This window comes from Mauremys mutica, chromosome 1 (genome assembly GCF_020497125.1).
Source record: "Mauremys mutica isolate MM-2020 ecotype Southern chromosome 1, ASM2049712v1, whole genome shotgun sequence".
Taxonomy (NCBI): domain Eukaryota; kingdom Metazoa; phylum Chordata; order Testudines; family Geoemydidae; genus Mauremys; species Mauremys mutica.
This window is the reverse complement of record NC_059072.1, coordinates 240,579,735-240,651,823: the sequence shown is the minus strand read 5'-3', so window position 1 is coordinate 240,651,823 and position 72,089 is coordinate 240,579,735. Positions and strand designations below refer to the sequence as shown.

Genomic DNA, 72,089 nt, shown 5'->3' with positions numbered 1-72,089 from the left:
AAACATATTACAAATATTTCTTTTGTAATGGGTGTTTTGATTAGGATCTACACATAAATGAAACAGGAGTACTTGTGGCACCTTAAAGACTAACAAATTTATTTTAGCATGAGCTTTCATGAGCTAAAGCTCACTTCTTCGGATGCATAGAATGGAACACACAGACAGGAGATGCATCCGAAGAAGTGAGCTTTAGCTCACGAAAGCTCATGCTAAAATAAATTTGTTAGTCTTTAAGGTGCCACAAGTACTCCTGTTTTTTTTGCGGATACAGACTAACACGGCTGCTACTCTGAAACATAAATGAAAGAAACCTGAAGTCTATCAAACCTGAAGTCTATGTATCTTTGTGACACCTTCTAGTCCTCTGCAGTTTCGCACCAGGGTGCTGCTGCTTTGTCTCCTTTCATGTTCCACCCTGAGGTGCTATTCAGTGACTATAAAACAAGCATGTGCTTGGCTCAGTGGTAGCAGAGGGGGATGGGGCAGAGCATCAGGAGAAAGCGTAACTGAGAGACTGATAGAGACATCCTGACAGCTGCAATGGGTCATCGATAGATCCATCATGCCAGTAATTTGTAACAAATTTAACATATATCACTTTAGTCAGGCCACGCTGTATCTGTCTTGTCAGGGCATCAGAGTGAATAACACTTAAATCGGGTGTCACTGCTGACCTTTCTGACCCTTGAATTGACACTGCTGTTTGAGCTTGGCCTAGCTGGCAGCAGATGGGGGAAGATTAGTACAAAAGGGAGGACAGAGCATAACAATAAAGCTTAACCAAGCAAACAAATGGGATCTTTGGATTTCTCCCCCTTATCCCCCTTGCTTTGTCTGATGAGAGGTGTTGCTATTACTTAGAGCTGCTTCCAGTATGATTCTTTCAGCACATTTAATTATTTGTATATGGAAAAAAAACCTAATTCTAATGAGAAATATAAAATTAATTGGGATTTGGTGCCTAATACAGGTCTGTCTCATCTTACGCTGGGGTTACGTTCTGCAGTCAGCACATAAAGTGAAAATTACATAGAGTGTAATGGCGGGCAGAATCGCCCGCACTACAGAAACAGTATTTAAATGGTTATTTTTCTCTCTCTTTTTTTTTCTTCTTGTTTTTGCTGACCGCGTAAAGCTGAAATCGCGCATGTTAAATGCGCCTAAGATGCGACAGACCTGTAAATAAATCCCTCTAGTTCAGTATTTCCCAAGCGATGGGTCCCGACCTACCACTGTGTCTTGGGAAGGCTATATATGAGTCCACATGTCTGGAGCAGGACTAACCCATGACCATGTCCTGGCCAAGGCACCCGCTCCTGGTGTTGTGACATGGCACATGGGGTTGCATAGTGCTGCATCCCCATGCACCATGTTGCAATGCCACTCACATAAATTTGGCCTGCCCGCCCCTCCATCATCATGTTGGAGGGGCAGACAGGGCAAACCTGAGTAGTGCTGTGACCTTGTGTATCAGGTATCAGAGGGGTAGCCGTGTTAGTCTGGTTCTGTAGAAGCAGCAAAGAATCCTGTGGCACCTTATAGACTAACAGACGTTTTGCAGCATGAGCTTTCGTGGGTGAATACCCACTTCTTCAGATGCAAGTGTATCAGGTTACAATACACAGATCGGGGATCCTGGCCCAGCCCTGTGGGACAGTAGCTGCTGTTGTAGGGTGAATACAGGGTGGGCTTTCCAAACTCTCCCCTCCCTTCCCTAGTGTCCCTTCTGCTTCAAACCAGGATTAGAGTTATGGTACTGGGGAGGAAGGGTGCATATATGTAACGGTGTGTCACAAAACAAGGCAAAATGCAGTTGGTGGGTCGCCTTAGTAAAAAGTTCAGGAACCAGGGTTCTAGTTACCCACAGAAAATAGAGAGCACAGGTGACAATCTAAACTGCCCCCTACTTTGCCTGAACTAGAACGCACACCTCTAGGTATCTTAGTCTCCATGATGGGGTTTCATCTTGGCCTCATTCTTGAGGCTGTCAACAAGGAAGTCAAGTGACCCAATGGTACAGAGGGAAGGTGGTCTTGTGGTTAAGGCAGTGGCCTTTGGACTTAGGAGATCTAGGTTCAACTTTTTGCTCTCTCACAGACTTGCTATGACACCTTGGATACATAGGTGCTAGAACTAGCGGTGCTGGGGGTGCTGCCACACCTCCTGGCTGAAGTGGATTCCATTAGATGCAGGGTTTACAATTTGGTTCAATGGCTCTCAGCACCCCCATTATACAAATTGTTCCAGCAGCCCTGCTTGGATAAATCATATAATCAATCCATGCCTCAATTCTTCATCTGTAAAATGGGGATAATAATACTTCCTTTCATCCTCCCTTTGTCTGTCTCATCTAATTAGTTTGCAAGCTCTTCAAGTCATGGCCTGTCTCTTACAATGAGTACATAAAGCACCTAGTGCGATGGAACTCCCAATCTCAGTTGGGGCCTTCAGGTGATGCTGCAAGACAAACAACAACAAAGTGAATTTGTGATCCTGACATTAGAAATTGGATTGATATCACCAGTTGATTTCACAGCTACCAAGAAGCTTTCAGATTGTATTGCACATGTATTTTTAATCAACATACAGTGGAACAAAATCATTTGTTTGCTTTCATGAGTGGAGTTCTAAAATCATTCAGTGTACATTTGAGATTGAACCCTTTATTAGGTTTCTTTTTTTCATGTAATGATGCATCACTCTTTAAAAACACTTGATTAAAGTTTGATTTTCAAACCTTTTTTTGATTTTTTTGCTTCTAAATATGGGATTGGAAAGATATTAGTTTTCACTTACTGGGAAAGAAAAAAAAGATGTTTCTCTGAGCCAGTAATTGGAACATACAAAATTTGGTTTACATAATAATTACATAATAATTTATCCTTGCTTTTCTGTTAGCCTGCTTGATGCTATCATGGTTGAACTGTTTGATTGTGTCACCAAATATCCCTGAACTGGCTGAATAAGAGGCTCTTTGGTTGTTTAACATGTCCCAAGCAGTTCACATCTCAGGAGGATTTAAAGTTGGGGAAAAGATCACAAGTAATAGAAATAACAGAAGAATCAGAAAATGTTATAAAAAGTTACCACCTTATGCAAGAAAAGACTGTCACATTCTGGGATGCAATGCAGACCAGTGCGGGGTTGTGTCACGACCTGCCCTGCAACCTTGGGTGCCTCACAATGCTTTGCTGTTGTAGCTCCCAACCTGGGCCTCATAAAAAGCCAAACAGAATGCAGGTCAGACCCTGAGAGTCTGTGTATGGTTGCAGTCCTGGTCCAACAGTTCTGACCTTAGCACCCCATCAGCACTGCTCCAGCCACACTCTGGCTTCCACCAGCCTTGATCACTACTTGCAAGGTGACCCCAATACACTCCCAGTCCCGAATTTTTCCCCAAACATGTATTCTATACTTGATCTAGGAGACTTCTCCTGGGCACTTCTGTTACCCCTATATCCAACAGTTTGCTAATTTAACTGGATTTACCAAACAGTTCAGTTTAAACACAACACTGGATTATTTTACCGTACATTAAAAAAATAAAACAAGAGTATTGAACTACAAAGAGATTTTAAGCAAATACAGGAATGAGGTATTAAAGTCAGAAATGGTTACAAGAGCAATAAACAGAAAACACTTTCTAGTAGCCAAGTCTTAACAAACAAAACTTGGTTCAAGGTAAAATCCTTACCACATGTTCCCAGCAATGTCCTGACCGGAGATTTTGGTTAGCAATTTCGCCTAGTCAAAAGGCTGGTTCCTCTGTTTTCTTAGATGAGAGAGAGATAAGCAGAGAGAGCTTGGGGTGGTTTTGCCCCTCACTTTGGTAGTCCAGTTACCCATTGAAAAGCACAGATAACGCTCACTCCAGATGTGAGGATGGAGACATGGAGTCTCATGGAGAAAGAAGTTCCATCTTTTGTTTGCTAAAATGCAGATTGATCAGTTCATTGTCAAAGAATGGCCACTTGACGGGTGATTGCCAGTCAATTGACACCTGGCTAGAGGCATCAGCTTGTCCTTTGTCTTCGAGAAACTGATTTACCCGCTCCCTAGACTTGTCTGGTAAACACTCCAATGGGTAGTCAATTGTAGTCATAACTTCAACTTATATTCATAACTCTTAATATGCATTTTATACATACATCAATGATCAGTGTGTTGTTAGTTTTTAAATGATACCTCACAAAGCATATTTTCCCCAAAGATTATTACAATAATGTGTAGATTGTGAATATAGGGGTGCTTTCAATCACAAAGACTACTTTATTTTTTTCTCAATAATACTGCTTTTTGGGAAGGGACAGAAGATGTTTGTTTCATATGATCTCTGCAGTTTATCAGATTTTATCCTCTTTTCAGTGTACAGAGTTGATGACTGAGTTCAAAAGCATGAACCAACTCCTATTGAACTCAACATGAGTCTTTTCCTTGGCTTCAGCTGGAGTTGGGTTGGGTCTCAAAGGAAGAAAGTTAGATAGTTTGATCACAGCAACTGTTCCATGCCATACATACTGATTATGAGCTGCACAATATTTTCTAAAGGATAAACACACCCAAACACTCACCTTTGTCATGTTTTCACTGTAAACAGCATATATTGGTCTAGATTCTGTACTCCGTTACTGCTCCCTGTGGTACTCAGGAGGCACAAAAGGGCTGGAAACTGCTGTAAATCAATGCCCAACAGAGAATTCCCCCTCCCATAAGCACAAGACCTGGCTGCAGCATGCTTGCACCAACAGGATGCAAATGTGCTGTAATTGGCTCCCATGCCTATGCCCAGTAATGGGGGTGTATCAGGGATGGAAGGGGGAATTTGGGGAATGAGAACATGTGAGGAGAGAGGATAGTACATGTTAGAACAGACAGGCAGCAGCTCTAAGTCATGTTGGAGCTAGGGCCAGCCCTGGGAATAGGGAGTTCTGGTGGAGAGAGAATGTAGCCAATTGAATTTTGCATGTATATACCCTCACCTCAATATTAACCCTACCCTTTCCAAAATGAGTTTGCTTTAGGGTGACCAACTTTCACTCCACCTGACTCCTATCTCCTCCCTCATTTTAGTAATTAATTTGGATCAAAAAGGGAAAAGAATGTGTTTGACAAAGGAAATCTGATACATATCATTTGCATTTTTTGTCTGTTACCAGCATATTTCTGTTGCTTAGAGCAAGATGCTCCTTGCATTAGTTTTTGAATACTTTCAAGCTTTTGAGCATATCACTGGTCTTCACTTGGGGAGTTAGAAGTCTGAATTAGAGCCAGTTGGAAAATACCCTTTTTTCCCATGGAAAATTTTGACTTTTCAGCAAAAAATCAGAAACCTGAAAACTTATATCCAAAACTCAAACACTGTTGACTGACTGCCAAATATTTGGATTCAGAAATGACACCCATAGTGCCTCACAGGAGTTGCAGTTTGGTTGCCTTAGGCTGCAATGCTCTTCTGGGGTCCAGTATCCCTGGCTGAACATCTCCCATGATACACTATGGTCTCCCCTCTTGAAAATTCACTACTATGCATCAAGGGTATTCAGGGGACATTATGGGAGATGTAATCTAGTGGGTGAACCCATCCTCAAAAGGAAAATGGGGATATATAGCACCTGAACTACAATTTCCACGAGGCACCACAGCAGCATTTTAATTTTTTTTCCTGTTAGGACTGAAAACTTTTCCGTTTTGGGGTGTGTGGTTTCCATGAAAAAGCAAAACTTTCTGTCAAAAGTAGGCAGTTTTTGTGAAAAATTAAATTTTGTTGAAAACACAATTTTTGGTGAAAAAATACTTAGAGTGGAAAATTTTCAACCAGCCCTAATTTTGATGACAATGTTTAAAGGGAAATCCTGGGTAAGAAAAACAAAACAAAACAAAACAAAACAAACAAAAACAAACAAACAAAAACCACTGAAGTAAAAATGGATTTGAGTGCTGAGTCTGTCAACTACAAAGTCTAAGGCAGTATTTGAGTGGGGGGCGGGAGGGGAAGGGCTCACTCAATATAGAAATACATTTAAACTTACCTTTTCAAATTCTTCTCCTTCTCCCATCGTCTGTTGGTATTTATTACTTGGTTCACTCAGGGTATCTGTGAATGGAACAGTCTGTGTCATCACAGATACGATGGATTGCAAGGATGCCTCTGTTAATTGTGATGCTACATTCTGGGAAATGTACGAAAGCTTATGCTCAAATAAATTTGTTAGTCTCCAAGGTGCCACAAGTACTCCTGTTCTTTTTGCAGGTACAGACTAACACGGCTGCTACTCTGAAACCTACATTCTGGGATACTCTCAGATGACCAGGAAATAGCAAAGGAATTTCATGTAGTCAGTGGAAAGGCTCTCATTGGTGTCAATGGATCGGGCCAGCTTCCCCCCCTAGGGAGGTAAACTCAGAATTCCCACAATGGACGGATACAATGGCAATTCTGAGTTGGAGACATGTGACTGCTGGTTATCACCATCACTGTACTATGGATGCTTTACATTTTCCAGGTGCTTGACAGACACTAGATTATCTTCACAATACACTTAAGAGGTAGGTAATTCTAATTTTTATTATCCCTAATTTACAGATGAAGAGATTGAGACACAACTACACACACACACACACACACACACATACACACACACTATAGATATATATATATAAAACCATAGACCACCGTTTTGTTAATATAGACATATATACTGAAGGATTATTTCTTTCAGCTATGCAAACAAACTTCAATTTCATGGATGTAGCTTATGATAACATTCCCTATTATTGCATATTTTGTAAAAACACAGCCCCTTTTGGTTATTTCTCTCTTCAATATTAAACCTTCTTTTGCTGCCTAGACATAAAACATTTTCTTAAGATACACAGGTTCTATTTCTTGGACTGCTCTTTTAACCATCCATAAGTACATATTTGTATTTCTGTTTGTTAGCTGTAGTTCAGCATAACTCTGCTACTGTTCAAACGGTCCTGTTTTTATTTAAAAATGTTTAAAAACACAAATATGAATAATACTGCCATGTGCAGTTGTCACAACTGGTAGCTATTCATAGCACTTTTTATACTTTACTGTTATGGTGAAAAATAAAAGTAGGAATACAGATAACCCAGTTTGGTCCAGTTTTATGTAACTGACAACCATAAAATTAAAAGGTACTGATAGAGAAAAACTTTCTAAAGTCAAAGTTGTTAAGACTTCAAGTTTTAGACTGTAAGCTTTGACATTTTAAGTTGCTAAGTTTCTCTGGCTTATATTGACTGTATCTATATTTTAAAAAATAAGAATGTTGTTTTGAAATGTTTCCCAAATAATAAGTTTTATTAGGTACATCAGGTGCTAGTGCAACAAAAGTAATACAGTACAGTGGGTACATTGCAAACAGTGTCTTATAGTATCAGACAAAGAGAACCTTTTACAAACCCCATGTCTCTAATTTCATTTTAGAAAATTAGATACTCAGAATTTTGCATAAGATAACTGTATTACTGGGATGCAATTTGGCCCAGGTTTCTAGCTTTAGTGCATGTGGCTCCTTAATAAAAAGTGTCAGTTAAAATGAAAATACAGCTTGGGTAATTAAATTTAATTGGATCTTGTCACTTTAAATCCTCTTCGTTTTCGAGTGTTTCTACAGAATTGCAGCTTCTGGTTTGCTAATTTCTTTATTGCAAGCTGTGCACTGAACCTGACTGTCCTATAATAAAGTGGGCCCTTGTTTTTGTAGTGGGCTTTGAACCCTGACTGTAATAACAAACAAAAAGGGGGAAGCTCATGTATTGGCAAAAAAAAAAAATAAAACAAAAAAAAATCCTTTCCTTTATTTCCCGCACATGTAGTTGGGGAATAAGGTAATGCCTGTGTTTATTAACTCTCTAACTCTCCTGCTAGGTTAGTACATGTTACCGTTTTGTGCAAGCTCTCACAAATACTACAGTATGATGCTGTGCCAGTGACAGGCAGCAGCAGCAATTATCTTTTTTTTATGTATCTGAAATGTTTGGGCAAGCAGTTGGGATCATGCAAATTGAAGTATTCGTACGTAGGTCAAGCAGGGTGCAGGCAGCCACAATGCAAATGATGTGTACTGCCTGCCAATAGCCACAGCTCTGATTTGGAGAGATCTCCCTCACCGGGGGTGAGAGGTAATTCAGATTCTTTATTGCATCTGCACATGCACAGCATCTCAAAGCAAGACAGATTTCAGTGTAGATGACGAAGAGGTAAAATATCGGCAATATCAACAGGCTGATGATAAAGTTGATTGGCCTACCGTAAATTGTATAGATGTTAATTTTTGAAAGGTGGTTGATCAAAATCTAATGTTTATACTTCAAATTAAAACCAGTTGAATGTACTTACACATTCAGATTTTACATATAAAATGCAACATCATAGCATCCTCTATTAGCAGATAGTTCACTTCCATTTCATTTGCACTGACAACACACACAACAATTAAAGATGTGAGACCTTTTTTCTCCAGTATCACAATTCCCTTATTCTATGAAAAAATGGATGAATATAATAGTTATTATTTTACAAAGTGTTGGAAATGCAAGTATCTCAAATAGACAAGTTATAACAATATATTTGACTATTTATTACTTCTTCGGTGCCAAAGGTGTGCATCATGCTTTGCAGATGTATTTATGACAGGCTCCTGCTCCAAGAAGTTTACAATCCAAGGAGTAGATTGTGTTTTTTGCAACTAGTCCCGAGTAAGGGGCTGTGCAAAGTTGCACTGCTCCAGCAGGAGCCCCAGGAGCAATTGTGACAGAATTACAATTCCTTCCCTGTTGTATTCATTTAGATGGAATATATGGGCCCAAGGAATCTGAGGTGTTAATGTAACCTAGTCGCTGTCCAACATTAAATTGTGTTAAACAAGGTTTGGCATTTGGTAGAGATCTCAGCCTGGTTAGTACCGTGGCAAACACACCATTAGAAATCCTATTATAAGAAGGAAAAACTGTTAAAACATTTGAAAGGTGAAGTGTTAAATAACTGACCTTGTTCCTTTTCTCTTTAGCTGGGGAGAGTCTTGAGAAGGAAAAGAAACCTTTGTTTTCCAGTCTCTTAGATGGTAATAACTGTCTTGGAGTTGGGCTGGAATTGTTGTTGTTGTTGTTAAAGTCCAATCCCGTTTCCTAAGAGGACAAACACACAAAAGGGAATGAAAAGAATAGCAAAGATAGAAAATGCAGCTTCTGTCTCAGGCTCTGATTTTTCACTTGCAACCTCACTGCTGAAAAAACACAGGCCCAGCACATGGTCTTATCAGCCACTCCAACACCTGTCAAACTTGTACTAGCATCGGGCTGTTAGGGAATTACTTTGAGCTGCCTCTTTCTGGTCACAGGCTTCCAGCAGTGTTGCAAACTATGCAGTCTTGTCAGGGCCCACTCCAGCTTTTTTGCCGCCCCAAGCAAAAAAAGCAAAAAAAGAAAAACCCGATTAAGCTGCCACTGAATTGCCACTGAAGACTGAAGCAGAGCGATTCAGTTGCTGCCGAACTGCTGCCGCAGACCGGGATGTGCCGCCCCAATCACAGACGGAGTGCCGCTCCTTTCTATTGGCCGCCCCAGGCACCTGCATCCTTCGTTGGTGCCTGGAGCCGGCCCTGAGTCTTGGCCAGCTAAGCCAGACACTTATTATTAGAGAGAATCAGAGAGATAGGAAAGAGAAGAAATAAGATAGAGATGGAAAATGACACACTTGGGGGAAAAACGTAGTGTCACCTCCCGGGTAGTGTTTGGGAATCAGTACTCTTATGCCAGCTCTGTCCACATATCCATTCAAGTGACACCATCATAGGACCTAATCACATCAGACACGCCATCAGGGGCTCGTTCACCTGCACATCTACCAACGTGATATATGCCATCATGTGCCAGCAATGCCCCTCTGCCATGTACATTGGCCAAACTAGACAGTCTCTACGCAAAAGAATAAATGGACACAAATCTGACATCAGGAATCATAACATTCAAAAACCAGTGGGAGAACACTTCAACCTCTCTAACCACTCAGTGACAGACTTGAAGGTGGCAATTTTGCAACAAAAAAACTTCAAAAACAGACTCCAAAGAGAAACTGCTGAACTCGAATTAATATGCAAACTAGATACAATTAACTGTGGCCTAAACAGAGACTGGGAATGGTTGGGCCATTACACTAATTGAATCTATTTCCCTATGTTAAGTTCTCCTCACACCTTCTATGTGAGGGCCATCTTAATTATCACTTCAAAAAGTTTTTTTTCCTCCTGCTGATGATAGCTCATCTCAATTGATTAGACTCTTCCTGTTGGTATGCATACTTCCACCTTTTCATGTTCTCTGTATGTATAAATATCTCCTGCCTGTGTGTTCCATTCTATGCATCCGAAGAAGTGAGTTGTAACTCACAAAAGCTCATGCTAAAATAAATGTGTTAGTCTTTAAGGTGCCACAAGTACTCCTGTTCTTTTTTGCAGATACAGACTAACACGGCTGCTACTCTGAAAAAAGTACTCTTAAGTCACTTAAGTACTTTTGAAAATTTCACCTTGTACGTTTAAGTCTTGTGAAAGTACATTGCAAATAGCTGTCTGGATCCTCTGCACAGCTCCATTGACTTCAGTGGAATGATCCCTATATATTCCTGCTGAAGACCTGAGCCAGATGTTTTAGTATTTTCTTTAAGGGCCTTAACTTGTGCCCATTGGAGTCAATGGCAAAGCTTCCATTAATGTCAGAAGTGCAGGATCAGGATCTAATATAGCAAAATGACTATCTTCAATCGAAAATAGAGCTAAACAGATGCAATGACAGTAGCAGTTACAGAACTGGAGTAGTGCTCTCTAATATTTGCCAGTTTTGGTGGATCATTCAGTTCTGCAAGGAAATATGGTTAAAAATGTACAGCTTGTTTTTTCTGATATTACCTTTATCTCTTTACAACAATATTCTGCTACATTTATTTTGCTAAATTTTAACATCACCGTAAAAGCAAATCTTTTTCACCTATGGAGGATTTCAGTTTTAATTGTATATTTGTATGCAGTATCCTAAATTACAAATAATGGCAGTTACAAAGATAACAATAACAAATCTTACTTGACCCTTCTGAACACCGATTTAATATGATATCTTAAGTGACAACTTGTACAGGCTGATTGTTTAGCACTTACAAACATTGGAAAGCACTTATCATGCAAGTAGCACCAGAGCCCTCCATGGAACTATTACAACGTGCACGAGGAACTGTTCACCAATGTAAGTAATGAGTTCACAATCAGCACTTTTCTGTATTGTGTATGGATGCTTCGAAACCAGAGATAAGTAAATTAAGAGCATATTTTCTGTTAGAAATGCTTATGTGTTTTTAATATTATGAAGAAAATAAGCTTTCTCTTGTTTATAGTAATACATAGTACTTACATAAAACTTACAATTCCCAAACATTTTAAGATTAACAAAACCAGGGTCTGATTTTGAGTGGTTCTCTCAACCTTCATTTCATTCTGAAGTCAATGGGACGATGCTTATTTCATCAAAACCAGGTCTCCGATTATTTACTATAGGACAGAGGTAGGCAACCTGGCGGCACGCAAACTGATTTTCACTGGCACTCACACTGCCTGGGTCCTGGCCACCGGTCGGGGGGGCTTTGCATTTTAATTTAATTTTAAATGAAGCTTCTTAAATATTAAAAAAAACGTATTTACTTTACATACAACAATAGTTTAGTTATATATTATGGACTTATAGAAAGAGACCTTCTAAAAATGTTAAAATGTATTACCGGCACACAAAACCTTAAATTAGAGTGAATAAATGAAGACTTGGCACAGCACTTCTGAAAGGTTGCTGACCCCTGCTATAGGAGGTACCTTTTAGCACTTGCTAGAGTCATGGTTAAACCCTGTTAAGCCCTGTTTTTATGTGCTCACATATTTCTGAAAAATTCTTCTTTTGGGCTGACGGTTTCCTTACTCTGTATCAGCCTGGAGGTAATATATACACATATATTATATTTATATATTATATATAGATATATATTATATATATTATATATATCTGTATTTTTTGACAGATAAACAAAATTCCATCAATCCTTTTTCATGATGGGAGGATGCAAAAAAATACTTGTCCCGTTGCAAGAAAATTAAGATGCCTTTTAGCTTACAGATTTGAAATGTTTAGGTTGTCTACTCTAGTTTTCTAATCTTCTGTGAATTACAAGTGTCTAATAAGTCAGGAACAGAACTATGATACGTTTGGCTAATGTTTGGAGCTATGATACAAACTGTTTGTTCAAGGTGCATATGGGGTATTAGGAAGGAACCTTAATGTGTAAGGATGAGCTTAGATGCCTTCAATATGCTGCTTTCCCCCGCCCCCCCCCCTTTATATTCCCATCTCTTCTGACTTATTCACTGTAGTAGAGTGACTTACTCAGTTCCTGACAGGGGATGAAGGCAAGCTGGTTGAAACCCAAACCAGATGAGACTGAAATCATGCTTCTAAGGTAGAAGCAGCAACCTGAAGAGATGGTGATGATTGTATCAGTGCCTTTGATTTTGGAGACATGCCCAGTGTTTGTTAGGTTGGCTCATAACCTCAGGTTCTTGTCTGATACCACATTGCTATTCGATACTCAGGTATTGAATTTCAGATTTAGTTACTTTCAAGACATGCTGAAAGGGCCATTTGTTTTCCCGTTTTTTCCTAAGTGGAAGAAGAAGGTGAATAGAGGTGGCTGTTGAGGGAGCTGGATAGCTGGCCATAGTTTTGTTTGTTTTGTTTTGGCTGTTGGGCTGATTTGTAGCTGTTTTCTTGCTGTTTTAATGTTCACGTGATCACAGATGGTAATCTTGGCAAACTCAGAAATTCCAGTTAACTCCACCATCATCACCTCAAATCTAATTCCACTGGATTTTTTCTTTTTAGAATTACTGTGTGTGAATATAGTGCTTGTGAAATATGCCTCACTTGTGGCTGAGATCCTTTATTTATCTTCTGACGCCATATATCACAGGCAGCAGCCATGCTGTGCAGAATTTTCTAATATCCTACCAAAGCACCCCAAGCTTGCCCTGGGTGGAACACCTCCAAGAATGAGAGAACAGCCTAGGCCCTTCTGCATAGAATACCAGCAAGGGTGCTAAGTAGGGCCAATTTTTAGGATTTTTTATTTTATTTTTAAAGGTGGACAGTTGTCTGTTAGGAACTTGGCAGAGACCACTGATTAGTGGCGTATGTGAAATTAAACAGTCATCAAGATGATCAGTCTTAATCTAGATTTGACCTGGTCACCTAGGGGCAAAAGGTTCTCAATTCCATTACTGGTCCCCTGAGCCAAACCATATCCTACTTTTAAAGTAGTTTCAATCCACTGACAGCTGCCAGATGTAACTGGTAGACCATACTCTGTGTTGCCAGCTAAACTAGGTACATTATATCAGTTTCAATGGCGAAGGAATGGATTGACAATAGCACAGCTGGTATAGTAACGTGGATGATGTAGTGAAACAGAACAGAGAGCCACCTGTCTACTCCAGAGCACAAGCGCTAACTTTTGTTTTGCTGGTGGATACTCCTCTCTGTCCCCTTTCCCCCCACCCCTGTGAGAGCAGCAGGCGAGGCCTTGGGGTAGAGGGAGGGCGGGGCCTTGGGGTAAGAGGCCAAGAGGGGGCAGGACCTCAGAGCAGAGTGTGGGAGGAGCAGTCAGTGGGGCCATGGTCCAGGCGCCAGGGCCCAAAAAAGTTTAGTCTGGCCCAGCGGATGCTGAGCACCCCTTATTATTTTTCAGTGGGTGTTTGAGCCCTGGAGCACCCACAGAGTTTGCACCTGTGCTCCAGGGCCATAATTATATATCTAGCTATTATTTTCTATACCATCCACTGCCAAGCACTATAATATACTTGTGTAGGACATACAAGCAATGAAGAAAGTTTTCTTTGGATGGCAACCTCATTTCTTTACAGCTTTTTTATAGATAGGTAATGGACCATCGGCCTTCTCTCCAGTCCCCAAAACTTGATGCAGAAGTACAGAAGTCTGGTTGGCTCAGTCACCTTGTGGTTAGTAATTTAGCTTCATTTTCCAGGTCTTCTCTATACCTTCCCAAGACCAGCAATGTCTGGAAGTGCCACAGATGTTGTGAGCACAACCCCTGGGGAAGGATTACCTTGTGTTGTTCTCAAGTGACCAATCAAGTAAACTGACAGGAGCAATGGCAATCCCCAGAGGGATGGCCTATCATTCAGAAAGAAGGAGCCATAGGCAGGAGGGTGAAGAAACTGAGAAAAAAATTCATAATGAAAAGAAAAGGCGGGAAAGGTTGTGAGTTGAATATTATATAAAACCTCTTCTATTTCCAAATACAAAGCCAAACTGTGGTATATTGCCACTGGCCTGAGTAGAGGGCATGGTACAGCCATGCTACTCTGTGCGGAGCTTTGGAGAAATTGCCAACTGGGACGCACTGAAGGAACAGTCCTTGGGCTCCTCAAGTGCAGAGACTGCAATTGTCTTATGCCCTCGCATGGGCCACACAGTGAGGGGGATGATCCTCACACACTTCCTTTCCTATGTGCCATCATAAGGTCTGCCACAATGTGGCAATTCTTTCCTGTTTTACGAAAGAGGAGTCACTTTTCTCAGGAACAGCCTGCCAGCCGTCTTTCACAGAGCATTTCAAAATGGACTCCAACATACAGGAGGAGGGGTAAAGGTTTTATTTTTAAAATCACCTGCACCCCTTGATAAGATTCTGTACTGCAAATGTATGTCACTGGGATATTTCAGACAAGATAAATCATTCATGACTCTGGCAAATGAAAGTTTTGAATTCAAGAGGAAACACTGGCATTTTTTAAATAATTTAGGCAGCTTTCAGAAAAGAGAAAAGTGGGAAAAGGGCCTTTAATAAATGTCACTTATTTGGCATCCAAACCTCTTTAGAATGACTGGTGTTTTTTTATTAACTTCATGTGAATGTTAAATCATTTCAAATCATACATATCTGTTTTCCTTGGAACACTTGGAATCATTGTTATGAAAAAAAGATTTATATCAGGGTATAAGGGTCTATTAGCTAATGAGTTATTGATGGTCAACATTACTAACTACAGTTATTAACCTATTGGCATGAAGCTACAGGAAATCACATATTTACTAGTAATAATAACCATTTCTCATATAATAGTGATCGCTAGAGTCAGAGCCAGGATTTAAAATGAGGATTTCTTCTCTTCCATCTCCACATTCATGCCTTTAGACCAGGCCACCTCCCTGCCTGAAGGATGACCATGCTGACTAATACTTAGTAGGCCCAATCCTACCCTCTTTGAAGTCAATGGCAAAACCTCTTTTGATAATCCTCTCTTGAAGGCTAAATGAATCAAAGTGCTTCAGGAACACCCTCCGAGACTTTATTGTTCCTCTGATGGATCCTTAACTTTTGATTGAGTGGCCCATCAGCACCTTCTTCACAAGCTTCACCCTCACACAGCACCTTAGTTTACAGATGGCTTGTGACAGATTAAATGAGAAGGAAAGAGGAAATATGGCTAAGGGATGAAGCTAACCATTTGCTCCATAAAGATTTTTTTGGGATTCTTATGCCATAGCTATATTTCTTGGCCTCCACAACAGCATCTACAGCAGGGGTAGGCAACCTATGGCACATGTGCTGAAGGCGGCACGTAAGCTGATTTTCAGTGGCACGCACAGTGCCTGGGTCCTGGTCACCAGTCCTGGGGACTCTGCATTTTAATTTAATTTTAAATGAAGCTTCTTAAACATTTGAAAAACCTTATTTACTTTACATACAACAATAGTTTAGTTATATATTATGGACTTATAGAAAGACACCTTCTAAAAATGTTAAAATGTATTATTGGCACGTGAAACCTTAAATTAGAGTGAATACATGAAGACTTGGCACAGCACTTCTGAAAGGTTGCCAACCCATGATCTAGTGTCTCAATCAGTGGTTATTTCAGACTGTGGACAGCTTGGTTATACTCAACTGCCTTCACCCGATGGGTAATTTGAGTTCCTCTCATTGTGAGGAAATTTCTGATTACTTTGTGGGTAAAAATGAGTGTTTTTGGTTCAAGCTGTCTCCTTCTGAGAATGCAGGATGGGAACTGGAGAGGGCAACACTTGTTTCTCTGATGAGGTTAGACCATTGACACAAGCTGAACTACTAGAAGTGTTGGGAATTTTTCATTCTACAACTTGTCTTTCGTATCAATGTTCCTGCTAGTTGGTGAAGTCCAGTGGGAAAAAAATGTGGTCCATTATTTATAGAAATTGTCAATGCCTCTTAGGGAGGGCAGCTTGCTGGCTTCTATTTTACAGGCTCTGCTCAAGAAATCATCTCTTGATGCTGACATTCTGTCCAAGTATTTTTCAGTTATCTTCTGGTTAAGATTATTGAGAAGGTTGTGGTGACACAACTCTCACAGTATCTGGAAGTCTCAGATCTCCTGGATCTTGACCAGTCTGGGTATAGGCCTGAGTATGGGACAGAAACTCCACTAGTTGCATTGGTTGACTTCCTCTTAGTGATGGATGTGTCCATCAGGTATATATTCATACTGATATGGTTGAAGCCATCAACTGCCTTGGATATTATTGATCATGATATGTTAGTGATTCGCCTGGGGACTGTAGCAGGATTTGATAGGATTGCTCTTGGGTACATGAGTCATTCCTTGTTGAGTACTCTCAATGGTCACATTGGGCAGTTGTTCATTATCTCCAGTGGTGTTCTCATGTGGGGGTCTTGCAGGGTTCCATTTTGTCTCTTCTCCTGTTCACTGTGAATGTAGGGCATTGTGAGGGCTAGAGAGGAAGCATTGGTTATGCCTTAACCAATGTCTGGGTGAAAATGGGGCACGGATAAGATCTAGCTTGCTTAAGTTCAGTATAAATTGGCCTTTCACAAACATTTTAAATGTAATCAACTCTGATATTTCTAATGGTGCAGTCTGATATATAGATTAAAGAATTAAACTCTGATCCAACACACATTCGAATCAATGAAGAGATTCCCATTGACTTAAATGGCACTATACAGCTCTGAATAAATAAATAAAGCCTCTATAATTTCTAAACCCATGCTTGAATGGAGAGGTTTTACAAAATGGTGGGTGCAATGTGGAGTGGCTTTCTGGTTTGCTCAAGAAAGGAGGCAAGGAGCTTTTATTATCTCCCAGACTAGACACTCTACAATATCCTGGCTGAGCCACTCCAGAGGGCGGAGATTGCTTTTTTCCTTTATATATTTTTAAACTCTCTTGGTAAGACATTCTTTACAAGCAGTAGATTTTTGGATTTAAATTATTTTTTATTACATCCAATCTTCGGAAGGAGAAGGAAATAGAATAAACTCAGATATAACTTTTTTTTTTTACCTTTTAACAAGACTATTTGAATCCTTTCCCTCATAAGGCAAACATATATATAAAGTATGCTTTGAGTCTAATTGTCAGATCTTTCCATTTCATTTAATATCATCCAGTTATACTGGTGTAAATTCAACTGAAAGCCAGCAGAGTTCTTCCAGATTCACACCAGTGCTGCTGAGTTCAGAATGTAGCCCAGTCACTTGAATTTAATCTCGTTCTCTTTTTCATAATCCACCTAACATATATCATTTTCTCTGCTTCACGTTGTTAAATGGAAAAGTTGCTTTCAAAAAACAAATGATGAGCACTATGCAAAATGTTGACTTTAAAATGCCATGAAATACCGCACATCCCAAATAATGGGGAAAATGATGTTGCTACCCTAATCTAAATCCATAAATCACCTGAGCAAAATTTATTTTTCATGAAACGTATTTGTCTCCTTTTTTTTTTTACCTTAGTGCATATACACATCTATTACTGATGCAGGTAAGCTAAAACTCTTTGAATGTGAAATTGAACTAGCAGCCTTTGATCTGAACTACAGGCTGATCTGAATTCAAGAGAAGCCTGCTGCTAAGCCACATTCCCATTCAATTCATTAAACCATTCACTTCCCTGCTCCTCATCACACTGACTCCTAATTTGACAATGACAAAGAGCTCGACGGTGATTTTAAATTTCATAATTTTAATCTGTCAAGTCTGACATTTAATTAGTGCCCTTCTAACCTGTGCCCGCTCACTTGAAGGTTACTGTTGGTTTTCCTTTAGAAATTGTTCCTCTGGAAGAGTGGATTAATAAATATGTACATAACTGGCAGGGATAAAGACAATACACACACAATGGTCTATTAGTTCCAAATCTAGACAGATGAGGTTAATAATATTTTAAAGTGCTGCTTTATTGTATTAAGAGTGATTAAGCCCTTGGCTCAACCCTGTATGAGTTGTTCATTGAAAACATAAAATATAAGGTCTATTAAGAAAAGTCTAGTGAGTACAGTTAACCAAACTACAGTAATACCATGTTCATAAGTCATATTACAGGACTACATCATTTCTGAGATATAATTTCTTGAGTTTGCAAACAGAGTGGAACATTTAGGGCTCACTAGATGGGCTAATTGGATTTTGATCTCTAGTTGGTTTATGAAAACATGACTTATGGGGAATAATTTGGTGCAGGGTTTTAACACACTAGAATTTCACTACTGGAGGACGAGATTCAAATTTGACTTAGGTCACTTGCTAAATGAGTTTGGTGGGCTCAGGTCAGTCTGATGTGAACATTAGCCCACATAAGAAAAATAAAAACAAAAAAAACCCACCTCACAATCTGTTACTAGTAGCCCAGTGCTCACTCAGAGTACTGAAAAGCATTGATTTTAGAGGGCTACATTAGGAACCATGAGCAGTGCCTGCTTGCACCACACTTGGTTATAAGCCAGTATTGTCTCTCAATTTTTATCAGCTCTAAATATTCAACGTTTACCCCCGAAAATGGAAATTTCTAAAAGCCAAACTTATAACAATCATTGCATTAAGCACACATATGTGAAAACCAGACAATATCAAGATTCTACACCTCTCAGCTGTGTGCTTCCATTTTTATTCCCTGCATGCCACAATAAACATCTTTCATAAAATAATGAACAGTTAATTCAGGTAATTTCTTTTTTCATTCTTAGGACAATATTACTGCATCATAGTGGTATGTTCACAAGCTCAAAGACACTTATCCTTTTCAAACTCTACATAAGATTCACACTGGTTTCTCAAAAAATTACCAAACCAAAAGTCTTCACTTAATTTTTGTTAATTTTTATTTCAAGCATATAACGCTGTACATACCATGTTAAAGATGCCATGGAACCAGGAGACGGAAAGTCTCATTGATTATCATTGATTATCAAGAGCCCAGCAACCAATAATTTAGGTCTCGATTCTGCCCTCATGTTGTATAGTCTTTTACTCCTTGAGTCATCCCATTGCAATGAATGGGATTGTGTGAGGAGTAGGACAGTACTCAACTTGAGAAAAGTTTACAGAATTTGGCTCTGAATGATCATTTATAAAAGAAAACAGATAAGAAAAATATCCCCTTGTTGCTTAAGTCTCTCTCTCTGTTGTTTTTTCTGTGGGTGGTTCTATCCAGGTATCTCTTGCTTAGTCTCCTCTTTCTTCCACAATAGTGATGACAGGTAAGTAATGTTTCTGTACAGTTTCTATATATTTCCTGAATTTGACCATTATTGAGCTAAACAGAAACAGTGCTGTATAATGAAAAAGAATCATATTATGCCCAAATGTTTTCAGATTAAATATGAGGGAGATCAGCTGTAAATGGGGGGAGGGAGACAGTTTGGAATTTTACATTGCTGACATTTTACTTCAAGAGCATCCCAGAAGAAAGTGTGCATAGGATACAAATAAAAAGGATAACTAGGGTGCATTCTGGTACAAAATATATACCTCAGTCTGGAATTTGTGGTGATCCATGTCCCATTTCTCAATCTTTTCACCTGGGGCTCAGAGTAGAGTTATTTAACCCATTTTCTGGCCTCCTCCACGTCCCCGAAGATAGATTGCTTCACTCCAATAGAAACCCACAATTTTTCTGGTTATACGACTTCTACAATGATTTTATAGTAGGCTTTTCTTAATGGCCCAGCAACGTCCACTCAGCCTTTGTTAGCTCCAAGCATATGGCAGGGAATGGATATGTATTTTACTTGATGCCCCATCCATAGAATCATCTTCTGTCTTGGAGGCCAGACATTCTATATATGAAAGTGTTACTGTGTGTGGACCAGCACCCTGGAAATTTCCTTCCTAGTGCCTTCAGTTTCTCTTGTTCCAATAACATTAACAAGTTCTTCACAGCCCTATGGACACTTTCTTTTGGGAATCTCTTGAAGTACAATTTCAAGCTCTCCCCTTCTACTTACACATACCACATCCCCTGAGACACACCACAGGATGTCGCTCACATGCCTCTTGCTCCTCAGGAGTAACTGGTGCATAGTAGCACTGTCATTGTTTTTATTTTTTTCTTCACCCTCTCAGTCTTCTGTGAAGCTACAGCTGTCCTCCTCTGCACCCTTCACTGAGTGGTTGAGAGTTCCAGCAGATCCTCTGTACTCAAAGGCTCCAGCCCCTGTCCCTGACTATTTTTTCAAATGAAATTGTTATTTTGGTGCAGCAGTTCCCTGTGATTTGCCAGTATCAAAAGTGACAGGTTGTGAGAACAAAGCTATGCTAGTGGTGCCCGTGTTAGGATGCCTTCCCTTATGTCTTGTTGACTAATATATACTGGCTAGCACATATGTATATAATATATATTCTCCACATTAAGCACTGATAACATTTAGCACAAATATTGTAACAGTGATATAGCCTAAATTGACCTATACCATAATCCCACTCATTTATACTGAGTATCCCACAATACCTTGCATTTACTGAAGCAAGCATTTGGCACAGGCAGATACATTCATTCTGTGTCTTAGTACAATCTACAGAAGTGCCTTCACAGACCAGTACCTGAATGCTGGGATCCAAAACAAAGATAAGGAAGGAACAGAACAACAACTTAGAGAATTGGGACCGACTGATGGGTTGGATTTTAGTGATGTGTAAAGAGACATGTAACATGTAAAATCATCATACAGATAACAGCAGCTGAAAGGGTAACTGTGGGAGCCCACCTTTTGGTTAAGATGAAGGTAACATTGCTGCATGGGGTGGGTTTCCGGAGACTGGTATCACATGGAACCTTTTCCCTCTATATTATTGGCTTAGAGCAATAAACCTGACTGACATTGGTTATTTGGCTGCTTGAATATATTTCGTAATGAACCAAAATGTGGTCAAGCAACTGACTATATAATTTATCAACAATTTGCATGCACCCAAAACCTGTCTTTAGATTAGGGGACAGGCCTAATATACTTCCCTTCTGCTATAACTACCTTGATTATTTATGTGCCCTCTTATCTGAAGTTACTAATGGAACATTGTTTAATATCTGATGGCACGGGGACAGATTTGTTTCCCAAAACTGTGGCACACAGACTATTATAGAGATCTGAATGTGTCCTTTGCAGCTAGGGCTGACAGAACACATACACTTCTGCTAAATTATTTCTGACAAATGCCTGTCATGAATGATGATAGCAGTGACAGAAAATGGGGACTGGTACATTCAGTAAATGCACTTGGTAGATATAAATATTTTGTATATGAGATGGGACACCTATCCCCGCAGTTACCTATACACCCCTGGCCAGAGAGCTGGCACTGGGGCAGTTAATTGAATGAAATGCACAAAGATAAGTTGCTTCACAACTAAGACCACAATTATATTACTAGACCAGATTGTGAAAATGATTGTGATGATTGGTGATGGAAATTAGAAAATTAAATTCAACCAAAGTACTTTGTTGAGAAGAAATATTTTCGTATATGGACATTCAACAGAATAGTAAACAGCTTTTTACTGATCAGAGGTGTGGTACTACCACAGTTAGATGAATCAAATTAGGTGAATGAGTGTACTTTGCTCCTTTGCATCTGGAACCTAGTCTGTCCATGCAAGTGTTAAATTGTGTGTGTGACTGACAGTGAGGGTGAAAGGAAATGGAGACCGCTCAGTTCAATCCATGCTATGGGTAGATATATGAAGTTGTTCTCAGGGCTGGTGCAAAGATGTTTCGCGCCCTAGGCGAAACTTCCACCTTGCGCCCTCCTCCGTCCCCGATCCCCCGCCCTGAGGTGCCCCCCCCGCAGCAGCTCCCCCCCTCCGCCCTGAGGCGCCCCCCCGCAGCAGCTCCCCACCCCCCACCCTCTGCCCTGAGGCACCCCCCCCCCAGCCCCAGCTCACCCCTGCTCCGCGCACGAGCACGAGCACCCCGAGTACACCATCGCTGCTTCACTTCTCCTGCCTCCCAGGCTTGCGGCGCCTAAGCTGATTGGTGCCGCAAGCCTGGGAGGTGGGAGAAGTGAAGCAGCCATGGCGTGCTCGGGGAGGAGGTGGGGCAGGGGTGAGTTGAGGCGGGGAGTTCCCCTGCGTGCCGCCCCCCACCTTACTTGCTGCAAGTGGCCCTCCCCGCGCTCCCCTACCCCAGCTCCCTCCGCCTAAATGCCGGCGGCGACCGGGCGGCCGAAGATCCAGCTGCTGTGGTCTCTGCTGAAGAAAATGCCACCCCCCAAATCCTAGCGCCCTAGGCAACTGCCTAGGTCGCCTAAATGGTTGCACCAGCCCTGGTTGTGCTGCATACCACAGTGCTTGGAGGTTGATAGGAGGAATGTTTAAAACTACATATTAATTCCCCAAGCCTTTGTGATGAGAAGTCTGGCAACCATTCAAATGAAGGAGACAAAGATAGGTGCAATTACCTTGCACAAACAGAGCTGCATGGGTACATGCAATTAACAACACTTGATTAATTGCCTCAGTGTCAGGGCTCTGGCTGGGGGATTTAGGGAACAGATGTGTATTCCTCATCCCATATAAAACATTAATTCATATTCATCGGTCTCTATTTTATATCACACTATAATCAATAGAGCTGGTCAGGTGAATGGTGGATGATTGGAGCCTCACAGGAAATGTTTTCCCGACCGTGTAAAACTCTGATATTTTGAAAACATTCTCCCATCCTAAAAGGGGACAAAAAGTAGAAATCTTGAAAATTTTGGGGACCTGGTAATAATAATTTAAAAAAATGGGTTGGGTTAATAGAAACATTTCATTTTGATAATTCTGAAATGCTTTGTTCTGATTTTATCCCCCTCTTTAAACTATTAAAAAAACCTCTCTGTTTTGAACTATAATTAAACAGTTTTACTTACCATTCAAAATAAAGAGTTGTTTTGAATTGAAAACCTGAACTTTTCATTATGTCAAAATAATTTCATTGTTTTTTTACTTTACAAAATGAGAAATTCATCAAAACTGACCCTTTCCCACAAAAAAAGTTTGGGTTTTGACAAATTGGAATTTTCCAATTGAAATAAAATTGTCAAAAATGTTTTGACCGTGTTATTGGCAATAGTATGACATAAAATAGAGACCAGTGAATATTAAACAATGTTGTATATGGGATGAAGAATACATATCAATTCCCTAAATCCCCCTGTCAAAGCCTGGTATTGAGGCATTTAATCATCTGATAGAAATGCCAGAATTGTTTGCAAATAGGACTGTATCTATATCCAAACATGATTAGTTTATGTGAATGTGATGAGAAAGGTAAATATAAAAACTGCTAAGTGGTCTTTAATAATCTATACAGCTGATAGGCCTCTCTCTTTCTCTCAGAAAAGAAAGAAATGTTTTACAATTGGGGACCATTTATAATGCTATTTCTTGTGAAAAAGAGGAAAAAAAAGGGATTACATATTCAAAAAATCCCTAGGCCTGTTTATCTCAAGCTGTCTCTCACACTCTCTGCCTCTCTCTCTCCATGGAGCAATGATTTCCTTAGATGCTGCTCCTAATATTCAGATTAGGTCATCCAGTTGGGGAAAAGAAACAATAATTATCATCATGGCAAATGAGCACCTAATTAGGTGACTGATCACACTGATCAAAAATTGATTTGAGAATACTGAATTCCCAAAGGAATACTTGTAGCAAACAGTTTGAAAAAATTAAGCTGGAATTTGTTTGCACAACTCTCAAACAAATATAAATTTCAAACAGTCTATTCTTGGACAACTTGCAAGCAGAAAAGGGGGCTACATTCACAGAATAAATTATTTGTTATGAATTGTTTAGTCATTTCTTTATCTGGTGCACATTGGCCTATTCACAGACATGTCAAAGTTCTTGTGGCTCTTTGAGCGGATCCAGCTAACACACATCCTTTTCACAGCTAACAGTACACAAAGGAGTGATGTGTCCAGCTGCCGTTGACAGCCCTAACCTCATGGATTAGGGACCCATTTTGCAGTTGGGTGAACAGGAGGTGGCCTTTCAGTGTGAGATCAAGTGAGATGCCAATTCCCCCACCTTCAAGTTTACGTCAACTGCCTGAACCACTGCACCTGAAAAAGCTTTGAGGGGGGCACCTGCATATGAACCACAGGCATGTACTTGTAGAAAATGTTCTGCTGTGCTTTGCTCCTTGGATTCTGTTCTTTTTACTTCCTTGAAGAATAAACTATTTCCAAGATTACTACTTGATTTTTAGGTACACTAGTGAAATATTATAGGACTACGAATGCCTAGAAGACAGTCTCTTTAGCTATTGAGCTCTTCTCCCAGCCAATGTTCCTTCTTCTTCCTGTGTAATAAGTTTTCCTCTAAACCAAGATAACTTTCTGTTCAGAGCTACTGAGCCCAATTCCCATTTCATGTACTTCTCTCTTTCTAGGGCTGCTGAGTCCTCCTTTCAATCTGTATCTCTTTTCAAAGCCACTGAGCTGTCCCGCCAGAGGCTCCACACACAGTGGGTATACCTTTTCTGTAATCCAAGGTATAATTGCAGTTCAGGTAGATATATCCACACTTGCTTTACCCACAGTAGCATGACTAAAAGTAGCAGTGTAGATGTGGCAGCATGGGTTGTACAAGCCTGCCTGGAGCTTTGGGTGCTCACGTTGCTGAAGGTCATGACCCTGCATCCGCACAGATATTTTTAGCAATGCTAGAGCTAACACAAGTATGTCTACCTGAGCAGCAATCACACCTTGGATTGCTCTATAAGCATAACTAGTGTTGGGCAGCAGTATCAAAAAAACAATGTCCACTCTTCAAGGTCAAATTTTATCTCCCTGATATTGCCTGAGTCCAATATGTCAAGAAGAGCATATTTCACTCTGTTTTTAGTGTGTTACACTCTGAGGGCAGGCCCCTGACTGTCACTGGTGAACACTTATTTCACATGAGCAATCTGACTTGAATGGAACGACTCCTGCGAATAAGGGATTCCCAATCCAGTTCCATGGGAATATCAGAGCTGGATTAGCATGCAGCCATATTGCACTGCTAGACCCTTCCATTCTTGTTTTAAATAATAACATTTTAAAAACAGGAGAAAAACAAACAAATGAAAAAAAATACCCACAAAACAGGTTCCCCTGCCCCATCTTTTTCAGGAGCCCAAGTTTCTCATTTGAGGCCTGATCCAGACTCCACTGAAATGAATAGGGCTCTATCCATCTATTTTGATGGGAGTTGGATCGGGTCCTTTCTGTAATCAGACAAAATGGCAATGTTACCCACTTACTTTAGAGCTTGTGTAATGAAAACCTCTAACCATAGATTTTGTTTGTGTGAGGGATGAGCTAATAGCATAAGCTATTGTTAGTTTTCACTAACAGCTGGTAAACACACTGAAAACCCTCACAGACAGATTAACAAACATTGGCTGAAAAACTGCGTCAAATAAATTGTGATTTGAATTCATGAAAAAGAAATTCGAACACTTTAAAAACAGACTAATATTTCATCCCTTTGGTGCCAGATGCAATGCCCTCTACCATGGGTCATTTGATGTAGGACTTTGTACGGCATGCATCATAACAGTTGCAGAAGGAATACAGTCATTACCAAATTTTTAAAAAATACTTTAAAGTGAAAGTGAAGTGAAATGGGGAAACATCTTCATAATTCATGTGCCGGGGTTCAAGTTACTGCCAGTTTATGTGGCTGATCCCTAGTCAGTATTTTTCGTATTACTTAATAGACATAACACAGTTTGTGTCTTCAGTGGGACCATATTATGTTAAAATCTAGGGATAAACTAATTTGTAATCCAAATACCCTACTGGATAAGTGCCCAGTTCTTCAGCAGACACACTAGCTACAGTCTTTGAAAGCTAGAGCAGCCATCTTCCTGAGGGCTGAACATGTAGCTTAATACCACCTTCCCACCACCCACCTAAGATATACTTGCAGAGTACACTTAGGGAGAGATGCTGATTTGTGCTCTGACTACTTTGGGTCACCATGGCAGCACAAAGCAGCAGGAGCATAGGTTTAACCAACCACCAGCATGGGGGAATACCAGGTGGCACGGGGAATTGTAAGAGCTCCTAGGCAACGCCTTGTCCCAGCAACCAATGTATGGGTGTGTACTGTGCAGGCCTTGGCTCTGAGATGGTATCTTGGATCAGTGATCAGCTAGCGTAGAGTAGAGCTGTCCTAAGACTGGTGGTGGGATGGGGGAAGGTATAAAAGTGGCTTACCACCACCTTTCTCCCCATTGTCTCCTGGCTGCATGTAAAACATGGCATCTCCAACACTGGTGAATATAAAAATGCCTTATTGACCCTGTCCAAAGGCAGCCAAATTTTCCTGTTGGTCTTTGTACTGTTAAGGTTTCTGCAGATTTACAAAATATTTAAAAAGTATAGCAAAGCTGATGCATTAGAAAATTGGCTTGAACCATATTTCAAGAAGAGCAGAGGACATTTTTTTGTGGGATGTAGACACTGATCACTAGCAGTATATTCTTTTAGAGATGTCCAAATGGACCCAGGGTTGTTGCTGCACTTTCTCTTCTTACGTATTGACACATTGCACTGCCTCAGGCCACTGTGGCTTTACTTGCTTGTCCCTTGTAGTTATTTTACCCCTACTGCCTTCTGGGATGGAAAATACTTTAATATATACTTTTTCTGACCCCCTCCCCCACCAACCCCATCCCACTCCACCCATTTCTCTGTCCCCATGGCAACAAAAGCAGCAGCTGGGAGCAGTTAATTCCGTGGTGGGCAACCTGCCGCATGGACTGGCCGCCGCTTCCCACAGCTCCCATTGGCCGGGAACAGTGAACTGCGGCCGCTGGGAGCTGCAGGTAGCCGTGCCTGCAGATGGTCAATGTAAACAAACTGCCTCGCAGCCCACCAGTGGATTACCCCAATGGGCCGCATGTGGCCTGTGGGCCGCAGGTCGCCCACCACTGAGTTAATTGCACATTTGGCTTTTCAGAGAACCATAAATGTGAACATGCTTATTGTAGTGCTGACTGTTCTGCTGGGCTACATATGATATCCAGGCAGTTCTTTGATTACTCCTGTTTTATATATATCTGTATGTATGTAACAGGGTGGCCTGTCTGTGGGCTGGAGAGCCTGGGGCTAAGCTGGCCCTGATTACAAGAGAAGCTTCACCTGAGGGGAATCAGTTGATTTAATATAAAAGGCAGCAGGAAGCAGTAGGTATGTGGCTGGTAGAATGAGAGAACAAAGAAGGTTGAGCTCCAGGTTGAGAGAGGGCTGGGAACTCCTGGCTTCAGGTAGATTTTATTATTTTGGACTTTGTTGAATTATTTTGTGATTAAGGACTGACTGTATTTAGTACCAAACCAGCCCAAGAAAGGGGTGTGGTAAGTCAGGACAAAGGGTACGTCTACACTACGGGATTATTCCGATTTTACATAAACCGGTTTAGCAAAACAGATTGTATAAAATCGATTGCGCGCGGCCACACTAAACACATTAAATCGGTGGTGTGCGTCCACGGTCCAAGGCTAGCGTCGATTTCTGGAGCGTTGCACTGTGGGTAGCTATCCCGTAGCTATCCCATAGTTCCCGCAGCCTCCCCCGCCCCTTGGAATTTCCGGGTTGTGATCCCAGTGCTTGATGGGGCAAAAATCATTGTCGCGGGTGGTTCTGGGTACAGCCTCACCCCTCCCTCCCTGAAAGCAGCAGACAAGCGTTTCGCGCCTTTTTTTGCTTGGTGAACTGTGCGGACGCCATAAAACAGCAAGCATGGACCCTGCTCAGCTCAATACCGCAATCGTGCATGTTTTAAACACCTCGCGCACTCTCGTGCAGTATATGCTGAACCAGGACCTTCAAACCGAGGCGAGGAGGAGGCGGATATGGCAGCGCGGCGATGACAGTGATGAGGATGTAGACACAGAATTCTCTCAAACCGCGGACCCCTGCGCTTTGGAGATCCTGATGGTAATGGGGCAGATTCTATCCATTGAACGCCGATTTTGGGCCCGGGAAACAAGCACTGACTGGTGGGACCGCATTGTGTTGCAGGTGTGGGATGATTCCCAGTGGCTGCGAAACTTTCGCATGCGTAAGGGCACTTTCATGGAACTTTGTGACTTGCTTGCCCCTGCCCTGAAACGCCATAATACCAAGATGAGAGCAGCCCTCACAGTAGAGAAGCGAGTGGCGATAGCCCTGTGGAAGCTTGCAACGCCAGACAGCTACCGGTCAGTCGGGAATCAATTTGGAGTTGGAAAATCTACTGTGGGGGCTGCTGTGATGCAAGTAGCCAAAGCAATCACTAAGCTGCTGCTACGAAAGGTTGTGACTCTGGGAAACGTGCAGGCCATAGTGGATGGCTTTGCTGCACTGGGATTCCCTAACTGTGGGGGGGCGATAGATGGAACCCATATCCCTATCTTGGCACCGCAGCGCCAGGGCACCCAGTACGTAAACCGCAAGGGGTACTTTTCAATGGTGCTGCAAGCACTGGTGGATCACAAGGGACGTTTCACAAACATCCACGTGGGATGGCCAGGGAGGGTTCATGACGCTCGCGTATTCAGAAGCACTACTCTGTTTAAACGGCTGCAGCAAGGGAATTACTTCCCAGACCAGAAAATAACAGTTGGGGATGTTGAAATGCCTGTCGTTATCCTGGGGGACCCAGCCTACCCCTTGATGCCATGGCTCATGAAGCCATACACAGGCAGCCTGGACAGTGGTCAGGATCTGTTCAATTACAGGCTGAGCAAATGCAGAATGGTGGTGGAATGTGCATTTGGCCGTTTAAAGGCGCGCTGGCAGACATTACTGACTCGCTCAGACCTCAGCCAAACCAATGTCCCCTATGTTATTGCTGCTTGCTGTATTCTCCACAATCTCTGTGAGAGTAAGGGGGAGACCTTTATGGCGGGGTGGGAGGCTGAGGCAAATCACCTGGCCGCTGATTACGCGCAGCCAGACACCAGGGAGATTAGAAGAGCACACCAGGAAGCGGTGCGCATCAGAGAAGCTTTGAAAACGAGCTTCATCAATGGCCAGGGTACAGTGTGACTGCTGTGTTTGTTGATGAACACCCAACCCCCTTGATTGACTCAGTCCCTGTAAGCAACTCCCCCACCCCCTTCGAGTACAGCTTACTTATGCAAATAAAGTCACTCTCATTTAAAAAGCATGAATTCTTTATTGATTCATTATAAAAAGAAGGAGAGAAGTAAGGGTGTGGTTTGGGAGGAGGATAGGAGGGATGGAGAAGGCCATTAAAAAAAAAATTCACAGTAACGACATCCTTCTGGTTGGGCTGTCCACGGGGGTGGAGTGGGCGGGTGCACGGAGCCTCCCCCCACGCGTTCTTACACGTCTGGGTGAGGAGGATATGGAACATGGTGAGGGTTGAGGGTGGTTATACAGGGGCTGCAGCGGCACTCTGTGATCCTGCTGCCGTTCCTGAAGCTCCACCAGACGCCGGAGCATGTCAGTTTGATCACGCAGCAGCCCCAGAGTTGCATCCCGCCACCGCTGATCTTCCTGCCGCCACCGCTGATTTTTCTGCCGGTCTTCCTGCCGCCACCTCTCATCTCGGGTGTCCCTCCTGTCCTCACGTTCACTGGCCTCTTTCCTGTAATTTGATACCACGTCCTTCCACTCATTCAGATGAGCTCTTTCATTGCGTGTAACTTCCATAATATCCGAGAACATTTCATCTCGCGTCTTCTTTTTCCTCCGCCTTATCTGTGCTAGCCTTTGGGATGGAGGAAGGATGGTTGAAAAATTTGCAGCTGCATGAGGGAGAGAAATATTTAGAAAGATACATTTTACAGAACAATGGTTATACTCTTTCACAGTGAACAGCTCTATTCACCTTACATAGCACATGTGATTTCCCTACAAGGTCGCATTTTTCATCTTAATAGTGAGTGCCTGCAGCTCTGGAGTTACAGATCTCACAGACACAGGTCCAGGCTTCAGAATTCAGCTTGCATGCGGCCATGGTAAGCCACTGTCTTTCGGCGTCTGTAGTGATTTACCCCTCCCCCCAACGCATGGCTAATACCACGCTAGCTCCCTGCTAATCAACACCCTTCCCACCCCCCCACCCATTGCGTGGCTGGTAGCTTGGGGAAGCCCTGCTGACCAAACACAAAAAAGATCATGGGCATTTCATTCCTCCCCTCCCCCCGCTTGGCTACGTGGAGGAAAGGATTTTTTTTTAAGCTGCTGCAGTCCACGAACCCAGTAGGAAAATGGCCATCCCCCTTAATTAAATTCCTGATTTTTAACCAGGTTATCCTGAACGATATCACTTTGCTGAGGATAACACAACAAGATAAAGAACGGATGCTTCTTGAATGCCAGCAGTCACCGGGACCATACGCTGCTATGCTTTGCCACGCAATGATACCTGATTACTTGCTACATGCATGACGTGGTAAAGTGTCCTACCATGGTGGGTGGAACAAGGCTGCCTTGCCCAGAAACCTTCTGCAAAGGCTTCTGGAGTACCTACAGGAGTGCTTCATCGAGATGTCCCTGGAGGATTTCCTCTCAATCTCCGGACATGTTAACAAACTTTTCCAAGTAACTATACTGTCTGCGAATGCATCCCAAGTCCTCAGGGCAAATCAATCATTAAAAAACGCTTGCTTAAAAAACAATGTTTGCTATTTACAAAGGTACACTCACCAGAGCTCCCTTCCATGGCGTCATTGTCTGGGATAGTTGCTTGGGAGGGCTGGGAGGAGGGTAATTCCGTCAGGGTGATAAAAAGCTCCTGGCTGCTGGGGCTCACGGAGTGCTGTGTGCTCTCTGCTAGGTCTTCCTCCTCTTCTTCATCTTCATCTTCCCCGTCTGCATAATCCTCAGCCATGGCAGAGATTACAACCCCCACCTCGGAATCCACGATCAGGGGTGGGGTACTTGTGGCGCAGCCCCCTAAAATTGCATGCAGCTCAGCATAGAAGCGGCATGTTTTTCGACCTGCCCCGGACCTTCCGTTTGCTTCTTTGGTTTTCTGGTAGGCTTGTCTGAGCTCCTTAACTTTCACTCTGCACTGCACTGAGTCCCTGCTGTGGCCTTTATCCGTCATAGCCTTAGAAATTCTTTCAAATACTTTTTCATTTCGTCTTTTGGAACGCAGTTCTGTTAGCACTGAATCCTCTCCCCATATAGCGATCAGATCCAGTACCTCCCGTGCAGTCCATGCTGGGGCTCTTTTTCGATTCTCAGGAGACTGCATTGTTACCTGTGCTGATGAGCTCTGCGTGGTCACCTGTGCTGATGAGCTCTCCACACTGGGGAAGCAGGAAATGAATTTCAAAAGTTCGCGGGGCTTTTCCTGTCTACCTGGCCAGAACATCCGAGTTCAGAATGCTGTCCAGAGCGGTCAGTGGTGCACTGTGGGATACCGCCCGAAGGCCAATACCGTTGATTTGCGGCCACACTAACCCTATTCCGATATGTTAATCCCGATATTAGCGCTACTCCTCTCATCGGGGAGGAGTACAGAAACCGATTTAAAGAGCCATTAAAATCGATATAAGGTGCCTCCTAGTGTGGACGGTTGTGGCGTTAAATCGGTTTTACGCTCCTAAAACCGATTTAAACGCCTAGTGTAGACCAGGCTAAAGACTCTAGAGTGCTTATGGGGTCTACTAGAGGCAGTGGATGCAGAAGAACCCTTGGCCATTAGGGGGCAGTTAGGTAGTGGCAAACCTGGCTTGTATATCTATAATATTTTAAAAAGAACAGTGATTACTCCTTATAATCTGGTATGTAAATGATAGAATTATTTTTTGGGGAAAAAAACATGTCAGCTTTAACAGGGGTTGGAGAGCATAGCAGCAACAGTCAAGCAGGACCTCGTCAATAGTGGTGAGTAGAATGGGTCGAAACTCTGACTCTTGATGTTTTGATGGCATCTCTCATTGACATTTTTGAATTTGACAGAAAGGGATGATTTTTTTAATGAAAAAATTCAATTTTTGATAGCTCTAGTGGCAAGTTAAATAAAGGCGGTCAAAAGAAGCTAATTTGTGGGAAATTTTCTTTAAAAATTGATTTCACATGAAAATTTTACTGTTTCTGGCAAACTTTATTTTATTTTTAATTTTTCTGTGGAAAAAATGAAAACTTTCAAATCAAAAGATCTTGTGCTAATTTTTTTTGCAGGGATAAAATCAAAATTTCAACCAATCTCATTGTTCCAAACTTTCCATTGGGAGTGAAGTGGAGATGACCAGTTCTTTTTAGCTATAAACATAGATTCCTGGAAATAAAGGTAACAAATTTCAACTATTTTATTTCAGATAATTAAATTATAAAAAAACCTAGAAGAAAATCAAAACTTGGTTTATATTAGCCTAAAATGTGTGAGCTTTTTTTTTTGTCTATTTAACCTCACATTGGTTAAGATTCAGCTCTCAGATATGCAAGCATGACTCTCATTTATGTCAAAGAGAGCTGCATTGGGTATATGTAGAGGGCAAAATATTCCAATGAATCACTGGAATTACAGCAGAGAAGACTTTGGCTGAGTTAGGTCCACTATGGTGTTTTACTGAGTCTCTTAAACCACATCTGTCACCATTGTATTTGAGTATCTTCCAAAAACGTCTGAAGGGATGTGAGGTGATTAATGCTTGTTGTGTGTGTTTTCTCCTCCCTCTCACTAGGAGAAAAATGCATTTGGATTTTTAAAATATTGTTTTAACTTTCACTTACGTATGTTATGCTATGTAATTTTATTAGTGAAGGCTAGCATTGACACTGTCCACTGTCAGAAAAAAAGAGAGGATACTGGACTAGATGGACCATTGGTGTGACCAAGTATGGCCATTCTTGTGTTCTAGGTCAAAGCAGCGTGCCTGATACTTGGAGGAGAAACTGGTGTGGTTTGTCGCCATTCTAGAACCTGTCTTAATGAGTTCCATGGTCCTTGATTGGTTTTCATGACAGACTACATAAATGAGCTTTACCCTTGTGGTAAATGAGTAGCATTGACAACAGCAGTTGTGGTCCCAGAGTGTTTAGATATCCCGGCTGGGCCCACATCATAACAACCTTCTTAAAACAACAACAACAACAACAACAAAACGTACTTCCTCCCTCCATAAAAGAAGACTTGAAATAAGATGATACCTGGAGCCCTTGTCAGCATAAAGAGATGCTTTTTTGAACAAGGGTCTAACAACTACTTCTTTCAAAGAATCTGGCATCTTTGCCCTCCCTTAGGGAGGCATTGGCAATCAGCTCCAATAACAGCTCCATTATTAATGGCTGTACTTTCTCTCTATTATATCTTTCACTCTGGATTCTATCTGTAAAAGTCTTATCCTCCTTAACCCCTTTGGCTAACATTAATTTGTTCTGCGTTTTACTGCCATTTCTTTCCCCTGCAAACCTTAATTAATTCTGTATATTCTTGTTTAATAATACTTACTTACCTCAGAGGGATGTTTTAGAGTTTAATTAATTATTGTGCAGACACTTTTTCACTCACATCTTTGAGCAGTCAGTCTCTGCAACTAAATTGGCAACTTCTTGTTCTCTTTTTCTCTTTTTGGAGGGTCTGTAGACTCTTGTGCGTTAATTAAGACTTTTTAGGATTCTCCACCTTTTTTCCACATTCATGAATTCTTCCTGCCATTGTGCTATACTTGCTAGGGGCTTGATCTGAAGTTCACTGAAGTCCAAGGAACTGGCAGGTGCTCAGAAAATCAGATGATTTCCTTATCTATCAAATGTGGATTTAGGAGCCTGATTTCTGGCACCCATACAGACTGAGGAATAGGACTGGGGCCTAAGAAGGAAAATGAAATAGGAATAGTAAGGGAATACAGTCATTTTTATATACATTTGCAGCTTTCAAATTATTATAATTAATAGATCAAACGTACCCCCAACTCACCAATCCGCTCACATAAACACACATACACTCATACATTCGCTCATTGATAAATACACCTACCCATTTGAATCCAATCACCCACTTGCACTCACATGAGCACACCAATCCACTCCCACATGGCCATTCATTCACAGACTCTCTCCCTATGTCCATAAGCCACTTACAACAGCTGCCGTGTCACTCTGCTCCCTTTCCCCTCTCCCATCCTGAAAACTGAAGAAACAGCACCAGGACTACTCTGCAGCTCCTCACTCATCCTCTCTTTTTGAAGGAGCAGCCACCCCATGGCTTCTCTCCTTCCCTCTGGGACATGAATCTTGAATAACAACTTCCTGAAGGGAGCCCCGAGCCTAGCGAGGGGTTTGTTTTGGTGGGGCCTGCGATGGGAGGGACAAAAAGGACAGGACAGCTCCCTTGAGACTTAGCCCCCATGGGACTTCTGGGGTAGGCCTGAGGTTTCATCAGATTTGGCATGAGATCTGGAGCCATGATAAGAGCCACTTCCTGTTTGCTGGTCTCCATCAGTCAATCCAACCTCCCTTCTGCTTGCCCAGATGAGGTGAGCAGTGAGGCAGCCTCTCTGGGCTCTACCTGTTGCTGTAGTGGGGGTTGGCAGCTGTGTGAGCTGGTTGGCTCATGCCTGGATGCTTTACCTCAGAGCGATTCCCCTCTGTGGTGCCTCATGCAAAGCTGCTCAGGGGCCAAGTCCTGGGCCAAGGTAAGAGCTGCCTCCCCTCCCCTGTGACACTTGGGACACTAGGGTGGGGGGGAGTAGGAATTCCTAGGGAGGACAGGGTACCATCGCCTAAGTACAGCCCTGGTGGGAAATCCTGACTGCCTCGGGAGGTGGGCCATGCCCATGAAGGGCTGCTTACTGCCCTGCAGGACTAGCTGTGAAAGCCAAGGAAGTGCCAGAACAGTTGCTGATGGCCTTGTGGAATCTTGGTTGCTAGAACCTATGTCCATGGTCAGGGGAGCACTTGTAACGCCTGCATTTGAACAGCTTTGGGTGAGGAGAGGGGGTCTACCTAGACCCTGACCTTCACCAGAACTCCAAATGTGGCAGTTCATGGTCTTACTATAACTAACTAGTTATCTGGGGTAGCCTTTCACTGAAGAGCTGCAGGTCATCTGGATCTCTATTGCAGATTCATGATCCACAGGATGTGGGAGGATAGGGCCTGGGCTGCCGGGAGTAGTGCAATATCAGGAAGCCTGTGACATTTCCAATCCAAAGGCAATTTTTAGGCGCAGCAAATCCCGCATCTTGGCAGGGGGTTAGATGAGATGACCCTTCTAACCCTATGGTTCCATGATTCTATAATTTGCTGAGGTTCTTCCTCAGGTCTATGTTTCAGGAAGTGAAGCTGCAATCTTCAAGGCAGACTTTCTGATGGTTTTCTTTGGCCCCTTCTGGATCAGTGAGTTGTTCTTTCAGCCATGGGACACTCTTAGGGGCAGGCTTTCCAACTACAGGGTATGCAGGAGGATGGGGACTCTACAGTTGGAGTCCTGCAGATTGAAAACTGATCAAAATTGGGTTGGTGAGGCTGTTGCTCTGCACTGGTCTGGTGAGAGGAACCTGTGTCCTGTACAGGCACTCTGAGCAGATGTGGCTCAATGACCACCTGGTGAGGGTCCCCTGTTCCTGCTTGGGAGACTGTTCCTTCCTACCCTAATTCCAGTTGTGGGAGTATTCTGATGTGTCCCAGTGTTTGCCTAGATTTTTCTTTGTTTACCCCCTTCATTTTCAAGCATCCATTTTCTTTTATAAAAGTCACTATTCTTTCCCCTCTCCACATAGATTGGAAATGCGCACACAGTAATAAAGACTAACCTATGAACAGATTCTTTAGCAAAACAGTTGTCATCTGGTACTGCAGATGGGCCTGGACTTTTAGAGCTAAGGGAAAAAAGAACTGAAGTAATTGCTAGTTTTTCAAGGCACTTCCCATAATTAGGGATGGTGGAGCCACTTCAGATACATAAAGAACCATCCCAACTCTTCATCCTAAATGTACCTGAACCTCTGACATATTACTGCAGTTCTTCCAGCCTAATTACCAGAACACAACCTCTGAAAAGAATGTCCAAATTGCACAATGCTTGTTCATCACTGCCATCCCTACTCTGGTGTGGGTAATGAACTATCTTGTATCAAAGAGATGTCATCCTAAGTACACAAAAAGAAAAAGACTTGCAAGTAATTTACACTACCTCCACCTCAGTATGTTTGCATCCATTTTATCAGGGTGACTTTTTTCAACTTTGACTGCATACTACTGGCAGTGGCCACATATCTGGAGTAAGGGTAGATTGTTGAGATGATGTGCCTCAATTTATATTTAAAGTAAAATTTTCTCTGGCTTGCCGTGTATTTGCATATTCTATTCTCTTGCCTATAGGCAGTATTCCCTTTGAAATCAATAAGAGAACTACAGTGTGAAACAGAGGGGTGAATTTTGCCCTGAGTGTCTTTGATACTGAAATAGCTGGTTTTCTCAAAGAGAGCACTAGTTTGAGATTAGCAAGAGAGTCTTATTGATGGTCTATAGTCAGATGTGAAATCTGGAATTCTGCCTTAGTCTCTGTTTAGGGTATTCACTTCCCCACTCCCTACAGCAAGCTGAGGAGCTAGAGCCCACTCCCAATGCAATTGAAGTCAATGCCAAAACTTCTATAGACTTAAGTGGTGCAGGAGCAATTCTCTAATACCTACATTTCCCCCTCAAAAGTCTCTCTTTCCCAAGGCTCATGCTAGTCAAAAGATATCCACACATTTTTCTTTTTAAAAAAGCCAGAACTAATGAAACACTCAGAATTCCCCTAGAAGCATCATACACTTGCCCTCAACTCCAAAGTACTGGTAAAAGAATATTTTTATTGCAGTCATCATCCATTTAGAATGAGTTTAAAAGGTAAGTCTGATTTCTCCAAACCCATCCTGAAATATTCCAAATCTCCCCAAGCCATTGCTCAGAGCTGGATTAAACTTCCTGCTATCAGTCCAGCACTCACCACAACTATGGGTGCAGCTATTGATGTGCTCGCTGTGTGGAAGAAGGCAAAGACATGGGGTATGGGTTTTAACCAGGCTATGACTTTTAGTCAAATTTCAACCAAAGTTCCTGTTGGGGGACAGCCCCGCACAGTCACTCTCACCCATTGATCATTTGCCAAACATTAGGGGCTCCCACTGCAGGGGGAGGTAACCACCATATAACTCACTTTCTTTCTTTTATTAATAAATCTTGGATTTAGTTCATAAGAATTGGCTATAAGTGTGTATTTGGGAGAGGTCTGAAATATTCATTGACCTGGTGGGAAATGTGTCTGGTCCTTTGGGAGTGGTAGAATTTTAAATATGGTGAATAAGGTTTTCAATAACTCCTCACTATATTAGACATGGCTGTCTAGATGGGAGCCAAAGGATGGGTTGACTAAAGGGGACTGTATCTGACTTCTGGTTAACCAGCATGGTATTACAGAAGTTGTTTTGTTACTGGCCTGACTAATCCAATTATAGAATAAATCACCAATCTTGGGAATTGTCTCCCCTAATTTTTGCAGTCTGCCCTGAGTTGGCATTCTCACATGGCCCCTCCAGCACCATGGTTACATCTGGTATCAGGCATGGAGGATGCCATTTTGAAGAGTGATCTCTGCGGGTCATGCTGGCAGGGCAGGGTGGTGCGCTGTTCAAAATGACTTCCTCTATGGGGCATGACCTTGCATGCGAGGTCATGCCTATGGGGGCGGGCCCCACATCATTCCCAGAAGTACCAGAATGTCTAGTATTCTGGGGATGCATTAGTAACCAACCTATTTTTGCTATAGGGCTAAAGATAGTAGAGTAGATGTTCCTACTCAGGCTGCAGTCTGAGCTCTGAAATGTGGGAGCTCAATAAAATGCACTGCCCGGAATAAGTTGAAGAGAAATAAAACAGATTGGCAGTTGAAATATACTGTCCATATATGGTAAACTATGCCTGTCAATTTCTGATTAATCAACTTTCCTTCCCCTCTCCTTCACTGGGCACTTTTATGGTTTTTCATCATAGTTTTGTTCAAATTCTCAATGCATCACATTTTGATTAAGACAGAAATAGTCATTGCTTTGAATGCCATATTACTCGTAATGTTTTCAGGATGCTATGATTTAGGTTCCTCAGATGTAAGACCATTTTAAATATTGCTAAAGGTAGTGACTCTTTTTAGCTTCATTTACAATGTGTGGAAAATTATGTTAAGACAAAAACATGCAGCCAACTTATTAAACTTCTCTACATTTTTGCAATTTAAATGTTAAATAATGTATGAAGGAATGTGTTTTGTATACACATACTTCAACAAAAACATTAATAACATGTTAATATCTTTATTTCCGTGCTCTTCCTTTAATATACCAAAGGAAGCTGGAAGCGAAGTGCACCTAATTATTTTCATTAAAGCTACCATATTTTGAAAACAAGTCTAAATTTCCCTCTGTGGCAATGAATATTTTTACCTTTCAGCATATGCATATAATAATAATAAAAAATCCTGCTTAGTTCATATATACTTTATCAAATTTGCTCTCTCCAAATACAAATGTTAGCGTCTTTCCTGGATAGACGAGTCCATTGTGATACATGTAACTATTTCCAAATGATCAGTTGGAGGGTTATGAAATTATAGAAAAAACAATTGACAAACTTTGAAGAAGACTTATTTGAATTTGACGAACTTTATTATTACTACCTTTATAACTGTTTTTTTGACATTTAAACATAAAACATAAGAATGGCCGTACTGGGTCAGACGAAAAGTCCATCTAGCCCAGTATCCTGTCTTTCAATAGTGGCCAATACCAGGTGCTTCAGAGGGAATGAACAGAACTGGTACTCATCAACTGATCCATTCCCTACTGTCCATTCCCATTTTATGGCAAACAGAGGCTAATGCAGGGGTAGGCAACCTATGGCACGGGTGCCGAAGGCGGCATGCGAGCTGGTTTTCAGTGGCACTCACACTGCCCAGGTCCTGGCCACCAGTCCGGGGGGCTCTGCGTTTTAATTTAATTTTAAATGAAGCTTCTTAAACATTTTAAAAGCCTTATTTACTTTACATACAACAATAGTTTAGTTATATATTATAGACTTATAGAAAGAGACCTTCTAAAAATGTTAAAATGTATTACTGGCATGCAAAACCTTAAATTAGAGTGAATAAATGAAGATTCGGCACACCACTTCTGAAAGGTTGCCGACCCTTGGGCTAGTGACACCATCCCTGCCCATCCTGGCTTATATCACAGTAATGCCTTGAAGTCATTCCAGCTGGCCCATCATGCTAGGCTCTGTACCAATGTAAAAACGTCTTGCATACCAGAGCTTGGAAATAGCTGGTATTGTGGCGAGTACCTGCATCTTTCTGAAACTCTTGTTTCTCCAGAATAAGGCTTGTCTACGCTGAAGTGCTATAGCAGTACCACTGCAGCATTTTAAGGGAAGACACTACTTATGCTGACAGAACGGGTTCTCCCACTGGTGTAGGCAGTAGCTAGGTTGACAGGAGAATTCTCCCATCAACCTACCACTCGGGGTTGAGTCTGTTTAAGGGCATCACTCAGAGATCTAGAAAAGAAGCTCAGCCCTGCTGACAACAGGAGATTAACCCTGGGACAATCAGCTGGCACAGGATTGGGGCTCAAGAGAAGAGCCACATGGATGAGGCATAAGTGTTACTGCTATGGCTGCTGGAAGCAGGAGGCCCAAATGCAGCCTGAACCCAGGGGGAGGGTAATGGCCCAGGAAGCCGGTTGGGTAGAGTTGCATCCAGGCTGTAAGAGTGGTTTAGACCTAGCAGAGGAGCCCTGATCAGAACAGCAATGGACCCAGAGACCAGGACTCACCATTCTGAGTTCACACCTCACCCAAACATCAGCTGTCACTACAAGGGGCAGGAAGTACACAATTCTGGGACTAAAAGATTGAAGCTGGGGTCCTGTTCAGACTCATGGTCACATATTACCCTTTATAATTAAGCATCAGGGACTTAGGCCTGGATTTTTAAAGGTATTTAGGTTTTCTTGTGCTCAGCTAACTAATTTAAGAGACTGTATCTCAGATTTAAGCTCCTAAATCAGTTAGGCATGGTAACCACTTTCCATTTGAACAATAAAATGGCTCATACCAAACTTGATGTACAGTTCTGTGGTGAAAGCGTCAGCCACAAGGCTAATCCAAAGTATCTTGGCATTACACTGGACCGGAGGTTGACCTTTCAACGCCTTGAGAATACCTGCGATAAGGTCAGGTCTCCTGTCCTGATTATCAGAAAATTGGCCAGAACATCAATGGGGTTCCAGTTCATGGACCTTACAACCAACAACAATTGCCTTGGTATATTCTACAGCTGAATATTGTGCACCAGTGTGGTCTCACAGCAGCTACACTAAACTCCTTAAAAATCGAAAAAGAGTCCTGTGGCACCTTATAAACTAACAGACATATTGGAGCATAAGCTTTCGTGGGTGAATACCCACTTCATCGGATGCATGTGATCTAAACTCCTTGACACTCAACTCGATAATGCAATGTGCAAAGTGTCAGAGATGCTCAAATCAACTCCAGTCAACTGGCTCCTGGTCCTATTGTACAACCAGCCCCCACACATTGGAGCTGCTCAGACAGGTCGCTTTCTTAACCATGCCAATGCAAATGCGAGGATCTTGCTGCGCGATGACCTGCAGAACCCACCAAAGACAAGATTAAAATCCTTCAACCCTATATGGCAGGGGTGGGGAACCTTTTCTTTTCTATCAGGAGCCATTGACCCACAGAAAAAAATCAATCACAGGACATACACACCCCTATGAGGAGGCACAGAGGCTCAGGGCTTCCTCTAGGCTCCAGGGTGGGGCCAGAAATGAGGGGTTCAGGGTGAGGGAGGGGGCTCTGGGCTGGGGCAGGGGGTTGGGGTGCAGGAGGGGGTGAGGGCTCTGGCTGGGGGTGCGGGCTCTGGGATGAGGTTGGGGATGAGGGGTTTGGGGTGCAGGAGGGGGCTCCAGGCTGGGGCAGGAGGTTGGGTGGGCGAGGGTGTGGGTTCTGGGAAGGTGTTAGGGTTTGGGAGGGGGCTCAGGGCTGGGGTAGGTGGTCGAGGTGCGAGAGGGGGTGTGGGGTGAAGGCTAGTAAAACCCATGGTCATATCTGGGAGCCAACCAATGCATACAATCATTTTTTAATAACTGCACAACCTATTGTAACAGCTATATTTTGCAGCTTATAATGGTGGAGCTCATTTTATGTGTGAAGGTTGGAAGAGTACTGCCCTCCTGTTTTCCAATTTGGTCCTTCTTGTGACAATGTAAAGAATGACAGACACAGTTGCTCCCTTCTAACACTGAACATCAGACTTAGAATAAGAAAATCAATATTATCCCAAAACCTAATATGTCTTTCTCCTTGCTTCACAGTAGAGAGGGAAAAACCTCTTGGAGAAATTTAAACATGTCAATAAAACTCCATGTTAGGATCCGTATCTAGGATCCTCTCTAGAGTTTGAATTACATCACTAGAAAAATTGGCTTCCCTAGTGGCCAGTGCACAAACAAACAAACAAACAAGGATTTCACTCCCCACAAGACCTCACATACTGAGCTCTACACAAGCACTGGACTTACACATACAACTAGAAATAGGAAAAATGAACAAGTGGTGCTATGGCAGCCATACAAAACTACTCTTCAGGCTGACAGTCAGACAACCAGCCCACTTAGGAACAGATGTTACCAACAGGAAAACAGCAAGAATTTTTACCGCCACAGCAGAGCCATGATTAGATGCTGTGCAACTGGATAATGAGAAGTTAGGGGAAATCAAGACTTATTTGAAAGATCTGAGACATCCCAGATATCAATAGATACAGGGGAAAGTGAAAACTTGATGCTTCCAGGAATAGGTTAGGGAACTGGCGAATCTGTGTTAGAGCCAGTCAACTAACAACAGGAACCAGAATTTCCTAATTAATCAAGTGCAGTGCTATTAGACACAAGCATGTGACTGAAGACACCCATCATTACCCTGCTGTGAGTTTTGTTAGCAGCTGTGCCATGAGAAAATCATCCAGATACCTACGTCACTGAAATCAATTAGAATGGGCCAATTGAGTGACTTTAAAAAGTCCTTCAAGAAGTGCTGAAAGTTACGTCGCCTATATTATCTGAAAATTAAGATTAGTGTCATAGAAATATTCAAGTAGCTAAAAAGTGGCTATGCTGAGGAGATGATACAATGTTAGTATGGGAGTGTCTATGCTAATGCATATATGAGCGCTGCACACACCCGTGTAAACCAAATTTTATTTCCAGCTGATAGTCCTATTGAAGGGTCATAGTATTTAAGAACTATTTGGATAGTTGTGTTCTCGAAGATGATCATCCTGCCTGTTCTTCTCTCTGGATGCGAAGTTGGATCTTTTGTTGAGAGGTTTGTGGGCTGATCCTCGGCTTTTTGCTCCCAGGTGAGCAGAAAGAGGGGGGAATGGTGGTGGTGTGTGATAGAGACTCCAAAGCTCCTGGCTAGCCTGACAGATTTAGGGATGCACAGCATCGGTGCTCCTTTAACTCTGCTTGGTCTAGGTCAATCATTTATGCACAGGATCACTAAACACTATAAAGATGTAACATATGAGGAGTGCCGGTAAGAAACTGCCCTTTCTCAGCCTCATGACAGTGGGTAGTGCTACCAAAGGTTAATATTCCTCTCACGCAACAGGGGTCACTGTCCACTGACTTCAGTAGCTATTCTGGTTAAAATCTTCCTTTTAAAAAAAAAACTTCAATTACATTAAAACAAAATATTCACTGAAACCACAACCACAAACTACTCCAGCCAATAAAGAAAACAAACATCTAGTGATGTCTAGAATGGAGGTCAAGGTACACGATCTGAATCTATCCTGTGGATGAGAAGATTATTCTACCTCTGACTGAACACCTGCAGTTCATTAATTCCAAAGCAATTATTTTTGCCAGAAAACAAAACACTGCTTTAAATTTCCAGAGAAGGTTGTATAACCACTTTTAGAGAATTACAAACTTAGGACCGGCAGCTGTTGGTGGTGCAAGTCAGAGTTAGATTGGACTTTAAGAAGGAGAATGAAGTTTGCAAGCTACAGGCCACAGTCAAATAGTTCAAAGACAGTTATTTTTGCCAGAGAAGGCAGGAACAACTTAATTTGCCAACCAAACCCTGCTGAATCCCTGTGCCAGCAGCACAAACAATACTTTCAGTACTAAGCCACTGCAGTAAAGGAGACAAAATAAGTTTTTTACTCCTCTGTGATCATCGTGGCAGAATTTTTCTCCTAGTGCAACTGCTAATCAAATCCGATTGCATAGCCTAGGCACCCCAAGCATTGATTGTAGTGAAGTGCTGTTAGTATACTTGACTGATAAGAACAACTGACTACGTAGGGAGGAAACTGGGGGAAAAAACTATCCCTGACCATGCAGCATTATCCACACCTTCCTGAGTTTGGCCCTATCACACATGCCAAACCTCAAGAAGTCCCCAAAATATTAGTCACAACCTGTAAAATGGAGCCAGGGAAGAACTATGCTCATTAATAATGTACAGAGTCAATATCTTCTTCAGAAGAGAACACCTACAAAACACCTTGAAAAATTCCATAGTTTGACCAATTCTCAAGAAGCCAATACTTGACCCTGAAGATCTCCCCAACTACCATCCTGTCTCCAGCCTTCATTCCTGGGGGGAAACAACTGAGAAAATAATAACCACCTAACTCCAGAAATGTGTGGTAACAGCCGACATCTTAGATGCCTCACAATCAGGGTTCAGATCAGGGCACAGCACACAGATGACATCCTCACAGTCATGTACACAGGTAAGATCTCCAGGCTCATGATGGTGGACCACTCTGCTGCCTTTGATACAGTGGACCACAAGGTTCTACTGACTCACCAACATGTCGCAGCAGGAATAGATGGCCCAACATGGCAGTGGCTCCAGTTCTCCTCCTCCAGCAGAACTCAGGGAATGGTGATGGGTGACTGCTTCTCCTCTCCGAAGGTTCTCGTTCGTGGGTCCCATAGGGGCAGTGGAACTGGGGCTGGGTGGACAACGTAAATATTCATAGAATGATAAAAGTTTAGGGTTGGAAGAGACCTCAGGAGGTCATCTAGTCCAACCCCCTGTTCAAAGCAGGACCAATCCCAATTAAATCATTCCAGCCAGAGCTTCATAGACCCAGGCCTTGAAAACCTCTAAGGATGGGGAAAAAAAGACTAACACAGCTACCCCTCTGATATATAAGGATGGAGATTCCACTATCTCCCTAAGTAACCCATTCCAGTGCTTCACCACCCTCCTAGTGAAATAGTTTTTCCTAATATCCAGCCTAGACTTCCCCCACTGCAACTTGAGACCATTGCTCCTTGTTCTGTCATCTGCCAGCACTGAGAACAGCCTAGCTCCATCCTCTTTGGAATCCCCCTTCAGATAACTGAAGGCTGCTATCAAATCCCCCCTCACTCAACTCTTTTGCAGACTAAATAAGCTCAGTTCCCTCAGCCTCTCCTCATAAGTAATGTGCCCCAGCCCACTAATCATTTTTGTTGCCCTCCACTGGATTTTCCCCAATTTTTCCACATGCGTTCTGTGTGTGTTGGGTGTGGGGAGAACTGGACATAATACTCCAGATGTGGCTTCACCAGTGCCAAATAGTGGCAAATAATCACTTCCCTCGATCTGCTGGCAATGCTCCTATTAATGCAGCCCAATATGCTGTTAGCCTTCTTGACAACAAGGGTACGCTGTTGACTCATATCCAGCTTCTTGTCCACTGTAATCCCCAGGTCCTTTTCTGCAGAACTGCTGCTTAGCCAGTCAGTCCCCAGCTTGTAGCGGTGCATGGGATTCTTCCGTCCTAAGTGCAGGACTCTGCACTTGTCCTTGTTAAACTTCATCAGATTTCTTTTGGCCCAATCCTCCAAGTTGTCTAAGTCACTGTGAACCCTATCCCTACCCTCCAGCATATCCCTACCTCTCCCCGCAGCTTAGTGTCAACCGCAAACTTGCTGAGAGTGCAATCCATCCCATCATCCAGATCATTAATAAAGATGTTGAACAAAACTAGCCCCAAGACCGATGCCTGGGGCACTCTGCTTGATACCAGCTGCCAACTAGACATCGAGCCATTGATTACTACCCGTTGAGCCCAATGATCTAGCCAACTTTCTATCCACCTTATAGTCCATTCATCCAATCCATACTTCTTTACTTGCTGGCAAGAATACTGTGGGAGACCATATCAAAAGCTTTGCTAAAGTCAAGATATATCACGTCACCACTCTCCTCATATCCACAGAGCCAGTTATCTCATCACTGAAGGCAATCAGATTGGTCAGGCATGACTTGCCCTTGGTGAATCCATGTTGACTGTTCCTGATCACTTTCCTCTCCACCAAATATTGTGGGGACTCTGCTCCCATGTAAACTTGTTCACATATGAAGGGGTGTAATGGAGTTGAAAGTGGGAGCTGCAGGGACTGGAGCAACCTCTGGGGTCAGGCGTGGGAGCAGGTAGGAAGTGCCAGAACCCCCTTCCCATCATGGAGCCAGCTGCCCTACACTGTCTGGTCTCAGTAGCTCCCCTTTCTCCCCTCCTATAACTCTGCCCCCCGCCATTCACAGCAAGCATCTTGCACCCCCGCTCATTTCCTGGGATCCATGCTATCCCCTCTTCCATACCTACAGGAGATCACAGTGAGAGGCAGTGAGACACCATGGGCTCAACTGCCTACAGTACGTCAATGACAATATCATGCTCAACTGATGCAACCACCAGTGCTTCTAAAATGTTTGAATGCCTACAACAAATCAGCTCATGGATGAAGAACAGCTGGCCAAGATGTTATCTCCACCTTCCGTCAAAGGCATAGAGACCCCATTTGTCAAAGTTGTCTGAAGCTTTGGGGGTTCTGTTTAAGTCCTTACTAAGTTTGGATGACCAAGTAGCAGCAGTTTCCAAAAGTGCCTCTTCTCCTTCAGCTTGCTAGGAAACTTTGTCCCTTTTTCCCAGATGAGAACCTGGCCACAGTGATCCATAGGTTTGTCACCTCCAGGCTCGATTACTGTAACATATTATATCTTAAGCTGCATATGAACAAGTTGCATAATGTTTAGCTGGTAGAAAATGTGGCTGCCTACCTTCTCCATGTCTCCGGCCCCTGTGAGCATATTGGCCCCATATGCAAGTCGCTCCCTTAGTTGCCAGTCAGCTTCCAATGCCAGTTTAAGGCATTGGTCCTAATTTTCAAAGCAATTAATGGATCAAAACCCAGTTTATGTCAGAGACCAAATATTGGTCTATGAACCATTGCAACATCTGCATTCTTCTGATGCAATGCACATCATAGAGCCCATGATGAAGCATAAGAGAACGGAGGACAAAGTATTCTCTGTTGAAGGGATCTGGCAATGGAACAATCTTCCAGAGGAGAAGAGGTGAATCCAGAATCTGACTGTCTTTAGGGGCTCATTCACCTGCACATCTACCAATGTGATATGTGCCAGCAATGCCCCTCTGCCATGTACATTGGCCAAACTGGACAGTCTCTATGTAAAAGAATAAATGGACACAAATCAGACGTCAAGAATAATAACATTCAAAAACCAGTTGGAGAACACTTCAATCTCCCTGGCCACTCGATTACAGACCTAAAAGTCTCAATATTACAACAAAAAAACTTCAAAAACAGACTCCAACAAGAGACTGCTGAATTGGAATTAATTTGCAAATTGGACACCATCAAACTAGGCTTGAATAAAGACTGGGAGTGGATGGACCATTACACAAAGTAAAACTATTTCCCCGTGCTTATTTCCTCCCCCCACCCCAAAGTTCCTTACATCTCCTTGTCAATTGCTGGAAATGGGCCATTTTCATTACCACTACAAACAGTTCTTTTTCTCTCCTGCTGGTAATAGCTCACCTTAACTGATCACTCTCCTTATAGTGTGTATGGTAACACCCATTGTTTCCTGTTCTCTGTGTATATATATATATATATATATATCTTCCTACTGTATTTTCCACTACATGCATCTGATGAAGTGAGCTGTAGCCCAAGAAAGCTTATGCTCAAATAAATTTGTTAGTCTCTAAGGTGCCACAAGTACTCCTGTTCTTTTTGCAGATACAGACTAACATGGCTGCTACTCTGAAACCTGACTGTCTTTAGGAAACCTTTGAAGTGATGCCAGAAGTGACGCTTACAGTATTGACACCCCCTTCTATTTCCCACCCCCTATCAATCCTCTTTTCCTCAAAGAACCAATTCACAAAAATCCCCCCTACTCCCAATGGAGAAGAGACTCTATGAAGTCTGCTAGGTTCTTTGCTACTGTGATTGATTTTATGTGGGAGATGTTCAGATACTATGGTGATAAAGCCCAAACACAAAGAGATAGGATAAAATAGCATTTGGCTGTCATTCATTTAGAACACACAGCAGAAAGTGAGTCAAGGGCTGATATTGTCAGAGTTAGGAAATGAAGGCATGCTAATTTGGACACACATTGTATCTTCTGATGGATTTAATCACATTGTAACTGAAGCCTTCCTTAATTTTCAAGGAAAAGGTCTCTTCTTGTCTGAAGCTTTGGAAAAACTAGAACTCTACTAGAATCTGTAGTAGTGAAATACATTCCTGAATCTTAGTCCAAAAACATATAATTGGGTATGCCACATTTGAAGGGGGTAAATATTACCAGGTGATTAGAGCCAAAGCTGCAGAAAAAATCAGACCAGGATACTTGAAGTTGCAATTTGATATATGAATGCCATATTCACCAGGCTACAGCAACCACTAGTCACATGCTTTGATACCACACATTGGCTGAGAGATTTTTTTTTAAAGAATTGACCCATTATGACAGAGCACAAATTGACAATCTGCTACACCACTCTACACAGATATTGAGTAAAGAGGAAAATGAGTGCCCTACATCAGTGGTTGCTTCTAAAATTACACTTAAATACCATCAAATTCACAACAAGTACACATGAATGTTTAATAAAGCTTTCAGCCACCAGGCCACCTGTCTTTCAGGATATATTGCTCTTGGTGAAAATACAGTTCTGATTTTCCTATTGCACTGCAGTGGTAGAACATTAGTTTCCACAATGAATTTAATCAAAACAAGCCCACACACATATAGACAGTGAAGCATACTCCAGCACTTGATGAAGATATAATTAAATGGCACAAGTGTAGCTGCTTTCCAATCCCATCAGGCTATTATCCACTTGCTTGAAGGCAGATCAAGTACAAAACATATCTATGGGCACAATCACAGGAAGTATTATATAGAGCTGGCTGGAAAAAACAATTTCCATTCTATGGAAAAGTTTGAAGTTGGGGAGGAATCATCCCAATTTGGGATGAAAAGTAAAAACCTCAAAATTTTTCACAGGACAGAAATGTCCAAAAATTCTATTTCAGAGGAATGAAAACAGATGTTTTTGGTTTGCTGTCTGCCATCTGGAAGGCTCTCATCACTTTCTGCCTGCAGAGAGAAATAAAAATCGACAACAATTTTCCATGTGGGCAGCTGGGGGAACAGGAGGCATCATTTCAATTTTCTCAGTGGAAAAATCAAAATATTTCAGCAAAATTGAAATTTTCTCACAGAAAATGTTGATTTTGTGAAAAGAGCATTTTCTGTTGGAAAATCATTCTGATAGGAAATTCCCAACCAGCTCTAGTACTCAACAGCAAAAGAACACAGCACTAATAGAAGACTAGCCTATTGGTATTCGATGTGATGAGATTTAGATTTCAAAGCAGTGTGTGTGTGTGTTCTCTCTGTTTGTCCCAGCTCTGTGCAGGTAGCTGGCACAGCAGACCTCAAAGAACCACCCAATAACCACAAGATCTGTTAAGGTACAAAGGCACCCAGCCAGGTTTATTGTCAACGAAACATGGTAATAGTACCCGGCGGACTCTACAGAGATACTGCAGGAATTTCCATTCCTCCCTAGGCTGGCCAAAGACATTTATTTTGAGACTCTATTTTATACACCAATACAAACAAGTTATGTATTGCCCTTCTGATGTGGCTAGTTGCCACCCTCTGACGTGGCTAGTTACCTTGTACATGCTGGTTTGATCAAAACATCTCTATTCATCACACTGTCACACTAACCTTATCTTTAGGAGGGGTCAGTGTGTTTTCATTATCTTTCAGGGGGGTGTTTTTGTACCATAATTGGTATCGGGGTGTTCTGGTACCACCCTTCTGGAATGTGTGTGAGTGTCCTGTGCCTAGCACTAATTAGGAATGCATGTGTTTTTGTAATGCCAGCCCTGTTCTTGCCAGATTCTATGAGCATACAAGCAGGCAGACCCTGATGCCTGCTAACTTTACTTCTTTGCTTTATATCAGCAAAACTTGATCACCACTTTGATTCAGGCCTCAGGCCTCACACCAAGCTTCTGATACAAGGCCTTATGTCTCAGGCTTTCGTTGTACTACAAGCAGATGCATATTATCTATAACATAAGCCCTGTGGCTTGAGCCCTGGAGATAGGGAACTCACTACCGACCCCTGTTGGTCAATAGAGAGAAAAGTGGCCCAGAGCTGCCTGAGAACTCCAGATGGCCAGGGGCTCCACTGGGGAGGGAGCTCCCAGTCAGCATCTGTTGGTGAGCAAGGGAGAACGACTGAATGGACCAAGCCCCATTTGCATTGCAATTGTGTGACAGTTTGGGGCATTTTGGTTAAAATATGGTTAAGTTTTGCATTTGGGAGCAATACAATGTTTTTGACTCTACAACATATGTGCCTGGGGTAATCCTGACCTAGGTGCCTCCCTTTTTCTGGGAGTGCCGATCTGGTGGTAAGAAGTTTATTAAATGTCCTAGATACCACTAATGCCTTTAGACTGCTGAAAAGCAGTGCTGAGCTGCTGTGGCTTCGAGGTGATGGATGGCACAGTGCTGAGGCAGTTTCAAGGGAATGGATGGGCCTTGTGCTGAAGCCACAGAGAACAACAGCCTAACTAGGCTGGACCTCCCTACCTAGCAATCAAAGCTGAAATTACCTCAGCTAGGTCAGGAGGTAGAGCTTTGGGAGAAGCCCAGGCAGCACTGACCTGACATAATCCTTGGACTCCACCAACCCAGGACAACAAAGTGTGAGTGGGGAAGCTGAGGACAAGGGAAGTGGCCAGACTGCACCAACCACTGTTAACTGCCAGAAGAAGACTGCAGTTGGAAGTATTGTGAAGATGCCCTGGGAGTGGGAGCCTTATTTAATAATGTTAATTTATTAATTGCTGCTTTTTCCAAGTTCATTCTGTTTTCCCTCTTTTCCCCCCACAGAACGTTTTTATGTGTTTTAAGCCCCTGGCCTCGGTGCTTGTGAGCGGGGGAAGTATAGCTCATCAGGGGTGACTAGAGTGGTATGCATAGTTTCCCAGGTCTCTGGGTGGGGGCCTGAGCCAGTGTTGTTTGAGCCTTTAGAAGGAATCCCGAGAAAATTGAACCTGGCTCTTTTTGCTGCCAACAACACCTGGCAGAAGGGTTACAATAACACTAGTTAGATGTTGGAATATTTACTTGGATTTGAAATAAACTCTTTCATCATCTCAGTTTTGACTAATGGAGGTGGTTGGTGGTGGAAGTGGCATTTAAGTGCATATTAAAGCAAAGCTAAAACAAAAAAGACATAAAACCAAATTAGAGTCAGACCACAGTAAAAACAAGAGAATGAAAATGAGGACTGATGGCGCAGTAATCCAAATCGGAATAACCTTTGTATGATGGTATGAACAAACAACAGACACAGAACAATATCTTTGGAGAATCACAGCAGGATCAATATTTCATTTTAATTTCCTAGAAGAAAATAACACTCTTCAAAAATGGAAACAACCATCTTTTCTGGTGAGATGACCAAATTTCATGTCTAAGTTGCCCCTAGACAAGTGATCAGAATTTCTGCACCACATCTGCACCCCCTTGCTGGGCTACTAAACATAGGCTATATCTACTTTTTTTCTGCTCCTTTTTGCCTAATGGTTTGGTGCTTATATAGCCTTACATAGTGACTTCAGTCCTGTTGCTGGACACTAGACTCAGACATTTCAGGGCTTAGTTGGAGTGAATTTAAAATTGTCCCGTTAACAAGTATGCGATACAATAATAGCAGGGCTGTAGCTAAGCTAGTAACTGACAGCTTGTACACACACTTCCTATCACCATATTCCGAAGTTTTTTGGAATGGCCAAGATTTTTTTTAAAAGAAGGAGCCTAAAGTTGTGTTCCTGAATCTCTATTTAGGCACCTCAATGGGTTGTCTGATTTTCAAAGCTTCCATTGATTTCAGTGAAATTTGTTGCGTGCTCAGCATGGCCCTAACTATGAGTGGAAAGACAGACAACACACAAGCTTCCTATCTTATGGTCTTCTTTGCAAAGGAAAGAGCAGGAAATAGATTAAATGAGATGAAACTCTGGGGAAAGTGTGCTTCCTAATGTCAGTAGGGAAACTTGGCCCTGTTCTTTAAAAAAACTTTGCCAGAATTTCCCAAGATAGGTCAATAGCTACACACAATATGATCATTAAGGGCTGGACATGTGCAGGGGAGAAATGGTACTTTCCTCCTCTCCTACATAGTCACATTATTATTTCCTGGATCTTGGGTCCAGGTCTTATGCAGACATGAGGGGCTGAACTGTGGCTATTCCTTTGCAGGCAAATGGGCAAGGAGTGGCAGAGAGATGTGGGAACTAGTCTGGTAAGTGAAGGCAATAAGGCTGTACTTAGGGTGACCAGATGGCCCTACTTTATAGGGACAGTCCTGATATTTGGGGCTTTTTCTTACATAGGCACCTATTACTACCCACCCCCTGTTCTGATTTTTCACACTTGCTGGCTGGTTACCCTATCTGTTCTCCTTTGGATGGTGTAATGTGTGACTGAGTCAGTTTTTCTCCTGGGAGCAGCATAGTTTATACGCTGCTCCCATTTCATGTACCAAGGGCTAGATAATAACATGAGAGAATTCCATGTTTCTAAAATTGAACTGGCTTTCTATTAAAAGAATTATTTAAAGAGATACTGCAGCTGCAGCTAGCATTCTAGCCTGGTGCTAGACTGATTTTCTGGTGCCTCTTCCAAACTCTTCCCTCCTGCAAACTGTGCTCATCCCTCTAAGTTCCATTCAGGTTGCTACAGACCCTTAAACAGGGTTGTACCTATGATCACAATCTAAAGAAAAAGGATTGTCTAGTTGTTAGGGTGTTACACTGGAGACCCAACTTCAGTAGCCTACTATGCTGCAGACTTCCTATGCGACCATGGGACAGTCACTTAATCTCTCTGTGTGTCCGTTCCCCATATGTAAAACAAGGAGATAGCCCTAGTATGACAACTGCCATTAGATAATGTTTGAAAGTCTCACAGTTTTATCAATAGCTGTGATGAACTGAAACCCAAAATTAATCTCAGGGAGTTATAATTATACATCTTGGCATATCTAGTGTACACCTGACTATACCTACAGAAAAGGCATCTATTGTTCTTTTAATGCTGCAAGAAAAATTGCACATTTTATTACCCTGTGCATCAAAATTAATAAAGATCTCAAAACAGACAGTGTCAGTTAGTTTAGTTATATAGCAATTATAGTGCAGTCAGTGCCACTTAATGTATGAGATTGCAAACAGAAACTAAAATATAAAAAGAAAAAGGAAAAAAAAAGCCTGGACCATTGCTTCAAAGAATAACCTTATAACCTTAAGGAAGCAAGAGTTGTTCATTAGCACTAGGCTGCTAGTCCAAATAGATATGTAACCTCTCAAAAGTGTTCAGACCACCCCAGAGCCTGTTAGGCCTTGAGTTTCGGAGACCTCAGAATGGTGAAGGTGAGCTCTTGACACAATGCTTTTCATTGGAATTCACTTCCTGCTCTCTCGTTTACTGGAGGTAACTTCCCTTGGTACCGCAGCCGGCTTTCTTCACACAGAATGACTCTGTATTTGCATTTTGGTTCTAATACTGAATTCGCCTAACATGATTCAATCTTATTTTCCCAGTGGTACCATTAATATTTTAATTTAATCAGAATTTCAGGAACTTGTTTGCCATCCAGAGCAACTTGGTTACCTGTCAGCCTCCATCAGCTTGTCATATTAGAGGTGATTGTTCCCTGAATCTAATCTACTTTAAATGATTTCATTGGGTAGAGGTCTATAAATCATTTCAGAATGGGCCTGACAGATGAAGGCTTAGGTAAGTAAACAAATCAGGCTTGCTTTACTTTAGGCAGCAATGAACTTGGCTTTATCAACTTCTTATTGATTTCTGCACTCCAAAAGGTCAAAAAAATCTCTTTAACATAAGAACATTATTAATATAAGTACAGTATTACAACCAACCATAATTAAGATAAGTCCCAACATTCAGTGATGAGGCTGACTTAAGAACACTGCAGACCGCATTTCAATAAAGCCCGTGATGCAGTTTGAAATGATGAATTCATTTCCAAAAGGTTTACTTTCCCCTTTCCAATCAAAACAGAAATTAACTGAATATTAAGCAGTCCAGAATCCCCCTGGACTTGGAGCCAAGTTTATAAATGATAATATGATAAAGCTGCAGCTGGGAAGCTAATGTACAGTACAGCCTGTGAATCTTACAGTTTCTTCACAATTAGTTACCTAAACTGTATTTAAAAGCAAAAATCTGGTCCTTGCAAAAGTGTTGCTAAGGAATCAGACATCACATTGTAATTCACGTTGGCCTGTGCTCTGGGGTTGAGTTAATCAGCATTTGTCAGCAGGAAGCCAGCAACAACAAGGTGATAGAGAGAACAAGGTACCTTACATAAGAGTGCATTTTATTATTGTCTCTGAATATCGTGTATGAGTAGTGTAGAACAAACTATTTCCCCCTCAGCTTTGTCGGGGAGGAAAGCTCTTCTTTCCTGTGGAGACTCTCACCCTGTGATAGGAGAAATGTCAAAAATAACAAGCAAGTAATGAAGAAATAAATTAATGTAATGCATTTAATTATACAGACAGTTGGCCCAGATGCTAATAGACAACATGTGAGGGGAGAACCTGCAATAACTTCAGGCGCACACAAAGACAAAGGGTAAGTCAACACCGAGATATGCATGGGAAGTGCCAGGGCCCCTGTGCAGATTGGTTCTGCTCTCAGTTGAATGGAAGGATTGACCACCTCTGTTCTTAATTAGTGTCCAAAATCGTATTTAGAAAAAAAAATCCTACGTTTCTGTTATACAGGTTTAAAAAATGTTTTCATTTTGGATGCAGATTTGAATTTAGTTTGCATTTAGACAACTAATTAATGCTCCAGTGCAAATTAGATAGCTATTCATTCAAGTGTGCATGTATTGGATTGTGGTGTAAATTTTGCACCTATGAAAAGGAGCCCAGTTAGCCAAGAATTTATGCCTATATCACTATATATATTTTAGTCCAATAATACTGTGTATATAGATATAATTGAAGATGTGCTGTGCTGAAACCCCCAGATCCAAGCACCTACGGTAGTGAAGCAAGTCTAGATCTACATTGGTCTGATTCCTTTCATTGTAGAGTATTACTATACATGTACAACTCCCCTCCCCCCCGCAAAAAAGATCAATTTAGAGTTTGTTTGTTTATGTCAAAAGAACATTGGTAAGGTTGCAAACTCAAGCACTAAAAAGTTAGGAAATATTAGAATGATAGTTAGGGTGACCAGATGTCCCGATTTTATAGGGGCAGTCCCGATTTTTGGGTCTTTTTCTTATATAGGCTCCTATTACACTCCCCCCCCCGCATCCTGATTTTTCACATTTGCTGTTTGGTCACCCTAATTATAGTTGTCTGTGTAACCTTAATTCAGCCCTGTTGTGTACATGCATCATAACATAATCTTTAATTACATGATCACATACTGTTTGTTTCACAAGCCATCTGCCTCGTTTAGTGAACTGGATAAGAAGTGCTCAAGGAGAGAACCAAGGTTATATAGTCAATGAGTTGCTATCCATGGGACTTCTGCCTCAATTGCTGGAAAAGTTGGAAGATGTGTGGTGAATGAAGCAGGAAACTTCAGGAAGAGATAGGAAGGTTTTGTCTCCAAGGCAGTTAATTGTAACTCAGGAGAGCTAGTGTCTGTCTCCTTTAGGCAGGGGCAGCTCCAGGCACCAGCACGCCAAGCGCGTGCTTGGGGCGGCAAGCCACTGGGGGCGCTCTGCCGGTCGCCGCGAGGGCGGTAGGCAGGCTGCCCTTGGCGGCTTGCCTGCGGAGGGTCCGCTGGTCCCGCGGCTTCGGCGGACCTCCCGCAGGTGTGCCAAAGGCAGCCCGCCTGCCATGCTTGGGGTGGCAAAATGCCTAGAGCCGCCTCTGCCTTTAGGCCTCTCTGAGGGCTACCTGGAGCTTGGGTTCAAGAATGTAGCGCGAAAGAACACTGCATGCCCCCGTATTTCCACTGTGAATAGATGGACAGGCTAGGTGGGGACTGCATGGAGACTAGGCTCCACCCGGGCAGTGTTCCAACAAGCAGAAATGAGCTGGCACTAGGGAAAGATGGGTAGTTTGCCAGCAGCAAACTAATTCCTCTGACCATAAAGGAGGGAACTGAGCCACAAGTGCTTTTGTTGGATGCTCCTGGGATAAAACTTCTTACTCTGGGCTGTGTCCTAGTGACACAATCTAGGTCAAAAAGAGTCCATGGAGCATGGAGCAGCTGTCAGATGCAGCCTATATGTATGCATGCAAACATGATTTTATTTTGGGTGATTTATTTTTTTGATGAGCAGCCTTTCAATCACTCATAAGGATCTGGAGCACCAACATCATCTGCAAGTTTTAATAGGGGTTTACTTATTTATAGCTTTGATTACAATTTTATTTATAAAAAAATGTATTTCAGGCATTTAAATGCTTCCACCCCCAGTTAGGTCTGTTTTAAGTTTTCAGCTTATATTTGAAAGACTTATTGCTTGTAAAACAGTATTTAATTTAAAATCACAGCTGCACCGACATCAGAAATAGTATTTTATTTAAATGAGATGTAGGTAGGCCAATGACTTTCAATATTGTTTTTATCTACTTTCAGGTCTATATAAAAACTGCATCAGTTCCAGAAGAGTTCAGGTTTTAAATAATAACATTGAGCAATCAAAATTACAATGATATATAAAGGAAGGAGAAAATATGAAAAGGGGACTGAGACCCTATACACATTGCAGGCACACACATATTTTATACTGATTGTTATGTAGTGGTTTCAGACAGGTTAGAAAAAAAGCACTATTTATACATGACCAACAGCCCAACTTATAGAGAGCTAAATTGCAACATTTATAATATGCATGCAGTTTGGAGCTCACCAACCCAGGAACAGACCAGAGACAATTCTTCCCCTATGTGGGGAGGAAGTCACTTCACCAAAAATAAATAAATAAATAATTGGAGATATACCAATCTCCTGGAACTGGAAGGGACCTTGAAAGGTCATGGAGTCCAGCCCCCTGCCTTCACTAGCAGGACCAATTTTTGCCCTAGAACCCTAAGTGGCTTCCTCAGGGATTGAACTCACAACCACCCTGGGTTTAGCAGGCTAATGCTCAAACCATTGAGCTATCCCTCCCCCTGTTTGTGAAGCAGCTGATTGTATTCTGGCTGGAAATTTGAGGGGCTAGGTAGCAGATCAAGCACTCTTCCTACACCCCACCCTTCTCCTTCCAATCCCTCCTCACCCACTTGTTCACAGTGGGGAGTACTGAGCATGTAGCCACTGGTCTCCTACCCATAACTGAAGTAGCGATCTGAGCAGGTCCAAACAGGAGATTAAAATGCCCCCCCCCCTGCTCGGTGACTAAGGGCTGTGACGATGTAGCCCAGAAGTGGTCTCTCTTAATCTAAAGAGTGCTCTCCATGTGTAAGGGAAATAGGATGTGTGACATGCTTTTTAGAGTCTCTGATATATTGGCCTGATAATGCCAACTATTGAAACTTTATTCGTTTTGTGGTTTGCTAAATTCAGGCCTGGTGTAAATACTAGACCTGAACTTGGCTCCCTTTCGCTCACCAGTAATCATTTTAATAGGTGCCTGAGTTATGCAGGTACTCTAAGCCAACATTTAGGATGGTGGTTTTACTTCTCCTTCCCCCTCCCTGCTTGTTGAAGAGGTAAAACACAAAGTAAATACTATTTTTGCAATGTTTTGCCTATGTCTGAGAATTGGTTTGAACTAGGGAACACAATTTCTTTTAACGCTGTTGTCCTTCTATCTCACTTTTTAACTTATGTTTTCCTTCTCAATAGCTAATTGAACAACCATAAAAATTAAGACTATTAACTGAAGACTGTGTAGAACACAAGGTACAGTGTCTGCTGAATATCTGAATGGCAATGAGTTTCATTCTACTTGGGCTTGTATTTAGCTACCTGGATATGATGTGGGTTTCCTAATGTTAGGCACCCAAATTTGAAAAATTTGGCCTAAATTATTTGCTCGGGGGCACACTGGAAATCTTTGGCAGAGCCAGATCTCCCTTAACTACAAAATCATTGTTTCTCTTTTATGGTACTATGTTATATAAATATTGTTGGCTTATCTACTCATCCACAGTATTGAAAGCAGTTGATATTCTCTGGGTGGCTAGCTACTTGAGTTATAGCTGTCTTAGGGTCTGATCCAATGGCCATTTTAGTCAATGGGAGTTCTTCCTGTGACTTGAATGAGGACAGGATGTGGGCCCCTAGTTACTAAGTATTTGAAAAAATAATAATTGTGTTTTGTCTTTTTATTTCTTTCAGAAATGCTTACATGTTTTTGGAGTGAACAGTGTATGAGTTTCATTTGGTGCAGAGAGATTTGTATTTTTCTTCCTTTGCTTGTATTGATAGAACATCTACCTTGATTTTGATTATAAACAGAATTGGCATAAAGCAATTTTTATTTTTTATAGTTTGGACTGATAATATTGATATTCATTTTAAAACTTTTTTATATTTTTATTGATTTAAATTCTCACAGTTGCTGGAAATTATTTAGTGACAGTAGACTTTGATACTCAAAAAGTTAACGCTTTATAAATAATCAGAATAACATCAAATTATACAAATTAAATATCCTTAAATGAACAAATCACACCTGTTTTTACTATTCATTTGCTAGTCCATTTATAACAAGCGTACTTCAAAAGTATAAATCACTGGATTTTGACTCTAATGAATTCTCAAGCAGCATTTTTTCTTACTTTGCCTATCTAAATTTCAGTTACTGATGGGAGTATTTTTCGTTGGCTTGTGTGTATATGCTGAAATCAATGTTTACTGACATTTACTGATAAAAATCCAATCCCTGCAAGCTTAGCTGTAAAACAGCTTTTTTGTTTAAAGAGAAGCAAATGCATACATCTCTTCCTCGTTCCTCACTGCTCCCCAACACGTCTGAGGTTCCCTGGTACACAGGATTTAGCACTAAATACCTCTGTCCGTCATTTCAAAATTAAAACGTGTGTGCTTTGTGCTTTCCTGAATTGTGGCCTTAAACTGGAAAGGGATACATTGATATATCACAGAGGTTGCACTGTGGACATCAGGTTGATATTTCTTTAATAGAGATTTCTGCTGTGGGTTTAACGGTCAAACTCTCCATAGGGTAACCAAGCCTCAGAATAAAATTACTGATGAATAAAGACATAAAATGGGAACATTATGACTATTACCATGCCTATTGAGTGGACATAAAAAAAATCAAGTAACTCCTTAGGGTTTGCAGGGTATAAATCCAAATGTATCATTAGATGGGCTGTGCATGCTTGTGTATCAGTGGTAATATGGTATGAGTACAGCTGGATGTGATTTTGTCTGAATGTTAGTGAAGTAATCATGTTTTATCTTTTTTGCAGCATTTAGTTATTGAGAATGAAAGCATATGCACGCTAATGAGGCAACCCACTTTGAATCCTGGCGATGATAAAGAAATAAACAGGTTAGAAAAAGAGCTGCGTAGACTCATAGCAAGTTTCTGATTACTGTCTGTCTTGCAAATTAAACTAGCACATATGGAGACACATGCCTTTAGCTGCTCTCTGTATCCCCCCCCTTCAAGTTTTATTTTTGATGTCCTAAAAATAGACATTGCCTACACATATAGGCCATAGGTCTGCAAACACTTCTGCAGGTTCTTAATTGTAGACACGTGAGATGCCCCATTGACTTTCAATGGAACTACTCAGGTATGTAAAGCTATGTACATGCATAACTGTTGCAGGAGTAGGGCCATCAATACCTTCTCCTGCTTTCTTAAAATATATTCAGCTAATCTTATTAGTTATCTAGAACAGCAATGACACCAACCCATCATTAATGTGAGCAATATCATTTTAGCCTTAAACATCAGGATAGCATGAAATACAGAGAGCCTGATCCAAAGTCCTCTGAAGTCAATAAATAGACTACCACTGAGTTACATAAGAACATAAGAACATAAGAAAGGCCGTACCGGGTCAGACCAAAGGTCCATCTAGCCCAGTATCTGTCTACCGACAGTGGCCAATGCCAGGTGCCCCTGAGGGAGTGAACCTAACAGGCAATGATCAAGTGATCTCTCTCCTGCCATCCATCTCCATCCTCTGACGAACAGAGGCTAGGGACACCATTCTTACCCATCCTGGCTAATAGCCATTTATGGACTTAGCCACCATGAATTTATCCAGTCCCCTTTTAAACATTGTTATAGTCCTAGCCTTCACAACCTCCTCAGGTAAGGAGTTCCACAAGTTGACTGTGCGCTGCGTGAAGAAGAACTTCCTTTTATTTGTTTTAAACCTGCTGCCTATTAATTTCATTTGGTGACCCCTAGTTCTTGTATTATGGGAATAAGTAAATAACTTTTCCTTATCCACTTTCTCAACATCACTCATGATATTATATACCTCTATCATGTCCCCCCTTAGTCTTCTCTTTTCCAAACTGAAGAGTCCTAGCCTCTTTAATCTTTCCTCTTATGGGACCCTCTCTAAACCCCTAATCATTTTAGTTGCTCTTTTCTGAACCTTTTCTAGTGCTAGAATATCTTTTTTGAGGTGAGGAGACCACATCTGTACACAGTATTCGAGATGTGGGCGTACCATGGATTTATATAAGGGCAATAATATATTCTCAGTCTTATTCTCTATCCCCTTTTTAATGATTCCTAACATCCTGTTTGCTTTTTTGACCGCCTCTGCACACTGCGTGGACATCTTCAGAGAACTATCTACGATAACTCCAAGATCTTTTTCCTGACTCGTTGTAGCTAAATTAGCCCCCATCATGTTGTATGTATAGTTGGGGTTATTTTTTCCAATGTGCATTACTTTACATTTATCCACATTAAATTTCATTTGCCATTTTGTTGCCCAATCACTTAGTTTTGTGAGATCTTTTTGAAGTTCTTCACAATCTGCTTTGGTCTTAACTATCTTGAGTAGTTTAGTATCATCTGCAAACTTTGCCACCTCACTGTTTACCCCTTTCTCCAGATCATTTATGAATAAATTGAATAGGATTGGTCCTAGGACTGACCCTTGGGGAACACCACTAGTTACCCCTCTCCATTCTGAGAATTTAGCATTAATTCCTACCCTTTGTTCCCTGTCCATTAACCAGTTCTCAATCCATGAAAGGACCTTTCCTTTTATCCCATGACAGCTTAATTTACGTAAGAGCCTTTGGTGAGGGACCTTGTCAATGAGCTTTGACTCAGCTCCTCTTTGCCAAAACCTGGTGCTATTGCTGTCAGTAGGAACAGGATTGGGCTTTTTATGGCAACACTTGTGTTTCTGGTTTAAAAAAATAAAAAATAAAAAAACCCAACATATTTAACTTGATTAATAAATGTAAGTAAAATGTTTACCATAAAGGCTTTTGGTATCAGGTTAGGTAATTCAAGGCAAAACTCATCTAATTTAAAAACAAAACATAATTTCTACTAATTTTAATTTTGTTGCCTTTTTCCTGTCATTCCAAAACGTTCTGTGAGAAAAAATAGTTTTGAATGGAAGTTTCAACATACTGTTCCAGTTGTCTTGAGAATATGTTAAATGGAAAGTGTAAATTTCTATTTTGCTTTTTTTTTTAATATGTATCTGGGAAATCTAATAAAAGGAGGCTAGTGACTGAACTTTATTTATTTTTGTTTCCTGTTAATGTATGTAAACAGCCTGAAACCTCAAGAAAGTAGTAGCAGTAAATACAAACATACCCATATTATTTTAAAATATATTTACATATTTATAACAGTACTTTTGCTTTTAAATATTTCTGATACTTTAATTACTAGTGTGCACTGGAATTATATTACATATACATAGTACAGGTATACCAAATACTTTTAAATTACTCTCTCCTAAGGCTCAAAAAATAGACCAGAAGATGTTTCTTAAATGTTTGGGACTAAACCTCAAGTCCCTTGAACTCTTTCTCTGGGAGTCTTTCCATTGACTTGGAAGGATTTTGGATTTAGGTCTTTAGGTGACTGGTTTTTATTTTATTTTATTGTATTTTCTTCTGATTCCACTGTGGAGAAAGCTTTATGTCATGTCTGAGACCTGGGATATTCTACAGGCAGGACACCTGTTTCCTAGTGGTCTAAAGGTCTTTTGCTTATTTTTCCCTGTGGAGGAAGGGACAAACTAATTTTCAAACTTCATATTGAGATTTTGTCCTAGAATGAGAACTAATCAGATCATTTGCCGAGTTTAGCAATGGGAACTGCAACTGATGAGTTTTGTCTTTTCAGTTGAGACCCACTGTGAGGCATAATGTGGGTTTGATCGAATATACAGTAATATTGTAATAGAACTAGCCAAAGGTAAAAGTCTTCATACAATCTGAATAATTCTTAACTAATTTTATATTGGAAAAGTTAATTCATGTAACTATGTAAGGGCCAGATCCTATTCCCATTCAAGTCAATGAGATTTTTACTATTCAACTAAAGATCTGCAACATTAATTATTGTCTTATAATGTGAAATAGTTTGAGGATGTTAGGCTACAGTTACATTTTTCCAAAGCTGCAAGGGAACAGGACTAATATCTCCTTGGAACTTGCAGAAGTCATTAGGATCAATATTACATATGACAAATAAGAATCTTCATTTTTTTTCTTTTAATGTAAAGATGTTTGGATTTTTTTTTCATAAAAGACAGTGCGATAATGCAAGATGGAAATGTCTGTGAAAATAAATTGTTTTCAGCAGCCCCAGGTGCCATTTGAATAACAAAGAGGAAACATGAATGTGGTTGATTTGCAGCAATTTTATTTTCTGAATTTGTCAGGGGAGGGAGAGAATGGGACTGAAACAACTCAGCAACCTATATCCCTGTTACTACTTTCTAGATGGTGTAGATTTGAATTAAACTGAACCTGGGGAAACGTTAGAATATTTTGATTCCTATGTTCTCTAGACCTAATGTTGCTACTTTATTAGTTGAAAGTTCAATGCTTCTCTCCTTTTGGTACTGTAAATAGGAATTCACTTACTTTGTGGACTGACATCACTGTAAATTCCCTTAGATCACCTTTTGCATAAGAAATGAACTTAGAAGAGGTGAAAACGTTCAATTGTAGTGTAGCTCCTGCAGGCCTTTATGAATTGGTCAGCTTTCTTTCTTTCTTTCTTTCTTTCTTTCTTTCTTTCTTTCTTTCTTTCTTTCTTTCTTTCTTTCTTTCTTTCTTTCTTTCTTTCTCAAACATTTTTTGGCCACATACAGCAAGAAGGGGTATAAAAATATTGAGCTTTATTCTGCAGCTGCTTCATGTGTAGTACTCCCAGGATTGGCCCATTGTTGTTTTTACTGATCTGGTGATAGGCAGGAGAATGAACTAGGTGATCCAATAATACTTTTCTACCTAACTTTTCTATATGGTTCCAAGGAGAAAAAATACTGAACCAACTATCCCCACAGTCATTGAAACTATTGCAAATAGCAGTTGCTTAGAAGAAACATCTTCTCCCAATCCCCAAAGGCAGCATTACAATCAAAGGGGAAATTATAGGAATCAGATAGTAGAGACTTTACTGCATGCTATCAAATAGTTAAAACCTCTGTCTATGCTGCATGTGAAAATGCACATAGTTAGTAGAAAAAATTGTGTAAACATTATTTGTAATCCTTGGTAAGATCAGGATGGTAATATATTTCAGAACCTGTTGAATGACATTCTACAGTTTCAGAGTAGCAGCCGTGTTAGTCTGTATCCGCAAAAAGAACAGGAGTACTTGTGGCACCTTAAAGACTAACAAATTTATTTTAGCATGAGCTTTCGTGAGCTGCAGCTCACTTAACTAGAACATATAGGGGAGGTTACTATTTAAATAATTTTAAAAAACCCTTTATAAAGAAAAGGTTTCTAAAAGCTTTGTTTTCAGGAACTTAACTTTTATACATACATTCTGGTTAGATTTTGTTTTGTTGGATTATTTCTGAATAGATTTTCAACAATCCACTAACTCTACAGAGAAGTTAAGCAAAAGTCAATCAGAGCAATTGGTCCTCACTATTTTGCATAATCATTTACCTTTTGAAAAAATGCACTATAAACTCACAATACAGTACTTTAGAAAAATACCTTCTTTAAGTGCATGGACCATAATATTTTGTTTTGGTAGATTGGGTTTGGGCATTTCAAATACTCTCAGATTACACATTCTTCTCTTCCATTGACTGTGTCAAGAATATGATTGCTACAACATACATTCATGGGTAGGTGGTCAGCACAGCAGGCAAATGTTTGGGACTATAAGACAAATGATAGGTATAAATTATTTGCAAGCTCAAGTAACAGCAGTTTGACTTTTTATGAGCCTGTAACAATGCCCCCAGAGACGAATGTGTGAATTTCTGTAGATCATTGCATTTTCATGGCCTTGGCATTAAGTAAAGGTTGCAGCTCCAGGTTTTGAATTTCCTCACTCATAAATAAGAGCCATTTTGTTTTTTATGTCTGATTTTTGCATGAAATATGTATATTCTAATCCTTACTGAAAAGTCTTCAAGGAATAATAGTAGAGACTTTTTTTGGTATAAAATTTCATCTCACATACTTGCAGAAACCATACATCTTTGGTGCTGAAGTTGCAGCACCTATATCAAGGGCTTGTGTATCAAAGCCATGCTCTTCTGTATCCTAATGTCAAACAATTTGCTGATCATGAATGACAGGTTTACAGAACTAACATGTTCTGGAAATGTGGATGATTTATTCCAGAATAACAGAGGCGATTCAGAGAGCCAACTGCCACAGTCTTCTTTCTCATCACAGATAAGGAATGCTTATTAGGATTGATTGAAGTTCCTTTTAGATGCTTAGCTAGAAAAGGGACTTTGTTTTACAGAACGTCTTCAAGTAATAATAAGATGGGCGTCTAAAATCCCTGCTGAAAAAAAATAGAGAAATCATTCTCAATTTTGATAATTTTCTTTGGCCTGTGCACTCATGTTTGTTCAGGTTTTCTTTTCTGTGTCAAAGTGACAGTTAATTGCTAGTGTGTCATATGTACAGCAAACCATACTAAACTTACAGGACAAGATGAATGACATAGTTCACTGCCCAGTATTATGCAAGTGGAAACAGTCCTCAAAGAGACAGCAGTATTTGATAATAGGGCCTCCAACACTAGTAACAATATGGTAAGATCATATACAGGAATTAAATGCAATTAAATGTGAACAGAGCTCCATTTGTTTTCTTACATCAGTACTGAATTTGGCCCACTGCATATTGACCTTTACTATGGAATACTATAGAGAATTTTAGAAGACAGCAAAGATGCAGATGAGGTAGATTAAGACAACTATCTGAAGTCTTCTAATAATTTAATTTTTCTTTTTGGATCCCACAGTGGGAGTTAATTTCTTTATTATTATGGACTGGGAGAAATCCACAGCATTATTTTATGATGCTGATATTGTATCACCTTGTTGACAGATCAAGGTGCTGTGGTATTACCGGCTGGACATTAGGTGAGGTCTAACCAATTGTCCCTCTTGTAAGTCTTAACAAAACATAATTTTGAGAAAGTTGTTCATTATCTTCGGTTACTTGTGTGTCCCCTTGTTGTAGTCTCTCCCAGGGCCTCTCCATAACATGACATGGCCGTCTGGGCTGCTGGCCTAGGAAATGGAATCTTCACCAGGCATCCAGATTTACAAACTATCAGTCTAAGATGGAGGTTCCCATAATACCATCATTCTCCACACTACTGTATACCTTCTTTCAGCAACTACAGGCCCAGGATAGATAGTATGTAATGCATTATATACTGCACTAAAGCTTGAGAGTAGCATTTTTAGTGAAATAGCAGCTAGAGTACCAGTTCTAATCTAATACTAACTGGAGACAGGGTTGAATTCTGTTTTCATGTTCAGTGGAGTTACTTGGGATTTACACTGTTGTGCATGAAACAGAATTTGGTCATGTGTGTGTGTGTGTGCATATGCACATACACCACAGACAATACTTTAAGGCTTAAAAGACATTTAAAGACACGTTATGCACTGTTGGATGCTCCATACCCTTGTTAGATTTTGTCCATCAATGTTGCAAAGGTTTTCACTCATTTTCATAGCACTTCCTGTTTTTTATTAAGTAAACTACATTTTTAGAGCAGGCTGCTTGGGGATGGGGAAGGCTATTTCTCATTCGCCTTCTCCACTTATCCCTGGGCTCATACAAGGGCCAAGCCCAATATAGATCTTAGGCGATTTATAGCTGACCACCATGGATAAAGAAACCTGTGACAATGCACAGCCCAAACTCTGCTATCCAGTACTGATACAATATTCCCTTCTATGTGAATCCTAGGGATTGCTGGGAAAAAAAGGCTTTGCTCAAATGTACTTTTTTTGTCAGAAAATCCCATTTAATTAGCACTGACTTTATGAGCCAGATTTTTTAACATGCCTAGTATCCACAAGTGACCTTTTGAGACAGTCCATGAGAAATGACTGGGAAGTCATGAACTGGTTTAGGGACTTAGGCCCAGATTGTTAAAGGTATTTAGACATTACTGCTCTCAGCATTGCAATGCCTACCTGATTTAGGAGCCTAAATCTCACTCACAATTGATGGGATGTGGGCACTTCTAAGTGCCTAAATCACTTTTAAAAATGAGATTCAAGTTCCTAAATCAGGTAGGTGTTGCAATGCTAAGCCCAGCAATGACTAAATGTCTTTAAAATCTGCACCCAAATGTTTAGAACAGGGCAGTTAATAGAGTGGACGTTGGGAACCACAGAAGTGTGGACAACAAAAATTGAGCATATTCACTGTACCTTTAAAAGCAGCAAAGAATCCTGTGGCACCTTATAGACTAACAGACGTTTTGGAGCATGAGCTTTCGTGGGTGAATACCCACTTCGTCGGATGCATGTAGTGGAAATTTCCAGGGGCAGGTATATATATGCAAGCAAGAAGCAAGCTAGAGATAACGAGGTTAGTTCAATCAGGGAGGATGAGGCCCTGTTCTAGCAGCTGAAGTGTGAAAACCAAGGGAGGAGAAACTGGTTCTGTAGTTGGCAAGCCATTCACAGTCTTTGTTTAATCCTGAGCTGATGGTGTCAAATTTGCAGATGAACTCTACCTTTAATATTTCCAATTAGTGCCTCTTCTAATCCTTGAAATGGTATGTGTAGGCCTTCTCTGATGTTCTCCACTGATCTCTTCCAGAAGATCTCTGTTTATCTAAAAGAGATCATTCCCACCAGACTATGTTGAAATAGTATTTCAGCCTTGCTGAGACCAATATCAGTGCAGGCAGATGGATGGATTGGTTGAGGTCAAACTTTCTCAGATCTTAACACAATATCTCTACATACCTGCTGTTGCTACTACAGCTGTGCAAATAATGGATGTTTGAATTCATTGACAGGAATGAGAAACTGAAAAAAAAATATTTTTGGGTTGACCCAAAACCAAAATGTTTCAGAATTTTTAGCAAATTGAAAAGTTAAAACAAAACAAAACTGGTTTCAGTTTTTTTACTTTTATTTTTTATTTTTTACTTGTTTGCATCTTTTAAAAATAAAATTGCAAGTAATTCAGAAAAGTCATTTGGACCCTAAAAATCAAAACATTTAATTTCAAAAATGTCTAAATTAAGTGTTTTAAATTTTTCAGAATATTTTGGGTCCCGGTGAAACTGACATGAATTTGTTTGGATGTAAAATTTTGCCCTTTTCTAATTGCCAGGTACAGATTAGAAACTTCTGCTAGGGACTGCAGATGGAGTGCTTTGAAAAGGCAGAGGGTTTAAATCTCTTTTTTTCTGTGTCTGAACTACAGAAGAGCTGTTTGAAAATTGGTAAAATTTTAGTGCCAAACATTTGAATTTGTTTTGGAAAATATTCATCACAATTTTGGATTTTCAAAAAATTTCAATAAGCTCTAGCCTACAGTACCTCTCTTAGTAATGTAGAATAGGACAGTGAGCCTGCTACATGATGATACAGAGCTAGTCACATAAAAAGTATTCTTGAAGCCAGGAAATGTGCTGTTTTGTCTCCCTCATGCCTTCTTGTCTTTGAGTGATCATCTCCGCCATAGACAGGGCCGCCGAGAGCGGGTTCGGGCCCTGGTGAAAAAAAATTTTGGGGCCCCCCAGCAAGGGTGGACCAGCTAAACAGGGCCGACGAAGCCGGGGAAGCCGGGCCCCGGGCTCCCTTCCGGACCACCGGGCCCCAGTAATTTGTACCAGGTTTCTCCCTCCCCCCATTGGCCCTGGCCACAGATTTAGAGATCTCAGCTCTCTTCTTCCCAAATACCACACTTTTATCATCTTTGGGGTACTGCATTTGGACACCAGTGACATTGCAAGTAAGTTTTAGCCAGAATTTGGATCTTACTTTGAAGTTAAAAGTACTTGCCTTTGTCATGAATGATTGCCTACTGGATTTTGATGCGGGTCAGTTCACCATTCTGGACTTTTAAGGGTGTTAGGTCTGACAGATCTGCCACCTCTTCCTTAGCTTCATCCTACTGAGCCTCTGCTTCTAATCCAGCAAATCAATTAAGACCATGCTTATGTCTGAGTATATGAGTAGTACTACTGGAATCAATGAGACTACTTACATGTTTAAAGTTGAGCACATGCTTAAATTCTTGTTTGATCAGGGCTTCTGAACTTAAACACCATCTTCGGTTTAGCATACTACCATCACGTCTTATGTCGGCAGGATACAAAACTTTAATTTTTGTGCTACACAGAAACTATTAAATCTGATTATGAAAAGTAATAGGAGGGGAGCAGTGATATTTCCTCAGTTTTTCCTGTTTGCTGCAGAAGGAACATTTTAAAAATGTGTGTGTGGGGGGAAGGGGGATCCTTATTTTGATTTAGTGTATTTTAAGTAGCCAGGTTTAGGCTGTCAGAGAATAATAACAATAAATATTCTCCAGTTCATGCAGCATGTGTATTTGTAACTTCTTAAATTCACTTAAGGGAAAACCACTCTAGTCCTTTAATCTCTTGCTGCATTGCTGCAGTCTGTTCAACCATTTCTTTCCTACCCAAAGTATCTTTTTTTAGTTGAACTCTCTGCATATTTCCCTTATTGCTATCATTAGCTGAGGCATAAAAAGGTTAATACCTCTAATTGTACCTCACATGTATATTATATTTATATCTATAGATACCATGTCTGAGCTTTGCTGCTGGTGCCAAGGAAAATGTTGGATTCTATTCAGTTTTCTTCATATTCATTTTCCTGCCCACTTAACAAAATTACATTCAATGAGCTGTGGGAGAAATTCACATCAACGGGCCATGTAATGCAATTTCTGGTATATATGCAGGAAGAAAAAATCCTACATTTTCTTTCATTTCTGTCAAAATCAATCAAATTGTACTGAACTGAACATAATCTCTTAGAGAAAGGGAAAAAAAATTCACCCAGGCATTTCCAGCGAAATAAGCCTCTTTTACATGGTAACATGCACATATTTAAGAGGTCTCTGTTTTATTTTTTTTTAATCATGCCTAATTAGTTTTTTTTAATCACCCACACAACTAAGGCTCTTGCCTGCATAATTTATGGCATAGAGGGGCCAGTGTCAGAAATCAAATGTTGTAAATTAAAAATAACAAGTTTGAGACTTGTGATTCAATTAAAACCCTAGAAAACATTGGATTATGCATAATTGAGAGCTTGTATGCAGAGATGCATGTCATGCTTGTCAGCTTGGACGGGAGTATTGGATTGGAGCTGTCAAGAGCATTTAAATCAACTCAGTAAAAAAATTAGAAAACAAAGATGATATTTATTATTAACTTCCACTGTTCAAAAATAAACGGAGAGGTATTTAAATTGAATGCTTAGATGACAAGGCTTTATTTATAGCAGAAGTTATAAAACTCAGTAATAACCCTGGCTGGCACAGATGTAAAGATACCACTGTGCCGCTGAGCTGCAGCCTACAATGTGAGGATTCAACTGCTGGCCCTGAATCAGTTAGTGCTAGGAGTGAGAGGGCTGTACTGCAGAAGGAACAGTTGGAATCTAAACTCTTAAGGGGAGTCAGGAGTGACCAAATCCCCACATCTCTCTTTTTTTTTTAAACTCATGGTGCTTGAAGGTTCTTCACGATACACTTTGTAGGTGTTTAAAATACATAAAGAGGCCAACCCTGTAAAATGCTAATTTTTTCTTCATGACCTGGCTTTGCAAGGCTAAGCATTATCTGTGGGTTTGGCAGGAATAGTTGGGATTTATGCATGCATACTCTCTCTCCCCTTCTCTTCTTAACTTCATTTTAAATTGCTGACTCTGTGATAAATTGGGCTGTTGAAAGGTAATGCTAAAGCCATCCAGGAGACTGTCCTCATTTGAAATTAAAGAGCACTTTCAATTCTCTCTTGACTCAAGAGGGGCTGGTCGTACGAAGAATCTGAACCTGTGGACTAGAATACTTTTGCAGGACTCTGTCGTTCTTTAGTACAGTGACATGTTGAATAAAAGGCTCACCATAGCCCCTCAGAAAGAGAGCAAAGCAATAGAAGATGTAGTTCAGGCACAGGAAGAAAATTTACGTACTAGCCCATATGTCTTTCAAATCAAAATACTCTTTCATGGTTGTAAGCCACATGCTGGCTAATGATAGCCGACCCTTGGATGGGTTTGAGGTTTTATTCCAGTAAACACAGAAAACTTGGATAATTATTTGCAACTTTTCTCCCTCTTAGCAAAAATCTTTTCTCGCTTCACTTTCTACGGCTCCAAACAAGCCCAAGATGCCATCTCCTGCTTGTGAAACTTCAGCAAGCCCCCAGCTTTTGTTTTCAAATCACAAAGAACAGAAGTTTCTTTGGTGGCCTAGTGCTGCTGTTCCATTCAAATCCTACATGTTTGGGGGGTTCTTTGGCCAGAAATCTTCTAGAATACATTGTACCTTGTTAAGGAAACCCCAGAGCATACAAAGTTGACCAGAATAGTGCAGTAGGTCCAGCAGACAGAGGCAGCAGATCATCGAAAGCAGAAGCTTGTTGAAGAGATACTTATCTGAGGTTATGCTGACTTTTTACAATGTTTTAAGGATCCTAAGTTTAAATAGAATTTTAGACCAAAATCCTTCTGTCAGAGGAAAAAAACCTCACAGAGTGGGGAAAATGATAACAAAGAGCTATATTCTTCCTTGTCAGTGCACCGCTGTCATTGACATCAACATAATTTGTGAGTGTGTGTGAATCTGAGGGCAGAATATGACGATAAGTTGGGATGAGAAATGATCGAAGACTGCCTAGCTGCAGAGGAGTTGGATTAACAAGATTATGCAGTGGAGCTGAAAGGTGCACAATTCATACTGAACAGATTTTTGCTGATTTCCCCTATGAATTTTGGGGGCGGATGAAGAATTTGAAGGAACACAGTTAGCTCTTGGTGTCCTTCTAAATCCTGCCTTCTCCAGACTGGCAGAGCATGAGCTCCACCATGGAGGTATTTTTCAGGGTTGAGGAGGGGTGAAACATGCTATAGAGGGGGCTACTTGCTTATAAAGAGGGTAGTTAGCATCCCTAAATTTGTAGGATTGGGCAGAGGTTTATTTGTGCAAATTCCATGCATTCCAATTGGCGTTGTGTGGTCAAAACTCCTTAGCAAATGTAGGGGTAAGGTTGTAGTGAGTCCCTTTCTTAAAACATCAATTGGCAATTCCAAATCTTTGCTATACTAAATTCATCATATACTCTATGGTCGCTTGGTAGCATTTACATAAACTATCTTTGTATCTCTTTCATCATCTTTCTTTGATGTTTTATTAGTTACAAGGTTTAGCCTAGAAAAGACTTTGCATTTCCTCTTTACTTAAAAAAAAAGTGAAAGATTTTAATTTAAGCCATTCTGAGAATTCTGCAAATTATATAAAAATATAAATATGAGCAGGAGAGTTATGAAAGCAAAAGTGACAAGGAAATGGTGTATAACTTTTGCTGTGTCTGAAATCAGTGTTCTTCCTGAAAGGTCAAAATCTTAAAAGAACCCTTGACCCCCGTTTTATTATTAAAATCTGTTGGGTTTTAGAGAAAATTGTATACACATTGGGTAAGATTTTCAAAAGTTTTTCAGCATTGGCTTAATTTTGCTCCTTGTCAAGTCTATGGGGGTTTTACAATTGATTTCACTGGGAGTAGAGTTAGGCCAATGCAGAACATGTTAAAAAAATCTCATCTGTTGTTAGTCCAGCTTCATACTTTCCCAAGAAAGGGGGCCCAAACCTCTGC

The 72,089-nt window shown here is 41.2% G+C and overlaps 1 long non-coding RNA gene across 1 annotated transcript; it reads left to right on the top strand.

The window, feature by feature from the left end:
* Positions 1 to 32,549: 32,549 nt before the first annotated feature.
* LOC123376553 lies at positions 32,550 to 54,490 on the top strand. The gene is made up of 3 exons (XR_006581828.1): positions 32,550 to 32,654; positions 52,052 to 52,094; positions 54,378 to 54,490. It is a non-coding gene; the product is annotated as an uncharacterized LOC123376553 (long non-coding RNA).
* Positions 54,491 to 72,089: the final 17,599 nt, after the last annotated feature.